The sequence below is a fragment of the Xyrauchen texanus genome, chromosome 11, assembly GCF_025860055.1.
Source record: "Xyrauchen texanus isolate HMW12.3.18 chromosome 11, RBS_HiC_50CHRs, whole genome shotgun sequence".
Taxonomy (NCBI): domain Eukaryota; kingdom Metazoa; phylum Chordata; class Actinopteri; order Cypriniformes; family Catostomidae; genus Xyrauchen; species Xyrauchen texanus.
Window position 1 is genome coordinate 11,863,639 of NC_068286.1, and position 72,089 is coordinate 11,935,727.

The 72,089-nt window shown below is 38.7% G+C and overlaps 4 protein-coding genes across 7 annotated transcripts; all 4 read left to right on the forward strand.

The window, feature by feature from the left end:
• Positions 1–10,489: 10,489 nt before the first annotated feature.
• Positions 10,490–27,037, forward strand: LOC127651555 (mucin-2-like). Of its 2 annotated transcripts, XM_052137449.1 has the most exons (5): positions 10,490–10,567; positions 14,710–14,759; positions 14,931–14,970; positions 15,119–15,360; positions 24,478–27,037. In XM_052137449.1, the coding sequence occupies exons 1-5, from the start codon at positions 10,539–10,541 to the stop codon at positions 27,012–27,014; spliced, it is 2,898 nt and encodes a 965-aa protein (XP_051993409.1). In that variant the 5' UTR covers positions 10,490–10,538; the 3' UTR covers positions 27,015–27,037. The 2 variants fall into 2 exon arrangements, with proteins under 2 accessions (XP_051993409.1, XP_051993408.1); XM_052137448.1 differs by lacking the exons at positions 10,490–10,567; positions 14,710–14,759; positions 14,931–14,970; positions 15,119–15,360 and adding an exon at positions 20,933–21,648.
• Positions 27,038–27,114: 77 nt separating this feature from the next.
• LOC127652106 (mucin-3A-like) lies at positions 27,115–39,654 on the forward strand. The gene is given in 45 exon segments (XM_052138161.1): positions 27,115–28,990; positions 29,097–29,218; positions 29,309–29,370; positions 29,500–29,604; positions 29,712–29,780; positions 29,888–30,042; positions 30,149–30,270; positions 30,361–30,422; positions 30,551–30,651; positions 30,763–30,832; positions 30,940–31,094; positions 31,201–31,322; positions 31,413–31,474; positions 31,603–31,703; positions 31,828–31,885; positions 31,993–32,084; positions 32,087–32,146; positions 32,253–32,374; positions 32,465–32,526; positions 32,655–32,755; positions 32,867–32,936; positions 33,043–33,197; positions 33,304–33,425; positions 33,516–33,577; positions 33,706–33,806; positions 33,918–33,990; positions 34,097–34,251; positions 34,358–34,479; positions 34,570–34,631; positions 34,761–34,861; positions 34,973–35,045; positions 35,153–35,307; positions 35,414–35,535; positions 35,626–35,687; positions 35,893–35,993; positions 36,101–36,152; positions 36,242–36,420; positions 36,511–36,632; positions 36,771–36,832; positions 36,961–37,104; positions 37,194–37,372; positions 37,465–37,586; positions 37,724–37,785; positions 37,909–38,125; positions 38,641–39,654. Coding segments are annotated over 45 exon segments (6,450 nt in total). The 3' UTR covers positions 38,737–39,654.
• A 4,079-nt stretch (positions 39,655–43,733) lies between these two features.
• Positions 43,734–49,680, forward strand: LOC127651820 (zinc finger protein 251-like). The gene is made up of 6 exons (XM_052137844.1): positions 43,734–44,073; positions 44,189–44,286; positions 46,394–46,496; positions 46,836–46,933; positions 48,435–48,516; positions 48,736–49,680. The coding sequence occupies exons 1-6, from the start codon at positions 43,809–43,811 to the stop codon at positions 49,533–49,535; spliced, it is 1,446 nt and encodes a 481-aa protein (XP_051993804.1). The 5' UTR covers positions 43,734–43,808; the 3' UTR covers positions 49,536–49,680.
• A 2,948-nt stretch (positions 49,681–52,628) lies between these two features.
• On the forward strand, positions 52,629–60,305 carry LOC127651666 (mannosyl-oligosaccharide glucosidase-like). Of its 3 annotated transcripts, none has more exons than XM_052137614.1 (5): positions 52,629–52,812; positions 54,655–55,056; positions 55,206–55,429; positions 56,884–57,077; positions 58,378–60,305. In XM_052137614.1, exons 2-5 carry the CDS (start codon positions 54,708–54,710, stop codon positions 60,140–60,142), a joined length of 2,532 nt encoding a protein of 843 aa, XP_051993574.1. In that variant the 5' UTR covers positions 52,629–52,812; positions 54,655–54,707; the 3' UTR covers positions 60,143–60,305. The 3 variants fall into 3 exon arrangements, with proteins under 3 accessions (XP_051993574.1, XP_051993575.1, XP_051993576.1); XM_052137615.1 differs by lacking the exon at positions 52,629–52,812 and adding an exon at positions 54,182–54,258; XM_052137616.1 differs by lacking the exon at positions 52,629–52,812 and adding an exon at positions 54,313–54,409.
• Positions 60,306–72,089: the final 11,784 nt, after the last annotated feature.

Sequence of the window (72,089 nt, forward strand, 5' to 3'; positions counted from 1 at the left end):
ACACCCTTCAGGGATCAGATGGTGAACCTGCAAGTGCTGCCCTAGGAGGAGGCAGACCCAGCCCTGTCATTACTGTGTCCGGTGAGTGCTTTGCTCACCTACTTGGATCACACGCAGAGCTTTAGATGCACTGAGCAGCACTTTGTCTGCTTTGGCGGACAGCTGAAAAGGAACGTCTCCAAACAGAGGCTTGCCCACTGGATCGTGGACACCATTGAATTTGCCCACCAGGCCATGCCCGCCACATTGCGGGTTCGAGCACACTCTACAAGAAGTGTGGCATCCTCGTGGGTACTATCTAATGGCACCTCTCTAGTAGACATTTTCAGAGCAGCGGGCTTGGCAACACACAATACCATCGTGATTTTACAATCTCTAGGTTGAGCCGGTTTCATACCGTGTTTTTTCAGGTACGAACAGATTGAGTTTGGTAATATGGAACAGCTGGCTGTGTGTATCGCTTGCGTATAGCGCCTTTCCCCTCCCCTGAGGAGAAAATGTGCACTTTTACCCCCAGTTGAGTTCACAAAGTCACGGACCCTGGATGTCCTTCCTCCCTAGCCCTATGGTTCGCGAACTTGCCGGAGGAGTTCACAGCCATCCCCACTATGGGGTCTAATATGCCCTGTACTGGGATAGGTGCTACACGGTGTCGATTACTCCGGTAAACCTTGTGATGTGTATTCCGCGGTACGGTCTCCGTGTCGGCCCGTGTCTCCCTTGGAGCTCCCAACCCACCCCCCCCAACCCCCCTTCGTGGCAGGACCTACCACCTCTTCCATGTATGGCTGCTGAGCCCATATGTCGTATTGCCACATGTTGACCTCCCCTTTTGGGCAGGATGTGGTCTCCACTGGGTCTTTTCCCCCTGAAAGAATAGGACAGGAAAAGAACAACTTCCTGATTCGTATGATAGTGTTAGATGGCCCCAGCCGAATCTAATACTGTGTGGAGAGAAAGCATAGAGAGAAAAGGCCATGGCTGGCATGGCCTGATCCCATGCTAGTTACATCGCTTACCCCCCCAGGGATGTGGGGAACTACATGACATCTTTTGGGGCATTGGGTATGCTACGTGCAGTCAGATACACCTGCTACTACGCATGCAGCAGATTGCTTCCTTGTACCTGCAACAGGGAACTGAGGTTACAACAGTAACCGAGATGTTTTTTAATTTGACTATTATTATTGTTTTCTGTATGTGGACAATTCATTTAAGCAGTAACAATGCTTATCGCATGTTTAGTTTTCATTTTTATATGCCACATTTCTCAGGCTTTAGAAGTGTGTTAAATGTGAGAATGTGTATTCCTCAACCTCTTACATGTTCTACTAAGTCATACAGGCTTATAGAATCAAGTTGAAAAGGGTTTTGTCTACAGTTCAGAATAAACCTTTACATTCCTCTCTATAAACCATAGATATCCGTTTTTAATAACTTATATTAACATTAACAAACATTATTACATACAGTATATAATGCTTAAATGATTATTAGAACTACAGCGCTGCTCATATCCACCATTAAAAGCTGCAGATCTGAAACATGGTTGCCTGCATGTGACATCACGGTAACATCATCTATATGGAGAAAGTCAAACAGCCAGACAGACTCGACATTTTAATCAACACTGACAAGGAAAAGACAAGAAAACATTGTGCAATTACTGGAGTAATACCAATTGTATTAACTGGTATATTGACCCAAATGTTAGAGATTCATATTAAACATCTATGAGGGCAAGAGAAATTTACTTTATGCTACTGAGTACTTTTCTCCATAAAGCATATCCTACTTGTTTTAGCCTATAGAAATCATAGTTACATTGATCTACAGTTTGTGATACAGTTGTTACAATTTGCGATAAGATTCAGGCCCAGAGTAGGGATTGTTTGTACTGACTTATAAGGAAACCTTATATACTCTAAGGACACATACATACTATGAAATTTCAGGAGTGACCACCACATTTAAATGCGGGAGTGCATCCCTAAATCATCATTCCAAGTGGGTACGGGAATCAGGAGTTACTCCCGAAATAGCATTGAATGACAAGTGATTATAACCATAGTAAAGCTTCAGTGTCTCACGTTTGTGCACAAGATGCCACCAGTTTAAACTATTTTGTGTTTGCTATTTTTTACCAAAAAGATTATTCACATATTATCATATGGCAAATCTTATATACAGAGTAGTCGTGTTTTGTTTATGCTGGTTAAAAGGATAGCTCACCCAAAAATGTTATCTCTGTAGACCCATTCAATGCAAGTGAATGGTGGCCAGAATTTTGAAGGTTCAAAAAGTATGAAAAGGCATCATAAAAATCATCCATATGACTCCAGTTGTTAAATCCATGTATTCAGAATTGATATAGGTGTTAACAGTTCAATATTTAAGCCCTTTTTACAATATATTTCCACTTCACTTTCATATTCTTATTCTTGTATTTATGGTAATTCACATTCTTTGTGTACATCACCACCTACTGGGCAGGGAGGAGAATTTATAGTAAAAAAGGACTTAAATATTGATCTGTTTCTCATCCACACCTATCATATCTCTTCTGAGGACATGGATTAACCACTGGAGTTGTATGGATTACTTTTATGCTGCCTTTATTTTCTTTTTGGAGCTTCAACGTTCTGGCCACCATTGACTTGCATTGTATGGACAGACAGAGCTGAAATATTCTTTTAAAAATCTTGATTTGTGTTCTGCAGAAGACAGAAAGTCATGCACATTTGGGGTGGCACGAGGGTGAGTGAATGATGAGAGAATTTTAACTTTTGGGTGAACTAAGCAGTGGCTGTTAAATAGCATTCTTTCTGTAGACTGTAATGTAACTGCATATTGTAGATTGTTTTGGCCAACAAATATTGACATTGATAAATGGTATTAAGTAATGACATGTAAAACACAACCTGCCCCAATAAAAATGTGACAAAATGCCCTGACCCGACTTGTATAAAAATTGCTTTGTCCTGATATCACATTTAAACCTTTTGATATATATGCAAGTGTGGTTTGATTATATTCACTTGTTTATCAAGAGCTATAACAAAACATATTAAGATTTTTTCCAAATTTACTTTGAAAAATATTCTAATATAAATTTTAAGTTATGTATTTGGAGCCAACATACAAAACCACTGCAAGAGAAAACACACATTTGCGCAGAGATATAGGCCTTGAGACAACTTCTCCATGTGTCAGCTAAACCCAGTCTCCTCCATATAGGCCTATGCAAATTCCACATTAGCTCTTCGGTTCACCTGTGTTTGTCTGGACACAGTTAGTTTGTCATGATCTTGATCTTCAAATTCTTTTTTAGCAAAAATTAAGGATAGAGTCAGTCTGAAAACAATGGTTTGGGATTAAGATTTTAAAGACATACTTTACTTCAAAATCCCTGGTCATATTGAGATGTTGAACCATTAACTTATCCAGGCTTGTCTTGAGAGTTTAATAATACTCCAGGAAACTCCCAAATTGGGCTAGTGGTAGAACTTCTGATCATGACCATCATCCCCCATCCATCCATCTGTCCATTGAACTATGACCTATTCATGTCACGAACCCCGCTCCCTCGCTCCGCCCCCTCGAGCTTCCATGCTCGTTCCGCCCCCTCGAGCTCCCACGCTCGTTCCGCCCCCTTGAGCTCGCACGCTCTGTTTGCTCGCTCGAGCCCTCACGCCCACTTTGCTCCTACTCGCTCACATGCTCGTAGGCAATCTCCCTTCCTCGAGTTTCTCACGCGTTTCCAATCCCCCAGAACATTATGACCACCTGCACTCGCGTCATCTGCACTCCTGCACATTAGTTTCACCTGCACTCGTCTCATCACCTGTCATGGTTTACACCTGCACTCGCCCCTATATATATCACTACCCTTTCGTCTCACGGTTGTTGGTTATTGTATTTAGTTTCCGTGTCTTTGCCCCTGCTAGTCTCGTCTAGTTTTGACCTCCTCTCGTTCACCTCTTAGCTTGCCAGCTCCCCTTGTTCCCCTGTCTTTTGCTCCCACTAGTTATTCTTATTCTGATTACCCCGGCTTTGACCCCCTACGCCTCGTTGACCACTCTCTCCTGGATTTGCCCCTTTACCCTATCTTGATTCCCGGCTCGACTTAACGCTCACCCTGACCATTCTTCACTGGATTTGCCCTGTTTTTGTACTGTTGCCTGCTTTGTTGGAATAAAGCAGTTTTCTCCGACATTGTGACTGTCTCGTCTTGTGTTTGTGTGTGCGGGTTACAATTCAGCAACCACTCAGAACATCTTAGCAACTTTGGTATGGCTTTAAAGTACCTTGAAGTATTTTTTATTTAAATTTCAATAGTCTTCCTCCCGTTTATGCCAAAATACTCCTTTTGTATGTTGGCAATACAATATATACATGAAAACAATGAGTTGGGTAAGATGGGTGCTGAAATTTATTTAGCACAAGTATTTGCAATGTATTTAAAGTCTCTCAGACCAAACAAACATATCATTGTTTTGAAGTTTATTTATTATTTAGTAATCAGTATTGGGTGTATTGCATTACTAAACAATTAATTACATTTACATTTATGTATTTGGCATAAGAAGCAAAAAATAGGGTTATAGTGAGGCACTTCCAATGAAAGTGAAACATTAAAACATTTCAAATGTATAGCCACAAGACATAAACAATATGCTGTTAACATGATTTTAGTGCGATAAAATCACTTACTAACCTTTCTGTAAAGTTATATCCAGTTTTATAACTTCACTGCCATGATGAGTTAATGCTATAAACACTAAAACATGAGAAAAAATAAATAAATGACAAGTTAAACTATCCCCAAATGACAAAATATTTAACCAAAGATTTCATGCACTGTAAGTGCTTTATAAGCTTCACACAAAACAAATTTGCATTATCTGCTTCCATTGTAATTGCCTCACTGTTATATCGTTTTTTGCTTGGGTGAGTCAAAATTATTTTAATTTTTATTTATTTAATTTATTTTTGTAACTAACCACAACATCATTATTTATTATGCCACAATGCTGCAGATTAAACTTTACTTGTAACTAACCCACAATATCTCTTTGATAATCAATTTCATGCACTTTTATATCTTATTCACTGACAATGACATTATTCCATTTTTATAGAAACTATATTCAAAAATATTTTGCCATTGTGACCGAGAAATTGCTAAACTGGAATCAAGTAAAACAGGTCGAAGAGCATGTAACAAAAATATCTCAACCATGGAGATGGTAAACAATTATACAATGTTTTAATAGAGCTCCAGTGGACAAGTTCAGAGCAAAGTAGACTTTGTTGTTTTGAATCAACATCAACATTTCTTTGACTTTTAAACAATTCCAGTCTCTAATTTCTTACTGGCTGAAAGTTGCCTTGTTCTGTATTTACGTTGATAATAATATTCCACATAGGTTGATCAGTGCCACCTGGAATTATAAAAAGACTTTATGCTACATCATTCTTAAATTGCACTCTCTTTTGTTTCTGCAGATCAGGAAATGTTTTGTTGTGCTAAATGCTAAATTGTATTTTTGTGTGGACAACACCCTCTGTGCCTCTCACCTCACAGCAAATTTAAGTCCTCTAACAAAATCATTCCTTTATATTGCAAGATATTGGAAATCACCTACTGGGTCATATATGGAAGTGAGTTAAAGTCTCCATTTTTAATCTTCCATGTAAATTCCACATTTAATTTAAAGTGTTTAGACTTCTTTCATACATTGAAATCAATATTGTGTTAGAAAATATTGGGATAGGGTCACTATTGATGTATTTGGGAATTTGAGGGGTTATTATGTAATTTTTTGGGACACAGTGTGTGCGCAATAACTGGTGTCTGCCCTCTCCGTTTCCAATACCACAAAAAGTTAATAAAAAACAATGTGTGCCAAAGACATTCTCGCATTTTCTCAGTTCTGCGCAATGTGTGGATATGAACACTGCACTAACTATAGTAATGACCCTTACACATTGCTCAAACAGGATTCTAACCTTGCTTGAAACCTTTTCTTTCTGTCACAGTTTTAGCCTTTAGAATTGATTGTTTGATGTGGTCGCTGTAATTGTAAAAGAAATAATTCAACCATGGAGATAGTAAACAATTAAATAAGGTTTTTAATAGAGCGCCAGTGGACAAATTCAGAGCAAAGTAGACTTTGTTGTTTTGAATCACTGATAAGGGATCAACATCAAATTGTTTTTGACTTTTATACAATTCCAATGTCTACTTTCATACTGGCTGAAACTTGCCTTGTTTTGTATTTAAGTAGAGTTAATTTAAGAAGTACATAGTATGAACAATTTACAGATCACTGAAGTAAATATCATTAATCCTGGGTGACATATCAGGTTTGATGGCTCTCTCATCAAAAATGTGGGTAATAAGGTGGGACTTTTGTTGACTTCAAATTCAAAAGATTTATGATCAGCTGTGATTAAAACAGTCAGGTGAATAGATCCATATGACAGGCAAATTATAGGATGTAACTGCATTTGTCATTCCATGAGTCTATGAGAGTATGAGCACCTTTGAATACCTGCTGAGTACATTACACCTATGATAGAGCTCTTACAACACAAGTTTCAAACAAGCTTTTATTTATTGAGGGAACTAACATATCAATAGTTTTATAACAACATTAATAATATTACAATGAATTGTAGAACTCATTTTAAGTCAGTGTTTACTGTACACATTTTTGCACAATTAAATAACAGTGTAGCACATCCTACACCAGAGTCGTAACCAGTGGCGGAACTAGAGTTTTATATTTGGGGTGGCCAGGGGGTGCCCACTGCTACTTTCGGGGGTCCACACACACACACACACACACACACACACACACACACACGTGAGCGCGCGTTAGCTATAGGCTAACCTGTAGCCTATTGGAGCCTTATTAACTCACACAGCGTCTCATAAAATGTATACAGCAAACAAACATGATGCTAAACCTTAACTTACTTCAAATATGACGTTTTCTTATTCTTCTGTATCTTGCAACTATATTCTCTCGTCCTCGGCTTGTCGTTCATTTGAAAACTGCGCGCGCTGCCGGCGAACGTAAAAAATTAAATGAAAAAACTCTTCTTTTGACAAGAGGTTAAATGAGATGTCAATCAGCATCAGCATCAGCAACTGCCAGTAGTGAAGAAAAGGTTGGGGTGGCACCAGGGGTGGCCAATCAGATGTCAGGGGTGTCCAGTGCCACCCCGGACACCCCTCTGGCTCCGCCACTGGTCGTAACTTGGATCTTGTGGGCCCAGTGCAAAGAAACTGTCAGGCCCCCTCCTTATGGGGCCTCGGTTGTTTTTCATCACATCTTGGGCCTGCAGTCATTTTTAGTTTTTTTTTTTTTTGGTCGACCATTGCGGCCCCCTATCACTCTTGCCCTAGGGTGGCTGCCCACCCTGGCCCCTCTTGCAGTTATGCCCCTGTCCTACACACATGTACTGTCTGAACACTAAGTTGTTTTTTTCATACCCTATAGTCTACAAAGTCCAACGAGAATATATGACACTTTGTCTCTGAGATTCACGACAAAGGGCAAATATAAATTAGCATTTCTCAATTTTACTTGTGTCTGACTTTCGCCAACATAACAGAGTGGTTTGATAAGGTAAAGAGTAATTTTGTGCTTTCATATGTGGAGATTAATTGACCATTATTCACAGGAAAATGATGCAATTAAAACATGTCAATTGAGATATAGTGGTGTATTGTTAGACATATGACAATAAAGGTGTGTCTGTGTCTGTCAGGGAAAGAGAGACATATTGATGTGATAAGAGCTGTGCGTGTGTGTTTTGTGTGTGTGTTTGCTTTTAACATTCCAAACTCTAGAGGAAAGCAGTTTAACAATACAAGATTATTGTAAAAGAGTCTGTATGATAAAGGACTTTGTGTATTTGTTTCTGAGTTTCTGAATTTGTGTACAAGTTCTAAATGTGCTCACACCCAAGAGGAAGGGAGGAAAGAAAGAAAGAAATGTAAAGAGATGAGAGATACAAAAATAGTTTGTTTGATTGTGATTGTCAACATTGGATCACACATTTCCTGTCTTTGCTCCACCAGCAATCAAGTAATGTGATCTATTACTTATGGTTGTATAGATCTGTGGGAATAAACTATTCTAAAATACATGAACACATGAAATAGCTGTTATGTTGAATTCTCATCCACATTTTACCTCAATCTGTTAATGTGTGCCAAGTTTAACTTCTTTATTTCCTCCAATTTTTCACATTGCCCATTTTTCACAACACCTCATCTATAAATCAAATAGATAAAAGTAGAAAAATAGACGAGGCTTAACAACATTGGAGAAGGTGTAAGGCAAACGTATTGGCTTTTTTTATTTGTAGATTTCAAAATAGAAATGTGAATGCTGCCTTATAAATCATACCCCTTGAAATTACATTTAATAATCAAGATTTATCGATTATTATCGGTTATTTAAGAACACTAAGGTAGTCTGGATAGGACAGAGAATAATCACATTATTCTGGATTAAAATGATCTGTTATAAAGGTGCAAACGGGCAAGTCTCTCGTTACCGAAAATCCTTCAGTCCGGTAAAGTTGGAACTATAGGCCTATTCACAGATTCGAACTTCCCGGATCTGTGACTAACTGTGGATCAATAACTAATTATAGAAACGTTCTTAAAATACAAACGACACCTCTTTCCACGCGTAGTGACGTAGACAACGAGCTACAACCTCATTTTCATCACAACGAGCATTCCTCCGAGCTGGATAGCCTATAACAATGATCTCAATGCGCAGCCGACTGAGATGCAAGACCGCAGGGACCGTCTGTAAAGTGCAAAACCGAAAAGCGATACTACAAATCAATTCAATAACTTCACTGTTACACTGTTACACTGTGTAGTTCCACCAAATTCAGATCACACATCAGTGGTCTCTTGCTGGTTATTCTACAATACTTAGTATGGAAAAAATGGCTTTTACATAATTTTGAGGATTTTTTTATTAGGGAAAATATTCAATAACTTCCCTGTTACACAGTGTCACAAAATGTAGATCACATATCAATGGTCTCCAGTCCTGCTGCTTATACTATAACACTTAGTTTGGATAAAAAGGCTTTTACATAATGGTGAGGATTTTTTTTATCAGTTAACATATTCAATAACTTCACTGTTACACATTGTAGTTTGCCCAAATTCAGTTTACACATCAATGATCTCCTGCTGCTTATACTATAACACTTAGTTTGGATAAAAAGGCTTTTACATAATGGTGAGGATTTTTTTATCAGTTAACATATTCAATAACTTCACTGTTACACATTGTAGTTTGCCCAAATTCAGTTTACACATCAATGATCTCCTGCTGGTTATACTACAACACTTGGTTTGGAAAAATGTGCTTTTGCAATTCATGTTTTGAGCACTTCTTACAAATTTAGCAGTAATATACTTGTATTTTTACAGTTTCAAAGAATGATTTCTGTTCCTTGTGTGGAAATGAGGACCTGCCCAAAACTGTTGATGCTATTTGGTTGATGTTTAATTGTTTTAAACCATCAATACAAAAGATAATCTGAATAGTGCATAATCTATAAATAATCTGGAGTGAAATTCCAGTGATAATATTAAAGCAACCAAATATTATATACTTTTATACATTGCAGGATTCCTAAAGTTAACATTTTCTTAATATGTTTAACGTTTTTATCCCCATATATTCAGTGTGGAACTTGTGCAACATGGTTTCATATAGAGTGCCTTGGAATGACAGCAGCACAAATACCAAACTAAAGTATCCATTGATATTGTGTGTATTGTACAACAGCCCTAACTACAGAAGCCATAGGAGAGTTTGGTTATCTCGAGTTCTCCAGCAGGTCCCTATAAACATTTCCCAGGGTTATGCAAAGGCATTTTTTCCAAACTAAGTGTTGTATTATAACCAGCAGGAGACCATTGATGCGTAAACTGAATTTGGTGACACTACAATGTGTAACAGTGAAGTTATTTAATATTTTTCCTAATAAAAAGACCCCCTCAAAATTATACAAAAGCACATTTTTCCAAACTAAGTGATCAATGTAATTTGTCCAGCTTGGAGGAATGCTCGTTTTGATGAAAATGAGGTTGTAGCTCGTTGTCTACATACGGTTGGAAAGAGGTGTCATTTGTATTTTAAGAACGTTTCTATGATTAGAATTTCGAAGCTGTTAATTTATTTCCAACTTTTCCGGACTAGCGCCTTCACCTACACAGTCATCCTCACTGAATTGAATTCTTGGCATTCATGTTTAATTGGCATTGCATTTTTACCCTTTATAATTAACAGTGAATATTACCGTCAATCTGACGTATTGCGCGCAACAGAGATTCGTCACCAAATTACATCTGTTACCACACCTTACAGACGTCAACACACCTTGAATATATAATGGCACATTTTTTTGCCCTTGTCAGTCTGTTAACTCTGAAATAGTTCGTATAGATCATTCCAAGGACTATACTATCTTTTGGCGTAGCCTAAATGGTTATGACTTTGAAGAGCGAGAGAAGGTAGGTCATATATGACGAATTTATTTTTATTTATTAAATCTAGCCTGTATTGAGGAATAGGAAAATTATGGTTTTAGTAGCCTATTTTAAGACTGACAGTGCAGCATTTAAATAGCTATTAATGAGCATATTGAGCCAATTGCATGTATTTCTTCATATGTATTGCACTGCGTTTATACCTCTAAATACATTAAATAGTAGGAGGATCATTCAGTTATATCACTTTTTAAACAACTGTTGTTTATTTAGTTATTTTTACTGCGTGAGTTCAAACATGTATACAATAGACAAATACATTTTAATGTCGATGAGTATTATGCGAACATGGTTATCGACATCAACTGCAATAGGCTAATAATTTATTAATTCATTCATTCAAAATACATGCAGTAGGCCTAAATGTAACTGAGAAAAGATTTGAAGGACTAAGTAGCTCCTTAAATGCTAGACTAGGCTACTCAATCTCTTCGTAATTAACGACAAGAGCCTTCATCATTCATTGTACAACAACGAATATTTCCCATTATTTTCCAGTTTATAAAAACAAAATCAAATGACAAAAAAAAAAAAAAAAAAAAAAAAAAAAAAATGATAAGAAAAGAAACAATATGATATTAATGCATTTTGAAAATTAAGGGTAAGATTACTTAATTTGCTTAACAATAATAATAGCCTAATTATAGAAAAAAGTAGGACTATCATACTAATTGATGGCGTAGGTCTACATGCAAATCATTTGGGCACCAGTATATTTAAAATATTTTTCTGCGTAAAAAGCAAATGTTAGCCATGCCGCTCTAAGTAAATAGGAATTCGGCATATATAAATATGAATGCATTTATTTATTTATTTATTTCACACTTATTTCCCCTGGTATTTAGTTAGAGCCCTTTTCCCGATGGGCACCTTGATAGGAAAAGCCATACAACTTTCTTGAACAATTGGCAAGTAGTAGGCCTCCAACATCACCTGCATTCACAAATCGGCTAATGATTTATTATGAGCCATATCATTGGCTACAATGCGGTATAGGCATTTATGACAAGAATTGTGGTGGTATTACGCTATTGTGAACAAGTACATTTGATTAGCTTACATGAGCGTTAAAACGGAAGTTCCCGAAGCTGTAAGGAGAAAGTTAGTCGCACATAAGTATCTACAGTCAGTTTCTCAAAAGCGTCATTAAAGTACAAAAAACAAACAAACGAAAAAACAAATAAACAAACAAATAAGCAAAACTAAAATGAACTAGAGTCTCGAATCACTCTTCCAATAGACTACATGAAATTAAAGTTTCTTTGTGGCATCTTACACAGTTTATCAGAGTCAAATGGACATTTAACAAATTCTATTGATATATTGGAAAGTCATTGTTCGCCGTTTCCGAGGATAAAAAAGTGTCTGCGAATATGTGATAGGCCTAAATTTACAGGACACATATTACAGTGTAATGCTATGTTGGACCTCTTTTGATAAGCATAGCCAGGGGTGGACTCGGACTTAAAAGTGGCCCTGGAATTTCTTGCCCAGAGCGGCCCTCCAAACCCGGCCAGCAACACACCACACCATAACACACCGGCACATTGATTTCATTTTCCGACTCAAATACCAAATTATTTGTTTACATTTTTTTTCTTTCTAATATATATTGAAAGCTAGTCATGCAGGCCCCACCAGTGTAAAAATGGTCATAACTTTAAAACATAGAAAACCACTGTAAATGTGATGAGTGTATTTTTTTTGTGAGAAAGCGCTAAAATAAGCACTTTGTTGATCAGACAAAAAACACTTCTGAAAAATTTTCCCCAACATAGGCTACAGATATTAGGTTAAAATGTACACGAAGGGAAAGTGTGCATGTTTAATTGCTGTGAGAAATCAGCATTTCTTCATAGTTTTTGAAGATCTTAATCACCTTTCAACTTTTATCTAGTAGTGCAAATACTATTGGCTTAGTTTATATGAGGTTGTGGAAACAAAAAGTATAATAATAATATATTATATATGTACTGTATATAGCTATAAAACATCATAACATTTTGGTAGATGTTAGATGAAGAAAGTGTTACACAGCAGGACACTGATGACAATGCCTAAAATTTCATATCAATTACTCACATAACTATTTGTTTATGAAAAAAATAAATAAATGAAACAACGTTGGCCAGAATATGTACATACATAAATATAAACATATATAAATATATGTAAAAGTAATAATAAGTATACCTCTTAAAGTGTAGTTTTTACAGATATTTTGCAGATTAATTGCTCATATTTACACTCTATGTGAGTTTGATGCATCTTTATATCTGCAGTGTTTTAATTCCTTCCCCGGATTATTCTTGAGAAAAAGTAAAAAGCCCTATGCTTTTACAAGTGCTATTTCTGCTATCCTTAAACAAATAAGCCTAAAAGACTCAAATGGTCACAAAGTAATATTTTTCATGACTTATTTTCTGCATTTGTATCAGGAATGAGCATTATTCAGCAAGCTGCAATTCTGCTCCCTGTAATGCTTGTATGTTTGAGAGCCTTTTATCTGGAAAGCATTACAAACATATGTTAAACACATTTAAAAGAGCATAATTAGATACTTTAGAAATCATAAACATCTCAAAGACATCTGACATCCAAAAGAAAATATTAAAGATGTATTGCTGATGTGCAAACAACCTAAAAAGACATCTTCCAGATGAAGATGTCTTGTTACTTCCACACATATAAAAGACTCTGGGTGATGTAAGTTTACTATCAGGGAACATTAACCTGAAAGCATACATTTCCCATGCATTTAATTTGTGTTTTTAAATCTGGAAGATGCATTTTTTAGGCAATACTGCAATACATCTATAAGCCATTTTCTCTTGGATGTCAAAAAGACATTCAGCAGATATCTTGATATGTTTATGATTTAGAATGCTTGTGAATCTGATGTTTTTAAGATTTTTAGGAGATATTAATTAGAATGTGAAGCATTCTAGATGAAACTCTCTTAAGCAGACATATCAGAGATGTATGTGTGTGCTATCTGGGTCTGTTGCTGTTCACTTTTAGGGACTACTGTATTTCTTCTAACGGAAGGATGGCATTTAATTATTTTACTTAAAAAAAATGACATTTTAACATCAGTATTTTTATTTACCATTTTATAAAAGCAAAAAGGCACATGAGGCCATGCAATAATGGGAATATAGTCATGGCTGAAGTTGTTGCAGGCACTCCACCTCTTGTCGTGCCTAACAACATCCTTCACCTGTAAATTCACAATACGGCATGGCCTCTCATACCATGTTACTTAATTTGTGTTACAATCAACTCCACCTATTATTAAAACCAACCCTGATAGTTTGGGTAGTAGGGGTATAGACAACAAGATTGGTCAGAATGGGAGATTTAATTTTACTGGAAATTGCAGGATTCTTATGGCTCACTGGACATTGCTTTCATCATACAGTAGATTTTGATAATCTATATTATAATAATTATTATTATTTATTATTGTTATTATTATTATTGCAATAATAATAATAATAATAATTAGCTATGATGACTAATAAACATGCTATTCTCGATTGATATATATTTTATAGAGGTACACTCATATCAGCTGTAGTTGTTTTTTATTTGTGTGTGTGTGTGTGTGTGTGTGTGTGTGTGTGTGTGTGTGTGTGTGTGTGTGTGTGTGTGTGTGTGCGTGTGTTAATTTAGTGTATATTTCTAAAACTGGTCAAATTGACCCCAAACAGAAACAATATTAATGTTATGGATAACGGTCACTTTTCTAAAAGCACATGCCTAATTTAGAAAAGATCATTTGAGATGAGTATAATTATTTTCACAAGCTCATCATTGCATTCTCTGGGCCTCAAACAAGTTAATATCAACAGAGCATGAATGTTAATTGTGGATGAACCAAATTTGTCATTGATACACTTTTCAAAACATTTTAAAGTGTATTTTGCATTAAACATTTTAAGAAAATTGCATTACATTGACACAGTTTATGTAATTTATATTATGAAAATCAGTAAAGACAAAGGTTCAAATTCTTGTCCACAGAAAGAAATGTAACTTTTAGTAGGGTAATTTTGTGCTATGTCTGGATGAAAACAATAACTGAACCTCTTCTCTTTTCACAGTTACTTTCTTTCTAAGCATGATGGCACAAGGAAAATTAACCTCACCCTCTGTAAGTACATAAAAGTAGGAGTACATAGATCTATATATTACACATATACAGTACATTTAATTATATACTTGTGTGGTCCAAAGAGGCATGAAAAGACCGAAATATCACAAAACCACAAGATTCAAAATAATACACATTTATAAACAACATCCATGCTGTTTCTCTTAACAGTATGGTTGTGCTGTGCCATTCTTTCTGCAACTGGAGCAATGTAAGTCAGATTATATTTGATTGCTTTCATTCCCATTCATGTGCAGCAACGTTTTTTATGTATATTAAGATTTTGTTCACTGTTCTGTTGTGAGATCATGTAACTGTAAAATTTACAAAAGGATAAATTTGGCTTTTTGTTATGTCAGGTCAACAACTCCTTTTCCATCAACTGCATCCCAACAATCCACCACCGGCAATTCAGCTCCAACCACATCGATACTTACTCAGACAATAACTCAAGCTCCCACAACCACAACTGTAACGTCAACAACTATATCTACAATTTCACAAAGTACAACTGCACCTGTAACAACTACACCTACACCGTCCACAAGCATGACAGTGCTTCCCTTAAGTACTACAGCTCCTACTTCATCTGGATCTCCAGGTACAACAACAGCTCAGACAACGTCACTTGCACCCACAACAACTGAAGCTCCAACAACCACAGTTGTGACTCAAGAAACAACAACTCCAATAACTATATCTACAATTTCACAAAGTACAAATGCACCTGTAACAACTACACCTACACCTTCCACAAGCACGACAGTGCCTCCCTCAAGTACTACAGCTCCTACTTCATCTGGATCTCCAGGTACAACAACAGCTCAGACAACATCACTTGCACTCACAACAACTGAAGCTCCAACAACCACAGTTGTGACTCAAGAAACAACAACTCCAATAACTATATCTACAATTTCACAAAGTACAACTGCACCTGTAACAACTACACCTACACCTTCCACAAGCATGACAGTGCTTCCCTCAAGTACTACAGCTCCTACTTCATCTGGATCTCCAGGTACAACAACAGCTCAGAAAATGTCACTTGCACCCACAACAACTGCAGCTCCAACAACCACAGTTGTGACTCAAGAAACAACAACTCCAATAACTATATCTACAATTTCACAAAGTACAACTGCACCTGTAACAACTACACCTACACCTTCCACAAGCACGACAGTGCCTCCCTCAAGTACTACAGCTCCTACTTCATCTGGATCTCCAGGTACAACAACAGCTCAGACAACGTCACTTGCACCCACAACAACTGAAGCTCCAACAACCACAGTTGTGACTCAAGAAACAACAACTCCAATAACTATATCAACAATTTCACAAAGTACAACTGCACCTGTAACAACTACACCTACACCTTCCACAAGCATGACAGTGCCTCCCTCAACTACTACAGCTCCTACTTCATCTGGATCTCCAGGTACAACAACAGCTCAGACAACGTCACTTGCAACCACAACAACTGAAGCTCCAAAAACCACAGTTGTGATTCAAGAAACAACAACTCCAATAACTATATCTACAATTTCACAAAGTACAACTGCACCTGTAACAACTACAGCTACACCTTCCACAAGCACGACAGTGCCTCCCTCAACTACTACAGCTCCTACTTCATCTGGATCTCCAGGTACAACAACAGCTCAGACAACGTCACTTGCACCCACAACAACTGAAGCTCCAACAACCACAGTTGTGACTCAAGAAACAACAACTCCAATAACTATATCTACAATTTCACAAAGTACAACTGCACCTGTAACAACTACACCTACACCTTCCACAAGCATGACAGTGCCTCCCTCAAGTACTACAGCTCCTACTTCATCTGGATCTCCAGGTACAACAACAGCTCAGACAATGTCACTTGCACCCACAACAACTGCAGCTCCAACAACCACAGTTGTGACTCAAGAAACAACAACTCCAATAACTATATCTACAATTTCACAAAGTACAACTGCACCTGTAACAACTACACCTACACCTTCCACAAGCACGACAGTGCCTCCCTCAAGTACTACAGCTCCTACTTCATCTGGATCTCCAGGTACAACAACAGCTCAGACAACGTCACTTGCACACACAACAACTGAAGCTCCAACAACCACAGCTGTGACTCAAGAAACAACAACTCCAATAACTATATCTACAATTTCACAAAGTACAACTGCACCTGTAACAACTACAGCTACACCTTCCACAAGCACGACAGTGCCTCCCTCAACTACTACAGCTCCTACTTCATCGGGATCTCCAGGTACAACAACAGCTCAGACAACGTCACTTGCACCCACAACAACTGAAGCTCCAACAACCACAGTTGTGACTCAAGAAACAACAACTCCAATAACTATATCTACAATTTCACAAAGTACAACTGCACCTCTAACAACTACATCTACACCTTCCACAAGCACGACAGTGCCTACCTCAACTACTACAGCTCCTACTTCCTCTGAATCTCTAGGTACAACAACAGCTCAAACAACGTCACTTGCACCAACAACAACTGAAGCTCCAACAACCACAGTTGTGACTCAAGAAACAACAACTCCAATAACTTATTCAACAATTTCACAAAGTACAACTGCACCTGTAACAACTACACCTACACCTTCCACAAGCATGACAGTGCTTCCCTCAAGTACTACAGCTCCTACTTCATCTGGATCTCCAGGTACAACAACAGCTCAGACAATGTCACTTGCACCCATAACAACTGCAGCTCCAACAACCACAGTTGTGACTCAAGAAACAACAACTCCAATAACTATATCTACAATTTCACAAAGTACAACTGCACCTGTAACAACTACACCTACACCTTCCACAAGTACGACAGTGCCTCCCTCAAGTACTACAGCTCCTACTTCATCGGGATCTCCAGGTACAACAACAGCTCAGACAACATCACTTGCACCCACAACAACTGAAGCTCCAACAACCACAGTTGTGACTCAAGAAACAACAACTCCAATAACTATATCAACAATTTCACAAAGTACAACTGCACCTGTAACAACTACACCTACACCTTCCACAAGCATGACAGTGCCTCCCTCAACTACTACAGCTCCAACTTCATCTGGATCTCCAGGTACAACAACAGCTCAGACAACGTCACTTGCACCCACAACAACTGAAGCTCCAACAACCACAGTTGTGATTCAAGAAACAACAACTCCAATAACTATATCTACAATTTCACAAAGTACAACTGCACCTGTAACAACTACAGCTACACCTTCCACAAGCACGACAGTGCCTCCCTCAAGTACTACAGCTCCTACTTCATCTGCATCTCCAGGTACAACAACAGCTCAAACAACGTCACTTGCACCCACAACAACTGAAGCTCCAACAACCACAGCTGTGACTCAAGAAACAACAACTCCAATAACTATATCTACAATTTCACAAAGTACAACTGCACCTCTAACAACTACATCTACACCTTCCACAAGCACGACAGTGCCTCCCTCAACTACTACAGCTCCTACTTCCTCTGAATCTCTAGGTACAACAACAGCTCAGACAACGTCACTTGCACCAACAACAACTGAAGCTCCAACAACCACAGTTGTGACTCAAGAAACAACAACTCCAGTAACTTATTCAACAATTTCACAAAGTACAACTGCACCAGTAACAACTACACCTACACCTTCCACAAGCATGACAGTGCCTCCCTCAAGTACTACAGCTCCTACTTCATCTGAATCTCCAGGTACAACAACAGCTCAGACAACTTCACTTGCACCCACAACAACTGAAGCTCCAACAACCACAGTTGTGACTCAAGAAACAACAACTCCAGTAACTCTATCTACAATTTCACAAAGTACAACTGCACCTGTAACAACTACACCTACACCTTCCACAAGCACAACAGTGCCTCCCTCAAGTACTACAGCTCCAACTTCATCTGGATCTCCAGGTACAACAACAGCTCAGACAACGTCACTTGCACCCACAACAACTGAAGCTCCAACAACCACAGTTGTGACTCAAGAAACAACAACTCCAATAACTATATCTACAATTTCACAAAGTACAACTGCACCTGTAACAACTACACCTACACCTTCCACAAGCACGACAGTGCCTCCCTCAAGTACTACAGCTCCTACTTCATCTGGATCTCCAGGTACAACAACAGCTCAAACAACTTCACTTGCACCCACAACAACTGAAGCTCCAACAACCACAGCTGTGACTCAAGAAACAACAACTCCAATAACTATATCTACAATTTCACAAAGTACAACTGCACCTGTAACAACTACACCTACACCTTCCACAAGCACGACAGTGCCTCCCTCAAGTACTACAGCTCCTACTTCATCTGGATCTCCAGGTACAACAACAGCTCAGACAACGTCACTTGCACCCACAACAAATGAAGCTCCAACAACCACAGTTGTGACTCAAGAAACAACAACTCCTATAACTATATCTACAATTTCACAAAGTACAATTGCACCTTTAACAACTACACCTACACCTTCCACAAGCACGACAGTGCCTCCCTCAACGACTACAGCTCCTACTTCATCTGGATCTCCAGGTGCAACAACAGCTCAGACAACGTCACTTGCACCCACAACAACTGAAGCTCCAACAACCACAGTTGTGACTCAAGAAACAACAACTCCAATAACTATATCAACAATGTCACAAAGTACAACTGCACCTGTAACAACTACACCTACACCTTCCACAAGCATGACAGTACCTCCCTCAACTACTACAGCTCCTTCTTCATCTCCAGGTACAACAACAGCTCAGACAACGTCACTTGCACCCACAACAACTGAAGCTCCAACAACCACAGTTGTGATTCAAGAAACAACAACTCCAATAACTATATCTACAATTTCACAAAGTACAACTGCACCTGTAACAACTACACCTACACCTTCCACAAGCATGACAGTACCTCCCTCAACTACTACAGCTCCTACTTCATCTCCAGGTACAACAACAGCTCAGACAACGTCACTTGCACCCACAACAACTGAAGCTCCAACAACCACAGTTGTGATTCAAGAAACAACAACTCCAATAACTATATCTACAATTTCACAAAGTACAACTGCACCTGTAACAACTACACCTACACCTTCCACAAGCACGACAGTGCCTCCCTCAAGTACTACAGCTCCTACTTCATCTGGATCTCCAGGTACAACAACAGCTCAGACAACGTCACTTGCACCCACAACAACTGAAGCTCCAACAACCACAGTTGTGACTCAAGAAACAACAACTCCAATAACTATATCAACAATTTCACAAAGTACAACTGCACCTGTAACAACTACACTTACACCTTCCACAAGCATGACAGTACCTCCCTCAACTACTACAGCTCCTACTTCATCTGGATCTCCAGGTACAACAACAGCTCAGACAATGTCACTTGCACCCACAACAACTGAAGCTCCAACAACCACAGTTGTGATTCAAGAAACAACAACTCCAATAACTATATCTACAATTTCACAAAGTACAACTGCACCTGTAACAACTACAGCTACACCTTCCACAAGCACGACAGTGCCTCCCTCAAGTACTACAGCTCCTACTTCATCTGGATCTCCAGGTACAACAACAGCTCAGACAACGTCACTTGCCCCCACAACAACTGAAGCTCCAACAACCACAGTTGTGACTCAAGAAACACCAACTCCAATAACTATATCTACAATTTCACAAAGTACAACTGCACCTGTTACAACTACACCTACACCTTCCACAGGTATGACAGTGCCTCCCTCAACTACTACAGCTCCTACTTCATCTGGATCTCCAGGTACAACAACAGCTCAGACAACGTCACTTGCACCCACAACAACTGAAGCTCCAACAACCACAGTTGTGATTCAAGAAACAACAACTCCAATAACTATATCTACAATTTCACAAAGTACAACTGCACCTGTAACAACTACAGCTACACCTTCCACAAGCACGACAGTGCCTCCCTCAAGTACTACAGCTCCTACTTCATCTGGATCTCCAGGTACAACAACAGCTCAGACAACGTCACTTGCACCCACAACAACTGAAGCTCCAACAACCACAGTTGTGACTCAAGAAACAACAACTCCAATAACTATATCAACAATTTCACAAAGTACAACTGCACCTGTAACAACTACACTTACACCTTCCACAAGCATGACAGTACCTCCCTCAACTACTACAGCTCCTACTTCATCTGGATCTCCAGGTACAACAACAGCTCAGACAATGTCACTTGCACCCACAACAACTGAAGCTCCAACAACCACAGTTGTGATTCAAGAAACAACAACTCCAATAACTATATCTACAATTTCACAAAGTACAACTGCACCTGTAACAACTACAGCTACACCTTCCACAAGCACGACAGTGCCTCCCTCAAGTACTACAGCTCCTACTTCATCTGGATCTCCAGGTACAACAACAGCTCAGACAACGTCACTTGCACCCACAACAACTGAAGCTCCAACAACCACAGTTGTGACTCAAGAAACACCAACTCCAATAACTATATCTACAATTTCACAAAGTACAACTGCACCTGTAACAACTACACCTACACCTTCCACAAGTATGACAGTGCCTCCCTCAACTACTACAGCTCCTACTTCATCTGGATCTCCAGGTACAACAACAGCTCAGACAACGTCACTTGCACCCACAACAACTGAAGCTCCAACAACCACAGTTGTGATTCAAGAAACAACAACTCCAATAACTATATCTACAATTTCACAAAGTACAACTGCACCTGTAACAACTACAGCTACACCTTCCACAAGCACGACAGTGCCTCCCTCAAGTACTACAGCTCCTACTTCATCTGGATCTCCAGGTACAACAACAGCTCAAACAACGTCACTTGCACCCACAACAACTGAAGCTCCAACAACCACAGTTGTGACTCAAGAAACAACAACTCGAATAACTATATCTACAATTTCACAAAGTACAACTGCACCTCTAACAACTACATCTACACCTTCCACAAGCACGACAGTGCCTCCCTCAAGTACTACAGCTCCTACTTCCTCTGAATCTCTAGGTACAACAACAGCTCAGACAACGTCACTTGCACCAACAACAACTGAAGCTCCAACAAGCACAGTTGTGACTCAAGAAACAACAACTCCAATAAATTATTCCACAATTTCACAAAGTACAACTGCACCTGTAACAACTACACCTACACCTTCCACAAGCATGACAGTGCCTCCCTCAACTACTACAGCTCCTACTTCATCTGAATCTCCAGGTACAACAACAGCTCAGACAACTTCAGTTGCACCCACAACAACTGAAGCTCCAACAACCACAGTTGTGACTCAAGAAACAACAACTCCAATAACTATATCTACAATTACACAAAGTACAACTGCACCTGTAACAACTACACCTACACCTTCCACAAGCACGACAGTGCCTCCCTCAACTACTACAGCTCCTACTTCATCTGGATCTCCAGGTACAACAACAGCTCAGACAACGTCACTTGCACCCACAACAACTGCAGCTCCAACAACCACAGTTGTGATTCAAGAAACAACAACTCCAATAACTATATCTACAATTTCACAAAGTACAACTGCACCTGTAACAACTACAGCTACACCTTCCACAAGCACGACAGTGCCTCCCTCAACTGCAAAATCTCCTACTTCATCTGGATCTCCAGGTGCAACAACAGCTCAGACAACGTCACTTGCATCCACAACAACTGAAGCTCCAACAACCACAGTTGTGATTCAAGAAACAACAACTCCAATAACTATATCTACAATTTCACAAAGTACAACTGCACCTGTAACAACTACACCTACACCTTCCACAAGCACGACAGTGCCTCCCTCAACTGCTACAGCTCCTACTTCATCTGGATCTCCAGGTACAACAACAGCTCAGACAACGTCACTTGCACCCACAACAACTGCAGCTCCAACAACCACAGTTGTGATTCAAGAAACAACAACTCCAATAACTATATCTACAATTTCACAAAGTACAACTGCACCTGTAACAACTACAGCTACACCTTCCACAAGCACGACAGTGCCTCCCTCAACTGCAAAATCTCCTACTTCATCTGGATCTCCAGGTGCAACAACAGCTCAGACAACGTCACTTGCATCCACAACAACTGAAGCTCCAACAACCACAGTTGTGATTCAAGAAACAACAACTCCAATAACTATATCTACAATTTCACAAAGTACAACTGCACCTGTAACAACTACACCTACACCTTCCACAAGCACGACAGGGCCTCCCTCAACTGCTACAGCTCCTACTTCATCTGGATCTCCAGGTACAACAACAGCTCTGACAACGTCACTTGCACCCACAACAACTGAAGCTCCAACAACCACAGTTGTGACTCAAGAAACAACAAATCCACTAATTCAGTCTACATTTTCACAAAGTTCAACCGTATCAGTAACAACTACATCTGCACCTTCCACAAGCATGACAGTGCCTCCTTCAACTACTACAGCTCCTACTTCATCTGGATCTCTAGATACAACAACAGCTCAGACAACGTCACTTGCACCCACAACAACTGAAGCTCCCACAACCACAGTTTTAACGAAAGAAACAACAACTCCAATAACTATATCAACAATTTCACAAAGTACATCTACACCTGCAACATCTACATCTACACCTGACACAAGCATGACAGTGCCTCCCTCAACTACAACAGCTCCTACATCATCTTCTTCTCCGGGTATAACAACAGCTCAAACTACTTCACTTGAACCCATAATAACTGAAACTCCCATGACAGTGTCTCCCTCAACTTCAAAATCTCCAACTTCTTCTGCATCTCCAGCTACAATTGCTCCAACAATGACTCTTTCACCCACAATGGAAGCTCCCACAACCACTGTTGAGACTCAAGAAACCACAACTCCGATAACTATATCAACAATTTCACAAAGTACAACTGCACCTGTAACAACTACACCTACACCTCCCACAAGCACGACAGTGCCTCCCTCAACTACTACAGCTCCTACTTCATCTGGATCTCCAGGTACAACAACAGCTCAGACAACGTCACTTGCACCCACAACAACTGAAGCTCCAACAACCACAGTTGTGACTCAAGAAACAACAACTCCAATAACTATATCTACAATTTCACAAAGTACAATTGCACCTGTAACAACTACACCTACACCTCCCACAAGCACGGCAGTGCCTCCCTCAACTACTTCAGCTCCTACTTCATCTGAATCTCCAGGTACAACAACAGCTCAGACAACGTCACTTGCACCCACAACAACTGAAGCTCCAACAACCACAGTTGTGACTCAAGAAACAACAAATCCACTAATTCAGTCTACATTTTCACAAAGTACAATTGCACCTGTAACAACTACACCTACACCTCCCACAAGCACGACAGTGCCTCCCTCAACTACTTCAGCTCCTACTTCATCTGAATCTCCAGGTACAACAACAGCTCAGACAACGTCACTTGCACCCACAACAACTGAAGCTCCAACAACCACAGTTGTGACTCAAGAAACAACAACTCCAATAACTATATCTACAATTTCACACAGTACAACTGCACCTGTAACAACTACACCTACACCTTCCACAAGCATGACAGTGCCTCCCTCAAGTACTACAGCTCCTACTTCATCTGGATCTCCAGGTACAACAACAGCTCAGACAACATCACTTGCACCCACAACAACTGAAGCTCCAACAACCACAGTTGTGACTCAAGAAACACCAACTCCAATAATTATATCTACAATTTCACAAAGTACAGCTGCACCTGTAACAACTACACCTACACCTTCCACAATCATGACAGTGCCTCCCTCAACTACTACAGCTCCTACTTCATCTGGATCTCCAGGTACAACAACAGCTCAGACTACGTCACTTGCACCCACAACAACTGAAGCTCCCACAACCACAGTTGTTACTCAAGAAACAACAAATCCAATAATTCAGTCTACATTTTCACAAAGTTCAACCGCATCAGCAACAACTACATCTGCACCTTCCACAAGCATGACAGTGCCTCCTTCAACTACTACAGCTCCTACTTCATCTGGATCTCCAGGTACAACAACAGCTCAGACTACGTCACTTGCACCCACAACAACGGAAGCTCCCACAACCACAGTTTTGACTCAAGAAACAACAACTCCAATAACTACATCTACAATTTCACAAAGTACAACTGCACCAGTAACAAATACACCTACACCTTCCACAAGCATGACAGTGCCTCCCTCAGCTACTACAGCTCCTACTTCATCTGGATCTCCAGGTACAACAACAGCTCCAACAACGACATTTGCATCCACAACAACTGAAGCTCCCACACCAACAGTTGTTACTCAAGAAACCTCAAATCCACTAATTCAGTCTACATTTTCACAAAGTTCAACCGTATCAGCAACAACTACATCTGCACCTTCCACAAGCATGACAGTGCCTCCTTCAACTACTACAGCTCCTACTTCATCTGGATCTCTAGATACAACAACAGCTCAGACCACGTCACTTGCACCCACAACAACTGAAGCTCCCACAACCACAGTTTTAATGAAAGAAACAACAACTCCAATAACAATATCAACAATTTCACAAAGTACATCTACATCTGCAACATCTACATCTACACCTGACACAAGCATGACAGTGCCTCCCTCAACTACAACAGCTCCTACATCATCTTCTTCTCCGGGTATAACAACAGCTCAAACTACTTCACTTGAACCCACAATAACTGAAACTCCCACAACCACAGTTGTGACTCAAGAAACCACAACTCCAATAACTATATCTACAATTTCACAAAGTACAACTGCACCTGTAACAACTACACCTACACCTTCCACAAGCACGACAGTGCCTCCCTCAACTACTACAGCTCCTATTTCATCTGAATCTCTAGGTACAACAAAAGCTCCAACTACGTCACTAGTACCAACAACAACTAATGTTCCCACAGCAGTGCCTCCTTCAACTACTACAGCTCCTACTTCATCTGGATCTCCAGGTACAACAACAGCTCCAACAACGTCACTTGCACCCACAACAACTGAAGCTCCCACACCCACAGTTGTTACTCAAGAAACAACAACTCCAATAACTATACCTACAATTTCACAACGTACAACTGCACCAGTAACAAATACACCTACACCTTCCACAAGCATGACAGTGCCTCCCTCAGCTACTACAGCTCCTACTTCATCTGGATCTCCAGGTACAACAACAGCTCCAACAACGTCACTTGCACCCACAACAACTGAAGCTCCCACACCCACAGTTGTTACTCAAGAAACAACAAATCCATTAATTCTGTCTACATTTTCACAAAATTCAACCGTATCAGCAACAACTACATCTGCACCTTCCACAAGCATGACAGTGCCTCCTTCAACTACTACAGCTCCTACTTCATCTGGATCTCTAGATACAACAACAGCTCAGACTACGTCACTTGCACCCACAACAACTGAAGCTCCCACAACCAAATTTGTGACTCAAGAATCAACAACTCCAATAACTATATCTACAATTTTACAAAGTACAACTGCACCTCTAACAACCTCACCTACACCTTCCACAAGCACGACAGTGCCTCCCTCATCTACTACAGCTCCTACTTCATTTGAATCTCCAGGTACAACAACAGCTCCAACTACGTCACTAGTACCCCAAACAACTAATGTTCCCACAGCATTGCCTCCCTCTACTACTACAGCTCCTACTTCTTCTAAATCTCCTGGTACAACATTAGATCTTACCACGTCACTTGCACCCACAACAACTGAAGCTCCCACAACCACAGTTTTAACGAAAGAAACAACAACTCCAACAACTATATCAACAATTTCACAAAGTACATCTGCACCTGCAACATCTACATCTACACCTGACACAAGCATGACAGTGCCTCCCTCAACTACAACAGCTCCTACATCATCTTCTTCTCCGGGTATAACAACAGCTCAAACTACTTCACTTGAACCCACAATAACTGAAACTCCCATGACAGTGTCTCCCTCAACTTCAAAATCTCCAACCTTCTGCATCTCCAGCTACAATTGCTCCAACAATGACTCTTTCACCCACAATGGAAGCTCCCACAACTACTGTTGTGACTCAAGAAACCACAACTCCAACAACTGTATCTACAGTATCTCAACGTACAACTGCACCTGAAACAATTACAAATACACCTTCCATAATAATAACAGTGCCTACCTCTACTTCAACAGATCCTACTTCTTCTGCATCTCCAGGTATAACAACAGCTCCAACAATGTCACTTGAACTGAAAACAAATGAACCTCCTACAACAGTGCCTCCATCAACTACAAAAGCTCCAACGTCTTCTGCATCTTCAGGTACAACAACAGCTCAAACTATGTCATTTGCACCAACAACAGCTGAAGCTCCCACAACCGCAGTTGTGACTCAAGAAACCTCAACTCTAACAACTATATCTACAGTTTCACAAAGTACAACTGCACCTGCAACAATTACAACTGCATCTTCCATTACCATGACAGTGCCACCCTCTACTACAACTTCTCCTGCTTCTTCTGCATCTCCAGGTACAACAGCAACTTCAACAACATCTCTTGTACCCACAACAACTGAAGCTCCCACAACAGTGCTTCCATCAACTACAACAGCTACTGCTTCTACTGAATCTCTAGGTACATCAACAACTCCAAATATGTCACTTGCCTCCACAATAACTAAAGCTCTCACAACAGTGCCTCCTTCATCTACAACAGCTCCTACATCATTTGCATCTCTAAGTACAACATCAACTCAAACTTCATTTTTTACACCCTCAACTACTAAAGCTCCCACAACCACAGATGTGACTCAAGCAACCACAACCCCAGCGACTACGTCTACAGTTTCACTAAGTACAACTGCACCTGGAACAACAACTACACCTTCCACAACCATGACAGTGTCTCCATCTGCTACAACAGCTCCCAGACCATCTACAACTCTTGCTATGTCTACAACATCAGAAAGTACAGCTGCACATTCAGCAACAATAAACACAACTGTTACTCCAACTGCTCCAACTGCAGTGACATCAGGACCTCCAATAACCACATTATCAGAAAGTTCAGCTGCTTCTCCAACAACAGCAGCTATTGTTTCAACAACTAAAAATTCTATCAAAACAACGGAATCACCAACAACCATAACTTCATCTACAACAACAACATCTGCATATACAAACATAGCAACTAATGTGCGAGCAACAACAGCATTTGAAAAATCTACTGCAGGACTAACAAGCACATCTGCAACTTCCAATTTGATCATTCCAGCTTCAATGACCACAACGTCAACTACAAGTTCAGATTTCACCACTAGAATAGTCAAGACCACAACTACAATTCAAACACAATATGAAACTCTAACAAGTAAAACTGTAGCTGTAACAATGATGCCTACATCCTCTGCTCCTGCAACATTTGCTCCCAGAACAACAATAGCTTTATCCACTAAAACTCCAACAAAAACATCGGAATCTCCAAAAATCACAACTGTATCCATGACACCCATGACTGTCATCCCCACCATTACAATGGCAACTCAAATCTCAACTACAGTTCCAAGCACAGCAACAAACACAACCGCAGCTTTTACCACCACAGCTCCAGATCAGAATACAATGGCAATTTCAACTAAAACAACTTTATATCCAACAACCAACAACGTGTCTTTGGCAACAATGCTTTCAGAAACTACAACTGCAACAACAACAACCACGAATAGCGGTCAAACTATCACAGCTCTCAACAGACCAACTGAATTTCTAATATCAAATATAACATCCCTAGCAACTCAAACTGTTCCTCAAACCAGAAATACTCAGACCTCTACTGCAGCTTCTAGCACCGTTGAATTTAAAACAGAAGGGACAGATCTAACAAGCACAACTAAGGCAACAGCTCCATCAACAATACTTGAAACAACAAAAACTCCACAACAAAACTTAACAAATTTGACTGGTGCTGCTGTAGTCATTAGCGAACTGCTGTTCAACTCCTCATCTTCAGTCCCCAGCGAAGCTCTGGTCCTCAGTGCCATCAGTAATCTCCGGAACTCCAGAGAGTCACAGCTCAACAAATCGGTGAAGCTGGTGAATTTCACCTATGAGAGTATGTTTTATCATCTTGAATTGGAAAGCTTTTAAAATGTTAATGTGTGAAGCTGTTTAAATGCAAAGTTTTAAGTGAGCAAAAATGAATATTTTGATGCCAACAGAAATCTCTGAAACCTCATATGCCATCATCCTTACATTTAATCTGAGTAATATCAGCATTCCAGAGGATCCGTCTCTAGGAGACAACGCGTACCAGCAAGTGCAGGATATAGTCAATAATGCGGTAAGTGTCCATACATAGATGAAGATTAGATTTTGGGTCCAATGCAAACTGTCCTGAGGGTTTGATTATTGGTTTGATTTTCACCGACAGCTCAACACTCTTCTGAATGATCCTGGTAGTCAGGTTTTGAGACCCAAGTCCTCCAACTTCACGTAAGATGCACTCCTACTTTCATTTCTGAACCATGTTTATTCATAATCTCCATTTTATACTTCATTTTGGGTCATTAACATTTTTTTTATTGAAAAACTTTACAAATATATTTACTGCTTTTCCAACAGGAGCACATCAAACCAAATTGTGGGCATCATGGAATACACCTTCCAGGATGGAGATGCTATAAAACCAGTCAGCTTCCTGAATGAGCTTCGTTTACTGACTGGTATGCACTAATCTTTTGAAGCCATTCTAATGCTTGAAAATCTTAAAATCAAGAAACCTTTTTGCTCAAAATTATGACACTAATATTGATGTCATCTGACTTGGATTGCAGAATTGACGACAACAACAACAGTGTCTCCATTTACAACATTCATCTCCCTGTGACTCCTCTAATCCTAGTGTAAGTGTTAATTTCCCATTTTAAGAAATTGCAATCAGCCAGCCATTGAGTCATTATGGTTGTTCCAAAACGTGAACTGTATTAAACAAAAGTGGTGCTCTTTTCAGATCTGGTTCTGCAGTAGTGACAAGCAAACTGCTGTTCAACTCCTCATCTTCAGTCCCCAGCGAAGCTCTGGTCCTCAGTGCCATCAGTAATCTCCGGAACTCCAGAGAGTCACAGCTCAACAAATCGGTGAAGCTGGTGAATTTCACCTATGAGAGTATGTTTTATCATCTTGAATTGGAAAGCTTTTAAAATATTAATGTGTGAAGCTGTTTAAATGCAAAGTTTTGAGTGAGCAAAAATGAATATTTTGATGCCAACAGAAAGCTCTGAAACCTCATATGCCATCATCCTTACATTTAATCTGAGTAATATCAGCATTCCAGAGGATCCTTCTCTAGGAGACAACGAGTACCAGCAAGTGCAGGATATTGTCAATAATGCGGTAAGTGTCCATACATAGATGAAGATTAGATTTTGGTTCCAATGCAAATTGTCCTGAGGGTTTGATTATTGGTTTGATTTTCACCGACAGCTCAACACTCTTCTGAATGATCCTGGTAGTCAGGTTTTGAGACCCAAGTCCTCCAACTTCACGTAAGATGCACTCCTACTTTCATTTCTGAACCATGTTTATTCATAATCTCCATTTTATACTTCATTTTGGGTCATTAACATTTTTTTATTGAAAAACTTTACAAATATATTTACTGCTTTTCCAACAGGAGCACATCAAACCAAATTGTGGGCATCATGGAATACACCTTCCAGGATGGAGATGCTATAAAACCAGTCAGCTTCCTGAATGAGCTTCGTTTACTGACTGGTATGCACTAATCTTTTGAAGCCATTCTAATGCTTGAAAATCTTAAAATCAAGAAACCTTTTTGCTCAAAATTATGACACTAATATTGATGTCATCTGACTTGGATTGCAGAATTGACGACAACAACAACAGTGTCTCCATTTACAACATTCATCTCCCCTGTGACTCCTCTAATCCTAGTGTAAGTGTTAATTTCCCATTTTAAGAAATTGCAATCAGCCAGCCATTGAGTCATTATGGTTGTTCCAAAACGTGAACTGTATTAAACAAAAGTGGTGCTCTTTTCAGATCTGGTTCTGCAGTAGTGACAAGCAAACTGCTGTTCAACTCCTCATCTTCAGTCCCCAGCGAAGCTCTGGTCCTCAGTGCCATCAGTAATCTCCTGAACTCCAGAGAGTCACAGCTCAACAAATCGGTGAAGCTGGTGAATTTCACCTATGAGAGTATGTTTTATCATCTTGAATTGGAAAGCTTTTAAAATATTAATGTGTGAAGCTGTTTAAATGCAAAGTTTTGAGTGAGCAAAAATGAATATTTTGATGCCAACAGAAAGCTCTGAAACCTCATATGCCATCATCCTTACATTTAATCTGAGTAATATCAGCATTCCAGAGGATCCTTCTCTAGGAGACAACGCGTACCAGCAAGTGCAGGATATTGTCAATAATGCGGTAAGTGTCCATACATAGATGAAGATTAGATTTTGGTTCCAATGCAAATTGTCCTGAGGGTTTGATTATTGGTTTGATTTTCACCGACAGCTCAACACTCTTCTGAATGATCCTGGTAGTCAGGTTTTGAGACCCAAGTCCTCCAACTTCACGTAAGATGCACTCCTACTTTCATTTCTGAACCATATTTATTCATAATCTCCATTTTATACTTCATTTTGGGTCATTAACATTTTTTTATTGAAAAACTTTACAAATATATTTACTGCTTTTCCAACAGGAGCACATCAAACCAAATTGTGGGCATCATGGAATACACCTTCCAGGATGGAGATGCTATAAAACCAGTCAGCTTCCTGAATGAGCTTCGTTTACTGACTGGTATGCACTAATCTTTTGAAGCCATTCTAATGCTTGAAAATCTTAAAATCAAGAAACCTTTTTGCTCAAAATTATGACACTAATATTGATGTCATCTGACTTGGATTGCAGAATTGACTGACAACAACAACAGTGTCTCCATTTACAACATTCATCTCCCCTGTGACTCCTCTAATCCTAGTGTAAGTGTTAATTTCCCATTTTATGAAATTGCAATCAGCCAGCCATTGAGTCATTATGGTTGTTCCAAAACGTGAACTGTATTAAACAAAAGTGGTGCTCTTTTCAGATCTGGTTCTGCAGTAGTGACAAGCAAACTGCTGTTCAACTCCTCATCTTCAGTCCCCAGCGAAGCTCTGGTCCTCAGTGCCATCAGTAATCTCCGAACTCCAGAGAGTCACAGCTCAACAAATCGGTGAAGCTGGTGAATTTCACCTATGAGAGTATGTTTTATCATCTTGAATTGGAAAGCTTTTAAAATATTAATGTGTGAAGCTGTTTAAATGCAAAGTTTTGAGTGAGCAAAAATGAATATTTTGATGCCAACAGAAAGCTCTGAAACCTCATATGCCATCATCCTTACATTTAATCTGAGTAATATCAGCATTCCAGAGGATCCTTCTCTAGGAGACAACGCGTACCAGCAAGTGCAGGATATTGTCAATAATGCGGTAAGTGTCCATACATAGATGAAGATTAGATTTTGGTTCCAATGCAAATTGTCCTGAGGGTTTGATTATTGGTTTGATTTTCACCGACAGCTCAACACTCTTCTGAATGATCCTGGTAGTCAGGTTTTGAGACCCAAGTCCTCCAACTTCACGTAAGATGCACTCCTACTTTCATTTCTGAACCATATTTATTCATAATCTCCATTTTATACTTCATTTTGGGTCATTAACATTTTTTTATTGAAAAACTTTACAAATATATTTACTGCTTTTCCAACAGGAGCACATCAAACCAAATTGTGGGCATCATGGAATACACCTTCCAGGATGGAGATGCTATAAAACCAGTCAGCTTCCTGAATGAGCTTCGTTTACTGACTGGTATGCACTAATCTTTTGAAGCCATTCTAATGCTTGAAAATCTTAAAATCAAGAAACCTTTTTGCTCAAAATTATGACACTAATATTGATGTCATCTGACTTGGATTGCAGAATTGACGACAACAACAACAGTGTCTCCATTTACAACATTCATCTCCCCTGTGACTCCTCTAATCCTAGTGTAAGTGTTAATTTCCCATTTTATAAATTGCAATCAGCCAGCCATTGAGTCAATATGGTTGTTCCAAAACGTGAACTGTATTAAACAAAAGTGGTGCTCTTTTCAGATCTGGTTCTGCAGTAGTGACAAGCAAACTGCTGTTCAACTCCTCATCTTCAGTCCCCAGCGAAGCTCTGGTCCTCAGTGCCATCAGTAATCTCCGGAACTCCAGAGAGTCACAGCTCAACAAATCGGTGAAGCTGGTGAATTTCACCTATGAGAGTATGTTTTATCATCTTGAATTGGAAAGCTTTTAAAATGTTAATGTGTGAAGCTGTTTAAATGCAAAGTTTTGAGTGAGCAAAAATGAATATTTTGATGCCAACAGAAATCTCTGAAACCTCATATGCCATCATCCTTACATTTAATCTGAGTAATATCAGCATTCCAGAGGATCCTTCTCTAGGAGACAACGCGTACCAGCAAGTGCAGGATATTGTCAATAATGCGGTAAGTGTCCATACATAGATGAAGATTAGATTTTGGGTCCAATGCAAATTGTCCTGAGGGTTTGATTATTGGTTTGATTTTCACCGACAGCTCAACACTCTTCTGAATGATCCTGGTAGTCAGGTTTTGAGACCCAAGTCCTCCAACTTCACGTAAGATGCACTCCTACTTTCATTTCTGAACCATATTTATTCATAATCTCCATTTTATACTTCATTTTGGGTCATTAACATTTTTTTATTGAAAAACTTTACAAATATATTTACTGCTTTTCCAACAGGAGCACATCAAACCAAATTGTGGGCATCATGGAATACACCTTCCAGGATGGAGATGCTATAAAACCAGTCAGCTTCCTGAATGAGCTTCGTTTACTGACTGGTATGCACTAATCTTTTGAAGCCATTCTAATGCTTGAAAATCTTAAAATCAAGAAACCTTTTTGCTCAAAATTATGACACTAATATTGATGTCATCTGACTTGGATTGCAGAATTGACGGCAACAACAACAACAGTGTCTCCATTTACAACATTCATCTCCCCTGTGACTCCTCTAATCCTAGTGTAAGTGTTAATTTCCCATTTTATAAATTGCAATCAGCCAGCCATTGAGTCATTATGGTTGTTCCAAAACGTGAACTGTATTAAACAAAAGTGGTGCTCTTTTCAGATCTGGTTCTGCAGTAGTGACAAGCAAACTGCTGTTCAACTCCTCATCTTCAGTCCCCAGCGAAGCTCTGGTCCTCAGTGCCATCAGTAATCTCCGGAACTCCAGAGAGTCACAGCTCAACAAATCGGTGAAGCTGGTGAATTTCACCTATGAGAGTATGTTTTATCATCTTGAATTGGAAAGCTTTTAAAATATTAATGTGTGAAGCTGTTTAAATGCAAAGTTTTGAGTGAGCAAAAATGAATATTTTGATGCCAACAGAAAGCTCTGAAACCTCATATGCCATCATCCTTACATTTAATCTGAGTAATATCAGCATTCCAGAGGATCCTTCTCTAGGAGACAACGCGTACCAGCAAGTGCAGGATATTGTCAATAATGCGGTAAGTGTCCATACATAGATGAAGATTAGATTTTGGGTCCAATGCAAATTGTCCTGAGGGTTTGATTATTGGTTTGATTTTCACCGACAGCTCAACACTCTTCTGAATGATCCTGGTAGTCAGGTTTTGAGACCCAAGTCCTCCAACTTCACGTAAGATGCACTCCTACTTTCATTTCTGAACCATATTTATTCATAATCTCCATTTTATACTTCATTTTGGGTCATTAACATTTTTTTTATTGAAAAACTTTACAAATATATTTACTGCTTTTCCAACAGGAGCACATCAAACCAAATTGTGGGCATCATGGAATACACCTTCCAGGATGGAGATGCTATAAAACCAGTCAGCTTCCTGAATGAGCTTCGTTTACTGACTGGTATGCACTAATCTTTTGAAGCCATTCTAATGCTTGAAAATCTTAAAATCAAGAAACCTTTTTGCTCAAAATTATGACACTAATATTGATGTCATCTGACTTGGATTGCAGAATTGACGGCAACAACAACAACAGTGTCTCCATTTACAACATTCATCTCCCCTGTGACTCCTCTAATCCTAGTGTAAGTGTTAATTTCCCAATTTAAGAAATTGCAATCAGCCAGCCATTGAGTTGTTATGGTTGTTCCAAAACGTGAACTGTATTAAACAAAAGTGGTGCTCTTTTCAGATCTGGTTCTGCAGTAGTGACAAGCAAACTGCAGTTCAACTCCTCATCTTCAGTCCCCAGTGAAGCTCTGGTCCTCAGTGCCATCAGTAATCTCCGGAACTCCAGAGAGTCACAGCTCAACAAATCGGTGAAGCTGGTGAATTTCACCTATGAGAGTATGTTTTATCATCTTGAATTGGAAAGCTTTTAAAATGTTAATGTGTGAAGCTGTTTAAATGCAAAGTTTTGAGTGAGCAAAAATGAATATTTTGATGCCAACAGAAATCTCTGAAACCTCATATGCCATCATCCTTACATTTAATCTGAGTAATATCAGCATTCCAGAGGATCATTCTCTAGGAGACAACGGGTACCAGCAAGTGCAGGATATAGTCAATAATGCGGTAAGTGTCCATACATAGATGAAGATTAGATTTTGGGTCCAATGCAAATTGTCCTGAGGGTTTGATTATTGGTTTGATTTTCACCGACAGCTCAACACTCTTCTGAATGATCCTGGTAGTCAGGTTTTGAGACCCAAGTCCTCCAACTTCACGTAAGATGCACTCCTACTTTCATTTCTGAACCATATTTATTCATAATCTCCATTTTATACTTCATTTTGCGTCATTTAAAACAATATATATATTATTAAAAAGAATTAAACATATGTTTTAAAAAACTTAGAAAATCTTAATCAAACTGTTTTTCAAAAATGTATGGAAGAACTTTACAAATACATCTTATTACTTTTCATACAGGAGCACATCCAACCAAATTGTGGGCATCATGGAATACACCTTCCAGGATGGAGATGTTATACAACCAGTCAGCTTCCTAGATAAGCTTCGTTTACAGACGGGTGCGTACAATCAAACATTACTTAACATTTACTCCATCCTGTCATATCTTAAGTGAAAAATATTTACCAAATGATTCTCCCTCATTAATATTTACCTTATGTTACAGGCTTAACCACAACCAATACTCTGATGTCAAAGACAACTTCTCCACCAACAGTGTAAGACTTCTGATTGAAGCATAATTTTGTAACAGGCAATGGTTTTCATTTCCTGTTTCTACATTCCTCATAAATACCCTATTTTGCAGGCTTGGGAGGGCAATTATTTACATTCGCCTCGTCTTCATCACGCTGGGTCCCATACCAAGTGAGAGTGAAGTTCTACTGGTTGCTAACTCTCTACTCGACTCACAGGTCAGAACTAAGCAGTCTGTCTCAACACAAGACCTGAATAATCCTGTGAGCTTTGCGAATGTCACCTATCAGAGTGAGTCTTTCTCTTCACTTCGAGCTCGCTATTATAAATATCCACTCACAAAGATCACACAATTCATTTTTGTTGTATAAACTTTTTAAGGAATTTCTGATAACTCCTATGCTCTCAACTTTGGATTTCAAATCAACAATGTCACCATGACTGAGAAACTGGAACTCAGAGATGAAACCTACACATCAATTCAAAACTCTATTAATAATTTGGTGAGTTTAAGATACATCAATAAAGTGCTGACTTATAAATGTTTGCCCTGAAAATGAAATTTGTCTTATTTTAATCACATTAGCCTCAACATATTAATTCTCTAAATCAATCTCTATAATTATTGCTAAATTCTACAGCTGAACCAGATCTTAAGTTCCCCCTCAGCTACACCATTTGTGTTCAAACGAGCCAATTTCACGTAAGTAATGACTCAGTAACTTTTATTTCATTTTGAGCAGGAATGTCAATTGATTTTAAAAGGAGCATGGTAGGATAATTTCATTTATTTACTTGTGTTTCTTATTGTACATTTTAATCTCATTTTAGGGGTAACTCAACTGAGATTCAGGCCGATGTACAGTATGTTTTCTCAGAAAGTGACATTCAGACACCCAGCATCTTTCTCCAGCAACTTCTGAAAGTTAATATTGTTTCTACACCCGCACCTGCTGTAACTTCTCCACCGACTGTGTAAGATCTATGATTGGTGTATAATTTTGTACAAGTTATTAGATTTAAATTTCTGTCTCTAAATATATCTTATTTACCCTATTTTTCAGGGTTGGGAAGGTGATTATTTTCATTCGCCTCGTGTTCAACACACTGGGTCCCATACCAAGTGAGAGTAAAGTTCTTGACTTGGTTAACTCTATACTCCTCTCAAATCTCAGAACTAAGCGATCTGCCACAACACCAACCCCGAGTGGTCCTGTGAACTTTGTGAATGTCACCTATCAGAGTGAGTCTTACTTTTCATTTCGGACTCCCTATTTTATGTGTACCACCCAAAAACATCCACACCACTAATTCTTGTATTATATGCTTTTTAAGGAATTTCTGATAACTCCTATGCTCTTATCTTTGGATTTAAAATCAACAATGTCAACATGACTGAGAAACTGGAACTCAGAAATGAAACCTACACATCAATTCAAAACACTATTAATAAATTGGTGAGTTTGAGATACTTTAATGAAAGGACCATTTACAAACGCTTGCCCCAAATTTGAGATTACCTTATTTAAATCACATTAGCCATTAATGTATAATTTTTTATATTAATCTCTATATTATTTGCTAAATTCTACAGTTGAACAAGATCCTAAGTAACCCCTCAGCTACTCCATTTGTGTTCAAACAAGCCAATTTCACGTAAGTTGTGACTCTTTTGTTTATTTCAAGCACAAATATCTTTAGTGATTTTAAAAGGGGCATGATAGGATAATTTCAGTTATTTACTTGTGTTTCTTATTGTACATTTTAATCTCATTTTAGGGGTAACTCCACTGTGATTCAGGCCGATGTACAGTATGTTTTCTCAGAAAGTGACATCCAGACACCCAGCTTTTTTATACAGGAACTTCTTAAACTTAATGCTGTTACCACACCTGCACCTGCTGTAACACCCAACACTAGTTCAGCATGGATTGTGGCTATCATCGTCCCTTGTGCTATCCTCATCCTACTTGTCCCTTGCTGGATTCTCCTTTGTGTAAGTAACATGATGACTGACTGTAAATGTATATTGTCTATGAAGGGAGTTATGACAACAGGGATGTGTTATACACAGTGCTTGAAGTGGGCAGATATTCACCATATTCACCACCAGATATTCAGTGTGAGGTCATATTTGTTCTCCAGCCAGATCTTAAGGAGTTTACGGCCAAACCGTGAAAATGTCTTTTAATGTAAACAAATACTATTTTAATGTAAATAAACACATTATTAACCATTTTGTTTTTACATGGCAACATGTTAGTTGCAATAAAATGTAAGATAAATACAGATAAAAAAGTTTTGCTCCAGAGTATATTTTATCTAGTGTAACACTAACGAGGAGAGTACCTGAACTTTTTTCTTCCACTTCTAGCACTGGTTATGAAAATGATTTAAAAAAAATGAACTTGGTTCTGCTTTTTAAATATTGTTTACAGTTTTTAAGTGCAGGTTACTGGTTAAAAAGTCGCACTCAGGATATTGACTCTTATGCTATGTTTCTGTCTTTAGTGTTTGCTCTGTGGTTGCTGTGCAGCATTTAGAAGACGTTGGCACAGAAGACAGTCATATAATGTGCAGTACACATCTCGAAACAGCCTCTTCTAGAGATATTCAGTGAGAAAAAAAGATATGGGCACCACTTTGCAATGAAAACAAAAATCATCAAATTAACTGATTTTTTTTTTTTTCTTAATTTGTAAAAGCCAAATTTTGGATATTAGCAATGAATAGTTCCTTTATGTTATATATCATATTGAATTGAAAGTGTTTAAGCTTCTTTTATAAATGATGTATTTTATTGTGCCTGTGTTGCTAGACATGCAGGCTCTCCATAAAAAATAAATGTGGCATGATTTCAAGCTTTCTTTGTAGTATACATTATCATTATTCTTAATTTATTTATTTGTATTTATTTGTAATTAATATGTTTAATAATATAAACATTTTATATACATGTATTTGACATAAAACATGTCGTTTAAAGGGACGGAGGTAGAATATTTTAAATAAATGTTTTTATTTATTCAAACTTCATGCACTTTATCTATATACGGTACACCTACAGCAAATACATGTTCTGCAAGTTACAAACAAACATTTTTGACTGTAGAAACTTCAGTAAAATACTATATGTATCAATATAAAATACTTTGTATGTCGTTATTGTTTTTCTTAATGTAATTTGAATATGAAGGTTACTGTTATGGGCCTTAGACTGTTTACATCAAAGCATTTTATAAATCTATATGACCCCTTGGTCCCTACACAGTTGGTTAATGTTATTCAAATGCCTTGTTTCTCAGATCTTCCATTGAGTGGAAAGTAAAAATATTTTATGATTGCTGGAGTTTTTTCTATGTTTCTATGATTTTCTTAAGTGACTTTCAATTTCAATGTGTTTTGTCATCATAAAAGTGTTTCCATTTGGAAACATGAAAACACAATAATGTAAAAATTAGAAGTAGGAGTATAGTATTACAATAAAAAGTAATTAGGCTATGCATTTTGTCAGTATGTTCTTGAAATGAGTCAACCCCATACAAGAATCTATATGAGCATAATATATAATAATATATAAGCATAATTAAATGTTGTAGTCATACCTGTATGTTTGGGCATTAACTGTATGTACATGTTACAGTTCCACTATCTGTTTGTGTTTGTGACATATGCTTAAGTAGCTTACACAGGCAAACATTAAGTGGAAAGCATGTTTTTTTTTTTTTAACTTGTATAATCTAATATCTACGCCCCTGCTTATACAACATAGAAAGCGATGGATAGCGGCAATCAGGTCAGAAGAGAGAATGTGCCTGAATGCAAATTGTGTGTCTCTTCCTCAGCAGCTGTATAAGAAACCCTATCACAGCATGGTTTAAATAATGGTTTAAATGAAACCATAGTTTAATGCAGTTAACCATGGTGTTCATACAGTAATATTGTTGTAATATAGTAACCATGGTTAATATTGTGGTTACTGTAAATTGGTAATAATATACCATGGCGAAACTATGGTTACTGTAGTAAAACCAAGGCTATTTTTTTCCAAGGTTAAGGTTAGGGCTAGGGTGTAGTGTGTCTGTGGGACTCCAAATAAACACAACAAACACACTGCAGTGATGCCCATATAATGTATGTTATTATTTAAATATGGTGCAAATAATATCTGCCACTATTTGAAAGTAAAAAATTTGTTGCTAGATTCACGCTGCTAAATTAAGCAGAAACAGGCCAAACACTCTCTGGGAATGTGGTCTATGAAATAAAGTGTATTTTGTTATTACTGTACTGGGTCATTATACGAAAACGTGCCTGTGGAGCGGAAGGGGCCGGGTCGGAATATCGTACGCCCGGTCCCCAATCGGCCTGATGAGGCGCGCGAGGGATAAAGGTGGCCGGTGACGATGGTTCGAGAGAGAGAGAGAATTACGGGCATGTCCGTCATGTGTGTTTGTATATGCTTTTGCTTTAAGTTTTCATTAAATATAATTTATATTGACAAGCCGGTTCTCGCCTCCTCCTTGCCCATCCTTTAACTGTTTTACAGTGCCATTTCCCACTTTTAATGTTTGATTTTCAAAGTACTGTTTTGAAAATCTTTAAGCCCCTTTTGGATGAAGTAGATCCTTACCTCTCAGGAAAATGTGCCGTGCCATCTCAGGCTATCTTATTTTTTTTAACTTTTTTCATATAACCAACGTAAATGTGTGTGTTTGGTCAACCCTGTTACCGACATATTATTTACTTTTTGAAAAGTTTTTAAATACATGTATAGTTCAAATATGATATACTGTGAAAAATACCCCCCCCCGTTACATTAAGAGTGTTTGTGAATTGAGAATATTGAAACTTTGAGTGGATTATTAGCCTCTCTTACTAAACATATACCATTAGTTGATTTATTTTCATTTTTTAAATGATATTAGAATATTATACAAGTAACAGGGTTGACACATCAGTAACAGGGTTGACAACAGTTACCGTATTGGTTATACTGCTTGTTTGAGTAACAGTTATGGGTGTAATGGAGTCTTAATTGGACATTCATAAACCTTTAATTCAACATGACTAATCAGCATATTTTGGAGACAGCTCTTTTGAGATATTTTAGCATAAAAATTATGAAAAATTATGATGATTCTGCAGATGTAAATGTAAACCAATTGTTTTATTAAAACAATTACATTGCAATTAAATGATCAATTGAACATGTTTGGCCTTAACAGAATAAGCAAAAACCACTAACGATCACTTACTAAAGGCCACTATAAAAAAGTATAAAAAACAAAATGCAGATCATATAATGATTATGTAGGCATTTGGTGAGTGTGTTGTAACATGGAGGAAGTAAACTGGTGAAAAATCTTATGTCTTTAACAGCAACCTTGTTCATTTATTGACTTCTCATAATAAAAATAATAATGACTTTTGGTTTATAAAGCACATTTATAAAACCCAATGCACTTGTGTGTATCAGTATAGATCAGTAACCTCAACACATTTTAACCTACCTATCAGTAGAATAAATAAAAAACATGATTTTTAGGGATGAAAACTGTAAAAACATGTATATTATGTGAATAATATTAGTAAGAAAAGTACGTCTGTGAAAATTCTCAGTCATCCAGGTCATAGTTATCCAAGAAGGGTTGGCTCAGGGGTGACAACCCCACAGAAGTTAGGGCAAGTGTACCCATTAAGCCCATGTACCCTTTAAGCCCATTTTCAACTCTGAAGTCAAATTAAAAAAAGAGAAAATAATATTTTATGCTGCTCATTGTTTTAACCAATCCAGTGATTTGTTACTTACCTTGCATTTTTTATTGCATACCAATCACATTTGGCAATGTTGAGTTAGCCCCACCCATGTGCATGCTGTATCAGGGGACCTCACACAAAGTCACCTCAAAACTTTGGTGTTTCAGGACCCTTCAGAAATCAACACATTTCTGCAATTTTCAGCCATTTCTTTGGTAACTACATTGATATTATGTCAAATAAGAGTTAAATATATTGTTTTTTGTGTATGAACAAATAATACTTTATCATTATATCATTTTCCTTTAAATGGAAAGATGAGTTTTATTAGGTTGCTTCAAAGCTAATCTCTAGGTCAAACCATTAGCCTTACAGAAAGATGGACTGCCAAAGAATTAAGCATGTGAACTGCAAACACTAAATGTTTTGTGATTCATTTTACATTCATTTACAAATAAATACATCATAACTTGTTTTGTAGAGAAGATTATTTTCATAAATTAACTTTTGTTTTAAAGATGGGCTTAAATGGTACAGTGCCAGAAAACGCATGCAAATTATAGCCAATACAAGCTAAGCTTGAATAAAAAAACGTAACATTTCTCAATGTGGGCACAATAAAAAGTACTAAATCAATAAATTTGTACATTTTGTGAATCAATGAGGATGTGGGCTTATTTGGAACACATGCGGGCTGAAATGGTGCCAAAGTACCAATTAAGCCCATGCCAGACTTCTGACTTTATTCCTAAATTATCTTAATTTTATATTCTAAATTGTACATTAACTAATTAATACATTTTCAAATGAGAGGTAAATCTTGCATTTTAACAAATGATTTTTCTTATAAACTATGTCAATATCTATGAAAAAAACCTAGACTTAGATTTTGGTGGGCTTAATAGGTACACTTGGCACTCCCCATCAGTCATTTAGAACTGAAGAAACCTCTTGGATGAGAGGCAAAACATCTTCAAATATGGAAGTACCAAGTCCAGTTGCCCTTGATTTAACCCTTCTTGGGTATACAACATGGGTAAGACACAAAATCATACTTTCGTCAACCCTGTTACCCTGGAATGGTAACAGGGTTGACGGTAACAGGGTTGACGAAAAATGTTTTTGGCGGCTATTACTAGCCATGAGGTATAGGTAATGACACCACATTATGTGCCTTAATGAGAGGCTTAAATGTTGTTATATATGTACATTTTTAAATATGTACAAATAACTTTTTAACGTATGCTTTTCTGGTAACAGGGCTGACACAATGAGCGTGTCCCCGTCTTTCAGACATTACATAAACTCAAATAAAATTCATAAAAAGAAGCGAACACTAACTTGTCTTCTACCATCAACTTCATGCAAGGCAGATGATGTCACTTCCTGGAACTGATGCAACTTTTGGAACAGTCCATTATATTTAAAGAGGTGTTTTCATAAAAAGTAACAGGGTTGACGAGAACCTAGGGACCCGACTAAATTGTGTATTTTTTTTCTCACAATTTGACATGTTAAGAATAAAATCCATTCATGACTAATGAACTGACACTTAAGGCTTTATACAAGTATATGTTTTTTTTATGATAGTTTGACTTTTTTGGCACGTTTTCGTATAATGACCCTACTGATCTTTATATGAAATTTCATGAATATGTCATTTTTCACATTACAGTCTTTTTGGTGAAACAAAATAATAATTAAAAAATGGCAGCACAACTCAGAAATTTAGACAGCTCGTCGAGCGATTTCATGAACCCTTTAAACATTAAGACGAGGAGCTTTTATTTTAAAAAGCTCAAGCGGATGTTATCAATGCGTTGTTTTCGACTTTTTCACTAATTTGAAAATATGAATTGTTATGAGCTGCCTCAGTAATATCAGGCGAGGTGATTGTAGTGCCTGTAGACTTCAGCGCGATGGCCAGTGTTATAACGTTACAAACACAAATCGCCTCAGTCATGGAAGTGCTCGCAAACGCCGCTGTATCAGAAATCTGCAGACTTGTCGAGGGCAGCTTTGCCGAATTACAGCTCGAAATATCCCAAAGGCAAAAGGAGAATAGCTTCCTCAAAAATAAATTGAAAATGATAGAAATCCGGGAATCGTTTTTTCGAAGAGCGCATAAACTGAAGTGCGCGTCGACTGACGTGAGGACAACTAGCGTTCACGACAAATTACCAGGTAAAACAAAAATGTGTGATGCCATTAGTCAATTAATGACAGTTTAAAATTACAGTATTAAAATTCATCTTTCGTTATTAATATTATTATTAAAAAGATGTCTATGCTTTCTCAGAGCGAATCGTGAGAGTGAAAGTGGTTTCACTGTATAATGAGCGGAGTGATGGCTACGGATCGGGAGAGGGCTCACTTCAACCTGCAACACTTGACGGGGTCAGTAGTTCAAATCAACTCATTGTTATTTGTAAAGCACTTTTCACATTACATATCGATTCAAAGCAGCTTTATAGAAAATCATGCATTAACAGAGAATGGAACTGGAATATCTATAAAGTCTTCGAGTCATCATTGTGTAGTTTGATTAAATATGATTGTAAATTGTGTATAAAAATACATTATTAAATAATACTTCTATTTAGAAACCCAGTGAGCACGCCGAAAGCGACTGTGGCATGGAACAAAAAACTCCATATAATGTTGGTTAATGGAGAAAAATAACCTTGGGAGAAACCAGGCTCACTGTGGGAGCCAGTTCCCCTCTGGCTAAGATCATGAATATAATGCCAATATGCATATTGGAAGTCATGGATTAAAATGATTAAATTAAGGCTACATCTACATTTATCCGGATACATTTGAAAATGGCTTTTTCCTTTCAAAACGCGCTCTGTCCACATTAGCGTTTTCAAGCATTTTCGAAAAGTTGCTTGTCCACACTGAAACGTATGAAAACGCTTAAATCATGTTACTGCGCATACGGAAAATCCCTGTTGCACGTATGGTCCGAAATGCAATTGTCCTCTTCTTCCGTTGCTGGACACCAATTCCGAATAAACTTCCCTTCCCCTCTTAAGGAACGCAATGTGATGGTTGTAGAAAGTAACATTTATTTTGTAACAATGCTATCAAAGTGAGTATCAAGTACAACAGCACCGCTATAACACGGGCCGCCATCATGATTCTTTTGGTTGGATAGATCACATGACTATATCACATGACAACAAATACACCATTTTCAGATATATCCGTTTTCAGTCCACACTAAAACGTGAAAACGGTGTTTTCAAATTTATTCACCTTTTGAATGTGTTTTCAAATAGCTCAGTTTTCGTGGAGTAAAACTCATACCATGGCTAAACTCTGGTATTTATTGTAAAACCTAGTAGTCACAAAATAATGATTTTTTTTTAACAGTTATTTTAGTTTCCCTGTATAATTACTATGGTTTCACTACAAATATCTTGGTTAAAATATGGTTACTGCAGTAAAACCATTGTAAATTTATTGCAAGGGAACACAAAACTGTTGCTAGGGAACGCAAAATGTTTTGCAATGGTACGCAAAGCTATTTTAGAAAAAATTATTTCCTCTAAGGGTTTTCATATTAAGTGAATGCATGACTAACGTTGATTTTACATTCCAATTAATGGAATATTCCGGGTTAAAAAAAGTTAGCTCAATCGACAGCATTTGTGGCAATGTTAATTACGAAATAATAATAATTTCGATTAGTCCTTTTCTTTAAAAAAAGTCCAAATCTGGTTTATAGTGAGACACTTAAAATGGAAGTAAATGGAGCCAAACTGTAAATGTTAAAATACTCACTGTTTCAAAATTATAGCCACAAGATGAAAACAGTATGCTTGTTAACACGATTTTAGTGTGATAAAATCACTTGCTAACCTTTTCTTTGTAAAGTTATTTCTGATTTTGCAACTTTTGTTGCATGACAACAATGCTGTAAACCCTAAAATACAAGATTTGTACAACTTTGTAATGTTAGTGCTTTCATAAAAATATAAGCTTCACATTTCTGTCTTTAAACCCTCTAAGAATTGTCCCTATTTACTTTTTTTTTTGTTTTGTTTTTTGAGAAAAGGAGGGACGAGTTGAAATTATTTTTCGTGATAATCAACATATGCCATAAATGCTGTTGATTGAGCTTAACTTGTATTGAACCCCGAATATTTGTTAGTCTTGCAGATTTCATCTTCTTTGTCATTATTCTACCCCAATAGGAATCTATCTCTATAGTTGGCTTGCTTACCTTAAAATAACCTACATTTTATCTTTTTACCGACACATTGTCTTTTTTCTTTGTAGGATAAACAACTAAATAATGATAATAATAAAATAAAAAATGTCAGGTTACTGTCTCATAACTTTGTCTGCATGGCCATTGAACAGAGATGAAACCTCCCTCCTTGTGTCAAAATCTGCCAAAACCTTTGTCAGTTGATAACTTTTTTCAATTTTCTGAACATCTGAATTGAATATTGTGTAAAATAAAAAAATGCTTTTTTTTTTTTTTTTTTATCAGTCTGTAGGGGATGAAGAGCCAGATGTTCCCATCATTAAAGAGAAGAGAACTGACAACATACGGAGTAAACAGTCTGACAGAGAAGCAAGGATTACTAAAAATTGTGTGTGTAGTGTATTTAAAAGGGTCTTTGATGTATTTTGTAATTATTTTATTTTAGAGGTAAAATTAACAACCCAGTGGTCAGGTTTTTATGCTGTTGGGAGACAAAATTTGAAGATTAACATTAATTTTGTTTATTAAATAAACAAATTAAAACTATAACATCCAGTTATATGGTGGAATACAATTCACAAATATATTAAAGGAATTGTTTTTTTTTTTTTAAATGTACAAATATTTGTTGACTTTATAGAACAGTTTCCACCACAGCATAATGAGACGGACATGAGCAAGCAATATTATTACTGCTTTTTACCTTTCCTGTTACGCCCATTTGTAGATAAAGAGGACACTCAGTACAGAAATGCAGGGTTTTTTGGAACGGTCAACAGGGATAACTTCACTGACCATAATACAGACCAGCACTACCATAAAGAGGTCAGTATGAGAGACTGCACATTTCTAAAGGAAACCAAAAACTTTTTTAAACATGCCTGTAGTTGTTTGTGAAAGAGGCTTATGACAAACTGCATTTCTCTAACAGCAGCAGTTTCCATACTTCTGCCTTTTTCACAGAACTTTAATGCATACCTCAGGACCTCATTGCACCCTGTGCACCTCATCCATTCTTCAAAGTTATGTCCACGCCTCTTTAGTATTCCTCAACCTTTCTCTTCTGAATAGTGTAACAAATTAAAAATTGCAAAAATAAAATAATAATAACATTTTATAACTTAACTACCAATAGTGTATAGGTTCATTAAAGATCCCAGATACTGTATGTAATATTTTCGCCTTTTGTTTTTTTTGCACTTACAGAAATCATATTTTTACAATTATATCATATCTACTGTATACAAGTTTACTATTGCAGTACTTACATTTCAGTATATCAGAGTACTATATTCATGCAGTACTTTATTAATACAAATGACTACAATGTCAGGTTGATTTTCTATGTGCCAATGGTTAATTATCAGTATTTCATATGCGTGTATACATACATTTTAATATACGTACATGCTATTTCTTATTCAAGGTGCGGCTGATGTTTCAGTGATTGAATTTACATTTGAAATTGCTATTTGATGTAGAAGCAACATGGAAATAAACTATAGCAAGTGTAACACGTAATCAGTATGATTTGGCTGTTTTCATTTGGGTGTACTATTGAAATTATGTTAATTCTGCATCTATTTAGACTCAAAAAGTGCCTGAGAAAATACGAATGTGTAGCTTATGTCTTTCTGATGTGTTATGTGTAGCTCACAGCCAGTTGCAACTCATGCAGTTTCAGTGAGGACGTAATCTACTGATCTAGATTTGTTGCATCATCTCTTTGATATATGAAATATATCCCAACTTAAATATATTAAATTCTATTATTTTTTTAATTATCTTGAAAATGTTTTGAACATTTAACACTATCTGGACATTTTGTAGATCCATTTGTGATAGATATACTTGCCGGGTCGCTAAAGACCCTATATAATAATGTTTAGCAAAACACCCATGCATTTAAGGGTTAAATGTATTGAGACTGGTATGCTAATGGCCCATATACATATGCAGTTTACTAAAATAAAGTAATATAAGTTAAAGGATCAACAAAAATATGGATTTTGTTCTAATACAATGGGTATTTTCACTTTCACTTATTCATAGACCACAACACAAGGTAGTATAGTCTGTTATTAGATAAAACACAACCAGTAAAGATACTTATTTGCTGTTTAATCTAAAACCTGTAAGGACAAGTCTGTGAAACATTCCCTATTTTTATCCAACAGTTAACCTGGTAAGTGTTTATCCAACACTGAACAAATTTCAGATTTTACAACACAAGCTCTGTGAACAGCGTGTGCAATGCATTGATAATACACTATGTCTCCACTTCAAAAGTTTATTATTAACAATCAATGATTTGTTCCTCTATCAGTCCAATGACATGAAACCTGATCTCCTTAAGGATGAAAACCCAGAGATGAATGTTACAGATGAAGACACACATATACTTAATGGTAATTACAAAATTGTATTTTGCTTATTCATTGACTTCTTTCAGTGGTTATCAGACATGATGTGTCTGTTTTACATATTAATCTATAGATCCAGCCATCCAGTGTCTACAAGCAGATATCACATCCATGTTGTGGTCCTATTTGCGGGTGACATAAGTAATAGATATTTACATGCTTTATTTGTGCAGTTTAACCATGTTATACTGTATTTCAAAATAGATGAATCAAGAATGGAAAGACAGTCTGATGGAGAGGCACAGACTAACCTGCAGTCTGTCACCTATGCCTCATTGGATTCCAGGAGATTTGAAGCGACCACAAATAATCCCTCATACACTGAAGCTGAATGCCATACCGAGCCGTCTGTAAATCAATACTTCATGTACAGAGGGAGTGCCGATCCTATGTGTTCCTATGCAACCCAAATAGACTCTAATGGCTTGTCTGTGCCTGATGTGGATGGCCATGTACTACATCGTGATGATGCCGCTGGGCCTGAGAAAGCAGCAATTTCTCAGTCTGAGTTATCCCCATATACACCTTGCTATTCTTTCAAACAATCAGACACTCCTCATATGCACAGGAAAGACAAGTTTATGTGCAAACATTGCGGAAAAGCTTTCTCTCAACCTAACACTCTGCTCTTGCACCAGAAGCTTCATGCCAGGGAGAGGCTTCACAGCTGCACACTCTGTGGTAAAAGATTCATTCACCCGTCTAGGCTCAAAAGACATCAAAGCATTCATATGGAAGAGAAACCCTTCAGATGCCAGCATTGTGGCAAGCAATTTTCCGATCCAAGTAACCTCAAGAAGCATGTGAATGTTCACACGGGTGAAAAACCTTACAGTTGTAGCCAGTGTGGAAAAATGTTCAACCAGTCATCTAACCTCAAAACGCATATGAAGATCCACACACGTGAGAAGCCTTTTGGTTGTGAACTCTGTGGAAAGATGTTTGCGTATAAGTACAGCTTGGTGAAACACCAACAGAGAAACTGTATGTCTCAGCTACAGTAAATCTTTCTGGACAGATGTAGGCTTTGTTCAACAGGTTGAAAAGTCTCACCAGGTCTATTTATCAGTAGACTTACAGTATGTATGCTGCAAAAGTAGAACAATTTGTATAGATTGAAGAGAACAATAAAATTCCACATTAAAACTCTTTTACTCTCCTGGACCCTTATGGCAATTTACATAGCATTCTTCTTAAGTGTTCTTAGCCTGATATTTAGTGGTGCAATATACTCTTGATAACACTAAGAAACATTTTTATTTCAACTAGAGTATTCACACCTGCCCAGTAATTTCATCCCTGTACTATCTGGACAAAATAAAAAGAAATTAAGTGCAAGAGTGTAACTTAAAGGTAAAAAGCTATTAAAGGGATTGTTCACCCCAAAATTTTAAGTTTCATAATTTACTCACACTCAAGTCACAAATCTGTGTTTTGTGGAACACAAAGGGGATATTCTGAATAATGTTCTTGCTCTGCTTTTCCATGCAATGAAATATACTAGACAATGGCCTGTTTAGCTATAAAAATGAAAATCTTTCTCTCTGCAGTCTTGAAATCACATTCAAAATCAAATATGCCACGTTAAAACAAGTTGCATCCCATTAAACGTCTGAATACCACATGTTCTCACATGTCACTTGACAGATTATGATGCCACTATTAGAATATGAGGAAGTTATGAGATTTGGGGGCTAAAGTGGAGAGGAGGTTTATCAGTGAATTGCAACTTTTTTTTTTAAAGAAGAGACCTGCAGTGGCAAAAATCACTCTAGTAAATGTGATGAAGAGCTAAATAACTAAATTACTATATTTACAATGATCAGCCACAACATTAAAACCACCTGCCTAATATCGTGTAGGTCCCCCTTGTGCCACCAAAACCAGTCTGACCCGTTGAGGCATGGACTCCAAAAGACCTCTGAAGGTGTCCTGTGGTATCTGGCACCAAGACGTTAGCAGTCCTGTAAGATCCGAGTTGGGGCCTCCATGGATCGGACTTGTTGGTCCAGCACATCACATATGCTCAGTCCGATTGAGATCTGGGAAGGCCAAATCAACACATTGAACTCTTTGTCATGTTCCTCAAACCATTTGTAAACAATATAGCAGTGTTGCAGGGCGCATTATCCTGCTGAAAGAGGCCACTGCTATCAGGGAATGCCATTGCCTTGAAGGGCTGTACAAGGTCTCTTTAGGTAGGTGGTACATGTCAAAGTAACATCCACATGAATGCCAGGACCCAAGGTTCCCAGCAGATCATTGCCCAGAGCATCACTCTGCCTCCGCTAGCTTGCCTTCTTCCCATGGTGCATCCTGCTGCATCTCTTTCCCAGGTAAACGGCGCAAATGCCCCCGTCCATCCACGTGATCTAAAATAAAATGTGATTCATCAGACCTGGCCACCTTTTTCCATTGCTCCCTTGTCCATGCTCAGAATGACGTGCCCATTGTAGGCACTTTCAGTACTTGACAGAGGTCAACATGGGCTCTTTGACCGGCCTGTGATTACGCAGCAAGCTGTGATGCACTGTGTTCTGTCACCTTTCTATCATGGCCAGCATTATGTTTCAGTAATTTGTGCTATAGTAGTTCTTTTGTGGGATTGGACCAGACGTGCTAGCCTTTGCTCCCCACACGCATCAATGTCGCCAGTTCACCAGTTGTACTTCCTTGGACCACTTTTGTTAGGTACTAACCACTGCATACCGGGAACACCCTACAAGACCTGCCGTTTTGGAGATGCTCTGACCTAGTCGTCTAGCCATCACAATTTGGCCCTTGTCAAACTCACACAGATCCGTACTCTTGCCCATTTTTCCTGCTTCCAACACATGAAATTCAAGAACTGACTGTTCACTTGCTGCCTAATATATACCACCACTTAGCAGGTGCCATTGTAATGAGATAATCAATATTATTCACTTTACCAGTCAGTGGTTTTAATGTTGTGGCTGATCAGTGTATATAACAGTAGAGTTAAAGGAATAGTTCATCCAAAAAAATGAACATTTTCTCATAATTTACGCACCCTTATGCCATCCCAGATGTGTATGACTTTCATCTGCTGAACTAAAATTAGGATATTTAGAAGCATTTCTCAGCTCTTTTGGTCCATCCAATGCAAGTGAATTGGTGCCAATATGTTGCCACTCCAAATATCACATATGTCAGCATAAAAGTAATCTGTAAGACTCCAATGGTTAAATCAATGTCTTCAGAAGTTATATAATAGGTGTGGGTAAGAAACATATCAATATTTAAGTTTTTTAATTTTTGTTTTTATTTTTTATAAATTGCCATTAAGAAGATATGGATTAAAACACTAGTCATATGGATTACTTTTATGGTGCCTTTGTGCTTTTTGAAATGTCAAAATTTTGGTACCCATTCACTTGGATGGACCTACAGAGCTGAAATATTCTTCTAAAAATCATAATTTGTGTTCTGCAGAAGGAAGTCATGCACATCTGGGATGGCATAAAGGATTTTCATTTATGGGGTGAACAATCCCTTCAAGTAACATGAATTTGAATTTTGACATGCTTTGCTTTGCACAGCATTGATTATAATAGGATCTTCGTTAATCATTCTTGGGATTGATTGTCTTGAAGGGACAACAAACGATTTTTGTTTGTGGGCATGCATTTTTAATAACCTGTTCTGAGGCAATATTGAGGATTTATTTACTACAACAATTTTAACAGCTGGAAGCATGAATTTTATTTATTGCTACATTATCAAGGTAACTTTCTGATTCAAAATAAAGTGGCAGTGCCATACAGTATGTCTTCTTATTGGGTGTTCCATACAGCCACATATGAGACAGTAATGTCTTGCTCCCATTGGATTACTCACCTCAAGGCCCTTGCCTTGCTCCACAACCAATGTCTAAAGTAAACAAAGGGTTCTAAGGTACAACCGCATGAGTACCTTTCCCATTCTCTTGCGTGCATTGCCATCTAGTGGTGAAAGGCCAGTAGTTTTCCAGTGGCTATGACCTAGCAGGGGCGCAACTTTCAATTGAAAAGAAGTGGCTTCTTTAAATAAATATGCTTTCTCTCTAAAGGGTCCTTTGGTCCAGGAAAAACAGAGATTAAAGAACAGAATTAACATTGACATCAAGCGTTTAAAATGGGCACTGCAGTCCAAATTCAGAATATTGGAGAGAGTTGAATCTCCCGCCCCCTCCTCCCCAGACTCGAAGCTCATGGGTTGCCAGGTTGAGGGCACGCAATAGGAACGAGCAAACTGACAATGGCAAGCAACGCGCCTTATACTGTAAGTTGATCAGCTAATGTATACGTCTGCAATGTTTTTATTGTTTGCAAATTATAAACCAGATTATTAACTCTGTCAATGTTAGCTAGATGTATTGCTGGCTTCTGTGGCTGCATCCCCTGTGTTTCCCCGCTAACTTGTATCAATTCTGGCAACCAAAGATGTCGAAATACTATTGGGCAGTGGGCGGGATCACACAGTTCAAAACACAATTAGTCAGACATTTCAAAGTAGAATATACTGGCTGTAGCATTGTTTTCGGAGAAGCCAGTATTTCAACTTGGCATGTTTCCTAAATCTCTGATAACATATTATGAAGAAGCCCAGGAGCAGCAGTGCAAGTAAGCTTTTTTGTGACTTGAGGCTAAGCTGTTTACAGGCCCTCTTGAGGAACCTAATGTTTAAGTTTATGGGTCGACTTGATGAGTCAAGAAACTATATTATAGTAAGGCTCACAAGTCCCAGGTGTAGCTCGGTCCGATATCAATCACACCTATGGAAGCATTGGTATGAGTGCCTTTTAAGATTTTTGTGAAAAAGGGTGTAATGTATATGTTTATGTAATTTTTTGTTTTTTTTCTCTCTCTCTCTTTTTTTTGTGATGTATGTCCTTTTGTTGGGCCTAGAGCCTGTAATAAAGTTTAAAGTCTATATTATGATAATTGTATGCTTTAGTACTGTATATGTGTTACATATTGCACCTTAAAGTCACACAAATACAAAATGTAGTAATTATATATATGGCAATGTGGTAAATGCATAACACATTATATAATATGTACGTTCATGTATGGGTTTCACTGTTATAAAAAACAACAACATATACCTATTTCAAAATGCTACAACAATGGCCGTTTTCATGTAACATATTCACAATATGTAGTGGAATATGAATGTGTAGCTACATATATTCCCAAATCTTTGTGCTATATTTATTAAAAAGAGATTGGTAGAAACAGATTACATATAATTTTGGTTATGTAATAAGATTACAAAAAGTGAGCACTTAATTGTAATTGTACCGCTGCATATATTATTATGTGTGGAATCAAATTAGTTAATTTTTTGGATTACATGATTACATTATCAATACGACAACGGTGTTATTAGTGTAATTTACTACTAATGCACCTAAATCTAATCACACTTGGCAGTCATTCCTTTATATTGTTCATATCGCTATATATTAGATTTATTAATTGTATACCATTACTGTTACAAATGTGTGCTATTTTGCACTCAAATACTATTTTGTTTCTATTTATTATTCATATTATTTAATATTAAACAGTTGTACAGAGAGAGGCGCTGCTGAAGGACTTTTACTTTGAAGAATAGAAAACGTGCGCTTGTTATTTGGAGCTTCGAAATCTCAACCTCACGCTAATGCGGAAGTGTCTATTCTGCTGATAACAATGTTCAGTAAAGTACTGACACGTACATAAGGTAACGTCACCCAAAAATATCATTATTGATTTCTTATAGCACATTTGTTCAATGCGCTGTTCTTGTTTAGTTATTTTTAATGATCACTGCAGACAGTACGCGTTAAAGAGACACCGACGGGCTGATTCTCTTTCATTCATTCATTTATACAGTACGTTCAATTTTTCATTCAGCTAGCCAGTTGCTACATTTATTTGCAGTATACCTAAGATGTATCAGTAGAGTCATTTTGTGCTATTTTTCAATAAATACATGATTATAGTCAAAATTCGTAGATATACAGTATTTTAATACACCTTTAATGTGCCAGATAGCAATTGATTTCATAATGCATGCTGTGAGCTTATGCTGTCACAGTGTCGACAAGCCTAAACTTGTATTTTGTGTGACTTGCAGGTGTATTTGAATGACTGTCATCCCCAGGCAGGCTTGGTCAGGTCAAAGGAAAGATGGGTAGGCGGAGGAAGCGGATTGCACCAGGTGATGGAGTGCCTGCTCCAAGAAAGGAAGAAAAAGCACTGGTTCCACCACGTAGGGAGAAGAAAAAGAAAACTGACATCGGAAAGGTGTTTATCAATATATCCATCGGGTTGTGCATCTTTAGCCTCATCTGGTTCTTCTATGCTATGTATATGCGGTCATCATTGGCCAGGAGGGTCATGACATTGCATCCCTCTCCACGAGTTTTGGACACCAATAGCTCCAGTGCTGCTGTGTCTCCAGAGAGATTTTGGGGTTCTTATCGGCCTCAGGTGTACTTTGGTATGAAAACAAGAAGTCCCAGATCTGTTGTGACAGGTAGGTTTTTTTTAGTTTTTTTTTTAACCATGTTTATTCAGTATTTTGAATGCTAGGCTTTTACAAGCCTGACTTTTTTATACAGAGCTATAGCCTTCCAGCCATAAACTGTGTAGTTGTAACAATAATCTGTGTTTACTTAATTCTAGGCTTAATGTGGATGCGTCAGTTCAGTGACATGGATGGAAATCTGAGGCACACGTGTGAGCAAGGGGACAATTTGCAGGGCTATGGGTGGTTGATGCACGATGGGGTCTCTTTTGGAGTCCAGGAGATCCATGACCGGGATTTCACGTTGACCACAGAGTTTGTGAAGCGTATGGGTGGAGATCATGGGGGAGACTGGACCTGGAGAATCACTGCCAAACAACATGTGAGTAATGATGCTCTTAAAGTTTACTTGTGTCACAGCCATCCTTATATGATATATTATTTCCTGGAACACAAGAGGAGATGTTAAGCAGGGCGTTAAAGGAACAGTTAATCCAAAAATTGTATATTATCTCATTACTTACCCTTATGCCGTCTCAAACTCTCATGACTCTCATGACAGGAGATATGATGAGAATATATACATGCAATTCACTCAAAACAGATCGTTTTAATTCAGAAGACATAGATTAAACCACTCGAGTCGTATGGATTGCCTTTATGCTTCCTTTATTTATTTAATCCCCATTGACTTGCATTGTATGGATATATTCACTTAATATCTCCATCAAAATATCTTTGTTTGTGTTTTGCAGAAGAAAGAGAGTCATACGAGTTTGAGATGGCATAAGTGTGAGTAAATATCAAGAGAAATATTTTTGGGTGAGCTATTCATTTAACCTCAGTCAGCATTCACTTTCAGTGTATCAAAAAAGATGCAATGAAAGTGAATAGTGACTGAAGGAAACATTCTGCTAAACATCTCCACCAAGGAAAGAAAGTCACATGGGATGAGGATGGATAAGTGAATACTAAATTTTGCTGTTTTGACACCAAAATTGCTCATTTTTGTGATTTTGGAGGGGGTCGGACCAGAAAAAAAAAAAAAATATATATAATAATATATATAAAATAAATATATATATATATATATATATATTAGTCTATTTTTGTTGTCTTTTCTGATAAAAAGCCATGCTCAGCAGTTTAAATACTGTAAGAAAATGATACAGTAGATCTGCTTTGTTCTTATAATGCTTAAACGTTCTACTGAAGTCAGTAGATTTGTAGATATGCACATTTGAATAAAAGAGCAGGTAAGGATGTTATTGAAACTCATTATTATTAGACTATTATTGTTGTCTATCGGATAAAAAGTCATGCTCAGCTGTTCACAAACTGAAGGCAAATTATTGATGTGCTTTGTTAATATATATTATATATTATATTCTATATATTATAAAGTCTCTGGGTAGGTTTTGGTCGTGAACGACTCAAAATCATTAAATGACTCACTTGGCACATTCAACGCTAAATTGTGGCCACCTTGTGACATCTTCAGAATGGGTCACTGAACGAATCAATTCATGAAACAAATTTTTGCTGCTAATTCTGCAAAATAATGCAGTTAATATGCTATACTTTAAATTTTTAAATCACTGGCATTGGTGCTTTAGCTTATTCTAAAACAAACAATTAAGAAATTCCTGGAAAACATGTTTGTGGGCCAGCTATTGTCTCACCTTTTTCACCCCTCATGAGTTTGCATCACTAAAACAAATACCCAATATAAACTGTCATTCCAATAAACACAAGAAAAATGGTGTATTTAGGTTTACATCTTATTTTAATCTCTCAAGCATCACATCAAGTCTTTTCTTTGTTTCTGATTGGCAGAGCTCTGCTGCTATGGCTCCAGTGATCTCGCTGATGTTCTATGCTGCCACAGATGTTCAAGGTTCCTTGCAGGCTCATGCAGATGAGAAAAATCGCTTGACCTCTGTTACAGGAACATCTGAGGAGCTTGGCAACTTCAAGATCACCTTCGGCAAACCCACGGCGGGGGAAGGTGCTAGTGGGAAATATGCAAGGTAATTTACATATCTGAACCAAGTTAAAACGTTTTTGTGCTGATAGTTTAAAAAGAACCTACACACATTTACAGCCGTGGCCCGTGCATTTTAAGTCTAGGCCTACATTGCAATTCATGTCATTTAAAAAACACCGTTTCACAATGAATAAGACACCATATGCATCATACATTACGTTGCAGCCAACTAATAATACCAACTGACATTTAAAAAACATGCACGCAAGCCAGAACCAAGGAGATTTAATACCAAGATAAAGATTTCTAATAATATTTGCGATTTAAATTTTGCTTGCAATACATTTTGTTTCGCCAGGGTACACGGTTGCTTTTCAAAACTTGATCTGACACTGAATGTTCAAGCAGCCTAATTTACACTTGGAAAACTCCTGACGTTGCTATAACAATGCAAAAAGCACTTACCAATTTGTTTGAAGTGAAAATCAGCCCTCCTTTCCTGTTTAATTAATCAATCGCATGATCATGTGTAGAACATCTAAATTTTTGAAATCCATAAGGATCTCTTTCTCAATGATGATGAGGCAGTGATGACAGCCGACTTGTCAGCAAGATATCGTGCTCTTCGCTTTCAAATTACATACATCACTTAAAGCGTGATTGTATCACTCAAGGCCAGCTAGATGGCCTGGACTGGGACATATCCTAAATACCACACCCACCAAGAACAAATAAATCAATCTGATGAATCTGACAATCTGACTTTAGATGCCCTTCATTTGCACTGTTGAGGGATTCTGTTGAAATTCTGAAGGCCTGACAGGGTGGAGCTCAGACTCACGCGCTGCTTTGGCTTCGGGTATTTGATTTGTGATGCTTGTAAGCATCGAGGAATAAATTCTGATTGGATACACTTTTAGTTTTTTGTTATTTGTTTGTAGGTGAATTAGGAGTGTAAAGCGATTGAAAATATATAGGCAAAAAGGTAAATGAGAATGAAAGGATGAAAAAATATTTATTTATTTGGGATAATCTCTAGGTTAGTTAGTGTTAGAATTGTTGGTCTTGGTTCGGGGATTATGAAAAAAAAAAGAACGTTTGTAGAATAACTATAGGTTAGAGTTAGCTTAACATAATAATATAAAAAGTGCAGATTTGTCTTACAACACATTTAACAAAATTTTTCATTATGAAATTCGATCAGTTGTTTCTCAAATACAAAAAGCTTTTTGGTGGCAAGGCACTGAAATTACAAAGTTAAAAGAATGGTCTGAGGGAAAAGGATATTCAAGTTAGCTGTGATATGTTATTTCAACAAGCAACTGTTTCTCTTTTCTCCACAGATATAATTACTTGCAGACTAAGAGCCCTGGCCTGGATAAGCTGACAGATATAGTGAAGAGCAGCCTAAGTCATAAGTTTGTTTTCAGTCCTCCCAAAGGTGAGAGAAGATCTTATTTTGCAGTTGATTCATACAAAGTCCCAAACCACCAGAATCAACAGCAAGATCCCAAGACAGAGAGTGACTTTGTGTTGCATCAGGTGACCGTTCAAACCCCTTTCCAGATTGAAGTTTTGTTTGAATCTGGAAGCTTTCATGAACGACCGAATCAGCTTGTGGGCTCAGTGCTTACAGATGAACTGGAGAAGCGCAAGGTGGCTTTTGATGAGAAGTTTGAGGGTACATTTGGCCTCCAAGCTAAATTGTTCACTGTTTCGCAGATACAATTTGCCAAGGCAGCTTTAAGCAATATGCTTGGTGGCATGGGATATTTCTTCGGACAGTCGGTTGTACAATCGGCTTATAATGAGCACCCTGTGCTTTACCCTGAGGGTCCACTGTTCACGGCCGTACCATCTCGCTCTTTCTTTCCAAGGGGCTTTCTGTGGGACGAAGGATTCCATCAACTTCTCCTCAGCAAATGGGACTCGCGGTTAACACAGGAGGTCATATCACACTGGCTTGATCTTATCAACATAGAGGGCTGGATCCCGCGTGAACAGATCTTGGATGATGAGGCACGCAGCAAAGTACCATCTGAGTTTATAGTGCAGCGCAATGAAAATGCCAACCCACCCACACTTTTCCTGGTCCTACAGGAGCTAGTGGAGCAACTGGAGGCTGAGCCACATATGTTGTCCTCTCAAACCATGCTTCCTTTCCTGCGAAGGCTATACCCAAGAATACAGACATGGTTTGAGTGGTTTAACACCACACAAGCTGGACCCATGGCCAACTCCTACCGCTGGCGAGGCAGGGACAAAGACACCAACCTTTTCCTGAATCCCAAGACCCTCACCTCTGGCCTGGATGACTACCCACGGGCCTCCCACCCCTCAGCTGATGAGAGACATGTGGACTTGTACTGCTGGATGGCCCTGGCCTCTGGGATAATGGCAAATGTGGCACGAATACTTGGGGAACCCCACCAGGTGTATGAGAACACCCATCTTACTCTCAGCAATAACGTTCTGTTAAATGAACTGCACTGGTCCGAGAATCTGCGGGCCTTCAGTGATTATGGCAATCACACCCAGGCTGTGTCACTTCAGCAGGAGAAAGTGTATGTGCCCCAAGGACAACCTCGGCATCAGTTCCCAGTTACGCGACTGGTTCGCTCTGTTCGCAGAGCCCCCAAGCTGCAGTATGTGAATGCATTAGGCTACGTTAGCCTTTTCCCTTTCTTGCTACATATTCTGACACCAGACTCGCCAAAAATAGAGCATGTTTTACGGGACATTCAAGATCCTGAACACCTTTGGACACCCTATGGTCTGCGCTCACTCTCACATACAGATCCCCTCTACATGAAGAGGAACACCGAACACGATGCCCCCTACTGGCGAGGACCCATTTGGATCAACATCAACTATCTGGCTGTTAGAGCACTGCATCACTATGGCACCATAGAAGGGCCATACAAGGAAAAGGCAGCTTCCCTCTATCAAGAACTCAGGACTAATATCATCAATAATGTTTACAAGCAGTATCTGGAAATGGGATACATCTGGGAACAATACAGTGATAGCAGTGGCAGGGGCCAGGGTAGCCATCCCTTCACTGGTTGGTCAGCTTTGACTGTACTGATAATGGCGGAAGAGTACTGAGAATCAGCATGATATTCAGAACCGGTGCCATATATTTGTTTCATCAAAGTGTAACTCACTGTTTCTTGATTGTTTCAGTCATTTTGAAAAAAAAAAAAAAAAAAGCATATAAGTGGACATTTTTCTTAATGTATTATAATAATAAAACCCCAAATGCTAAATATTCAATTTTATGTCCAATGTATAATGTGATTATGTCCTCAGGTTTGAAGAGCTACAGATACAATTTGCCAAGGCAGCTTTAAGCAATATGCTTGGTGGCATGGGATATTTCTTCGGACAGTCGGTTGTACATTTGGCTTATAATGAGCACCCCGTGCTTTACCCTGAGGGTCCACTGTTCACGGCCGTACCATCTCGCTCTTTCTTTCCAAGGGGCTTTCTGTGGGACGAAGGATTCCATCAACTTCTCCTCAGCAAATGGGACTCGCGGTTAACACAGGAGGTCATATCACACTGGCTTGATCTTATCAACCAACATAGAGGGCTGTATCCTGCGTGAACAGATCTTGGATGATGAGGCACACAGCAAAGTACCATCTGAGTTTATAGTGCAGCGCAATGAAAATGTCAACCCACCCACACTTTTCCTGGTCCTACAGGAGCTAGTGGAGAACCTGGAGGCTGAGCCACATATGTTGTCCTCTCAGTGGCAGGGGCCAGGGTAGCCATCCCTTCACTGGTTGGTCAGCTTTGACTGTACTGATAATGGCGGAAGAGTACTGAGAATCAGCATGATATTCAGAAACCGGTGCCATATATTTGTTTCATCAAAGTGTAACTCACTTTTTCTTGATTGTTTCAGTCATTTTGGGGGGAAAATAACAACAAAAAAAGAGCAAATAAGTGGACATTTTTATTGATGTATAATAAAACCCCAAATGTTAAATATTCAATTTAATGTCCAATGTATAATGTGATTATGTCCTCAGGTTTGAAGAGCTGCAGGCTTTTTCTGGATCATACAAAACAATGTCAGCTGTGTGAACCAGTAGAAGAAAACAGTATTTTGTTCCATCGCAGTTTGGCTTAATATAACAAAAGAAATAACAAACATTGTAAAAAAAAATAAAATAAATAGTTCTTCGGTTTAATTGAAATCTGCATTTGAATACTGAAATCACACCCTTTAATGGGTGGTATTTCTCATAAAAACCTAATCAAATCTTGCAGTACACATAAAGCTGTGTCATTTATACACTATAAAACCATATGGCTTTGGAAAAGAATGGCAGCTGTAAAATCTCATAATTTAAAGCGATTGTTTATACACCAAGTTCAAAGTTAGTTGCCTTGAAGACAGCGCTAGCATTTGTGCTACAGGTGTATGATTATCAAAAGAGATTATAATGTTTTATACACCTTTTCTGCATGCGTTTGTTAAACAAGCAGTTCAAGAGAGAAAGGGTTACAGGCAGCTGCCCTGTTTGTGTCTTTTTGTATAAGTTTATTATTAAACTATTATTTATGTCACCAAGCCGGTTCTCGCCGCCTCCTTTCCCTTTTGCCCTTGTTATACTGGCAGCCGACCGCGAGGGGAGTAGGGGCTCCTAGCCAACCGCCTGGAGAGGTCAGGGCTGCAGCCAGGGGCAGAGTAGACCCCTACCAGACACTATAACGCAGCGGGACGTTCCGTCCACCAGGGGCCGGAGGACTGCCTCCGATCTGCCTCGTGAGGCACGGCTGTCATCCACTAGAGGGTGGAGGAGTGGCCGAGGACCAGGCTACGGCGTATCTGAGAACCGGCGAATAAATTTTTCTCCCCTGCTGTCGCTCCGTGTTGGCCTTTCCCTCTCTTTTTTGTTGTTGTTGTTTTCCCCTCCCCTTGTCACCCTCCCAGGTCCAAAGAGTGGGGATGACTTGGAAGGGAGGGTGTACGTCATGCTGGGGGCTCCTCCGACTAAAGGAAAGGAGGGAGGAGTGTGGCAGGGAGGACAGCTGGGCTGGGTCGTGATGCTACACACCCGGCCCCTAATCAGGCTAATCAAGTCTTCGAGAGGGATAAAGGCGACCGGAGACAGCAGTTCGAAAGAGAGAGTTAAGGGCAGCTGCCCTGCATGGGTCTTTTTGTTTAAGTTTATTATTAAACTATTATTTATATTTCCAAGCCTGTTCTCGCCGCCTTCTTTCCCTTTTACCCTTGTTATAGGATCTCTTTCTCAATGGCAATAACAGCAGTGACAGCCGACTTGTCAGCAAGATCTTGCCCTCTTCACTTTCAAATTACGTACATCACTTAAAGCGTGATTGCATCACTCAAGGCCGGCTAGAAAGCCTGGACTGGGACATATCCCAAATATCACACCCACCAAGAGCAAGTAAAGCAATCTGATTGGCTGATGAATCTGACATTAGATGCGCATTCATTTGCACGGTTGAGGGATTCTGTGGAAATTCTGAAGGACTAAAAGGGTGGAGCTCAAACTGCTTCCAGCATGCGATTTGTGAAACAGCCATCAAGCTTCGCTTGTCAAGTCATGTCAAGTCGAGTGGTTTTTATTGTTGTTTCAACCATATACAGTTAGTACAGTACACAGTGAAACGAGACAACGTTCCTCCAGGACCATGGTGCTACATAAAAACAACATAGGACAAACACAGGACCACACGAGACTACACAACTAAATAAAATACCTATATAAAATACCTATATATACCTATATAAAGTGCACATGCAAACATGTGCAAAAAGTACGGGACAGTACAAGAAATTTCTGACAATGAACAGGGCAGCGCTGACCAGTACACAGTAGTGCAAAAAGATGACAGTTTCTAAAAACATAAACATAACATACTATGAGATAGTGTTCTATGCACATAGCAGTTATTGAGGTAGCAGACAGTTATAAAGTGACAGTAATAATTAAAGTGCAACTCCGGATACGTGTGTGTGTGTCAAACCAGTCTCTGAGTATTGAGGAGTCTGATGGCTTGGGGGAAGAAGCTGTTACACAGTCTGGCCGTGAGGGCCCGAATGCTTCGGTACCTCTTGCCAGACAGCAGGAGGGTAAAGAGTTTGTGTGAGGGGTGTGTGGGGTTGTCCACAATGCTGGTTGCATTGCGGATGCAGTGTTTTTTGTAAATGTCTTTGATGGAGGGAAGAGAGACCCCAGTGATCTTCTCAGCTGTCCTCACTATCCTCTGCAGGGCTTTGCGGTCCGAAACGGTGCAAGTCCCAAACCAGGCAGTGATGCAGCTGCTCAGGATGCTCTCAATAGTCCCTCTATAGAATGTAGTGAGGATGGGGGGTGGGAGATGTGCTTTCCTCAGCCTTCGAAGAAAGTAGAGACGCTGCTGGGCTTTCTTGGTGATAGAGCTGGTGTTGAGGGACAAGGTGAGGTTCTCCGCCAGGTGAACACCAAGGAATTTGGTGCTCTTGACGATCTCCACAGAGGAGTCATCGATGTTCAGTGGAGAGTGTTCACCTTGTGCTCTCCTAAAGTCAACAAAGTAATCCATCCATCCATCCATCGTCAACCGCTTATCCTGTGTACAGGGTCGCGGGGGGCTGGAGCCTATCCCAGCTAACATTGGGCGAAAGGCGGGGGACACCCTGGACAGGTCGCCAGTCCATCGCAGGGCAACAAAGTAATCAACAAGGAATAAATTCTGACTGGATACATTTTTTGTTTTTCTCTATTTGTTTGTAAATTAATTAAGAGTGGAAAGTGACAAAAAATACATAGGCAACAAGGTGATTGAGAATGAAAGGATGAAAAATATTTATTTATTTGGCATTTTAGTCCAGCAGAGAAGGCTTTGCTGGCCTTGAGAATTTGCCACTGCTTTTGTAATAAAGTACTTCTTCTCTGTAGGTTCCTCTGCACATATTGTTTGTTCTTTTCCAGACAGAGAGTCTCAGTATTCAAAGAAAGTAATTAGGAAAGTAAGGTAAGTGTATGGGGCAGATGCCCAGTCAACGAATCATGCGGCATTGGCAAAGGAAGGCTGTTGGCAAATGTCAGATGTGTCTCTGTTGACAAATGTCAGATGTGTCTCTGTTGAATGTGGTTTTCATGGAGAGTTGTGAAATGTAAGGTTAACTGAATGTAGATTAAGGATAACCATAGTACACTTAAACACATACTAAACTAATTATAATAATAAATTAACTTAACTTACAGCATGGTTATTTTTAGACTCTGTTTTCATGTCTGGAGGACAGGCTTCTGATTTACATTCAATGGAACTACAGTAGAGAGAAATGAGATATCAACATAAATCTGATTGTTTAGCGTCATAGCATGTATTTAATTAATCATAGCGTGTATTTAATTAGGTCTAGTAAGTTGTCGAATTCTTATTTGTATTCGTATGTGTAAGGAAGTTTACAATAGATGAATCATCGTTTTTTGTCTGGCTTACAAGACGATAGATGGGTAAGTGTAGATATTAGTTGTTGGTCAAGTAAGTTGTTGATCTAGGGGGAGCATATCTAAAGGGATGACATCCCTCTGTTTACGCACTCCTGGTTGCGTCATTAGTGTTTTGGAGCTATAAGCCTGTTAATGAGTCATGCTGTATTCGATTTTTTTCATTATTATTATTATTATTATTATTTTTACTTTAATATTTAAAGGGGTTTGATAGGGTGGCAATTGGACAATATGGTCAATTTGACGAATTAGTATATGGAAGATGAACGCACATTATCTTCCTCTATATTTGCGTTCCCTTGGGACATTATAGTATGTGTGCCTTCACAGTTATTTGAAATGCATCTTCCATGCTTTGTAGTTTATGGCTGATCAGTGTGACTAAAACCCTCCATGCGCAATCTCTCCTCCTCTCCTGTACAATGGGATAATAGCCAAAACAGCATTAGCGAGATCTAACGCACAGGCATAAATAGATGAGTCAGAGTTCCTCCATTTGCGTACTGATGAGATCCTGAGCCTCTGTTTGCATCCATTGGTAAGAGTAGTTTGGGGCATATTTAGGTGAGTCACACTTTTTGCCCTGTAATGGGGCAATTATTAAATTAAACTCTAAAAGCTTTGTGGTTTTATTGGCTCATTGTATCTAACGGTGGATAAGAATGAAGCTGTTCATTCACACTTCATGCTAAAAAGAATTTATATTACAGTTTAGAGTGTAATGAGGGCCAATGGCTGCCAGGTGGAGCCATTTACTCACAAGACAAGACACGAGGTCTGACAGTGCTCCCTTACAGAAAAACTTGTTTACATTTATACTCATGCTGTTGTAAATATTTTGTATAGATCAAATGAAATAGAATTTTTATTAATCCAGTATCATTGGTTATACCAGTTGTGATATTTTCATCTCATGCATTCAGTTTTTTTCTCTTGATGCTTAAAATTTGAGTGTGGTTCACAGTGCCATGTGGGTAAAGTCTTCTCATTATTTTATTTGTTTTATCCCTTGCAATGTTCTTTCCCTCTGTCATAAACACTAGTTGCCTCAGTAAATTGGGAGGTGAGGTAAGCACTGATACAGTGACGTTTGATGGCCATCCTCTCCCACCACCACAGGCTGATATATCTCCCATGGGAGCTTCAGTTGCTGATCAACAAGCGCATGTATGCTGAGCTTAGCCAAGCTTTCACCCTTTGGCAGTACAACCGTGAAAAATCCCATCCACCTATTCAGTTTTCATTTCTGATTTCCACCCTCTCTTTTTTTCTTGCTTTTTCTTTCCACCTTGCTCCCCCTCCAGTAGCCTTTTCTCCTAATCTGCACAGTAACTTCCAAACACACATCTCACACACTCTGTATAGGGCCAGTGACCCAGTGCCACTCACCCCAAACACCAACCTCCCTCGGCCAATGCTGGTCTGTGTAGAGATTATGTAAGCCTGCTGCTATAAATAGTGGCACCCAGGAACTTTTGTCTTTACCTGCTCGCTCTTAGCCCAACAGTTTTATTTCTGTTGAGCTTGTGGAAGCAGTGCCATGCAGAGCACCTGTTACCATAGTTACTTATGTTAGCGAGGATAGAAAGAGAGCAAGACGCCACATTCTTGGTTGGTTTCCTCATAGAAGCAGTGCAATCTTTTTGAATAGACTCGTCCCTTTTCAGTATGCAGTTGTCGCTCAGAAAAGGTGAATTCTTTTGAAGGCTTTTATTGAATCACCTTGATAGGGTCAGTCGTTATGAAGTCTGCTTTTGAAGAAATGTTCACAATGCAAACTGTTAACAGTAGGAGAGAATTGCCTAGGTTGTTTGCAGGAGAGTTTGTATCAGAATGGAAAATGAGTTTGGTTATTTCTCAGAATAAACTAAGGTGGCGTCTGCAGAGCTGAGAAAAAGCAAAAGGCCTCATCCCCATTACAGGGCAGAGTGTTAAAACATTGAGCACCATGATATGGAACATGAAGTGTACCATATCACTGTGGTGCTAAGTGAATTTATCCTCATTTATAATGATTAGATAACTCCAGGTAGCTGGACGACAGCCAGAATGGCCTGCTGGTGTGCTCTGTAGCTGTGGCTCAGAGTAGAGAAGAGGTTGCTGAGAATGTGGGGGAGTCGGTTAGAGCGGGCGGGGAACTGCTGGAACCCTCTGCAGTCACGATCAGGAAGAAAGCCTGAGCTCCAGCCCCTCCCAGCCTGATAGGCGAGGATGGATTTCCGGGGACAAGGGTGGGCGAGCGGGTGTATTTCTGGAACACAAGGGAAACCTGCAGGTCTGTGAGTGGGGTTTTGCTTCTGCAAATCGGGCTTTCCTAACCCCACTCCCACACTCCATAGACAGAGGAAAGAGATAAGCGACTAGTTCAAAAGAGGTTTTTTCTGACAGGGGCTCTAGCACTGGTGTTCTTGCATGGAAAAAGATATAACTAAGTGAGAGAGAAAAGGCGAACAGAAATATTTGGCAGCTGAGACAAGAGTCTTGTATTTATGGCGAATCGTGTTTTCGGTTGGGGGATCTCTGATGTTAGCTCTCTCAAGCTCCTTTTTTCAGTTTCTCAGAAGCTCCATTGTTGCTATGGTTTGATGGAGATGAGCCTTCATCTGGTGCCATTGTGGGGTTTGTAATATGGGATGTATTGCAGGAATGTGATGTGAGGGCATTTGATTTTTCTGACTCTTTTGTAAGTCCCCCAAAGAACTCCCTGCCTCCCTTCTGAGCACATCCTCATGCATATCAAGCCCATAAGCTGGAATTTATGCTTTTACAATGGACAATTTATTATCTTCATTATACCTCCTCTGCAGTTCTACAAATATATGCATTATAACATTTGTTGAAGCACAGAATTTTGTTAGTTAAAAGCAAATATTTTATTACCTGTAACAATGGCTACTGGTCAATCCTACATTTCTCCAAAAACACTACCACTGAGATTGAATGGTACCATCTCAAGATTCAGTGTATCAACAGTCTAGATATGAACTCTCTTTTTAGTTCTTCCACTGTTCTTGGGTGCTGAGTAATGTGGCAAATATTATGCAATATGTCTTTTTCTTTCTTTTATGTGCTGCTGCTTCCCTTGGCTAAATCTTTGCTTTGGGAATCAGTCAAATTATGAACTAAAATGATTATACCATTTGTTAATAGAGTTGTTGCAAACTCTAGGAATATGAAAGGAAATGAGGGAAGACAGATACAGTATTCATTTCATTTTCACATCCCTTGCACTGTGAGGAACAACCCAAGTTTTTGTATTCCTTTTGTAAAAATGTATGGATAAGCACTAGGACAAGATCTATTTTGCCATTTGCTTGTTCAAAGCTTCCTGTTTAACACACAAAGCAGCTGTAGCTTGTCCATCATCAACTAAATGGGTTTGAGATTGCAGTACCAGCTCAGATCATCCGATATTACCTTTTCAAACAGACTTTTGAGAAAATACAGACACATCCATGGTCTCATTACACTATTACCTGCATTGCATTTCTTCTTTATAATAATCTTTATAAGTGCAGGAATTACATAAACCCATTACTGAGCTCCGTGGCATTTTGCAGAGGCGAGAGGTGTGCGCTACTCGGCAGTTATCACAACAGCGTCTCAGTGTTATGAACTCTTTAAGAGGAGAGCTTTTTAATAGCTTTAGGTCAACTGGGATAGACCATTGGAGAGGGGGATATTAAGGCCTTGAATAGGGAAAGTACTGGGATGGGAACAGTTACTTCCAGAAAATGTCAAACTCGTTGTTAAGTGCAATTTTATCAGCATAATAAGAGGAATATTTCGTGTACTATCAAACCCGGTCCCATGATGTATAAGGCAGCCTCTTTTTCATGATGCATTTATTTATGGAAACAAATTGTATGCCCAAATAGGCTATATTGACTAGTTGCACTTGATGGCTTAATATATATATATATATATATATATATATATATATATATATATATATATATATATATTTAATATACACACGTACAACATGTATATAATATTGTGTTATAATATTATACAAAACTGTACCGTAGACTTCGTAAGTTTGAACCAGTCTGGCCATTCTCTGTTGACCTCTCTCATCAACAAGTTATTTCTGTCCACAGAACTGCCACTCACTGGATGTTTTTTGTTTTTGGCACCAATTGGAGTAAATACTAGAGACTGTTGCATGTGAAAATCCCAGGAGATCAGCAGATACAGAAATATTCAAAAGAGCCCATCTGGCACCAACAATTATGCCACAGTCCAAATCACTGAGTTCACATTTTTTTCCCCATTCTGATGGTTTATGTGAACATTAACTGAATCTCCTGACCTGTATCTGCCTGATTTTATGCACTGCTACCACATGATTGGCTGATTAGATAATCACATTAATGATTTTTGTGCCAGATGGGCTGGATTGAGTATTTCTGTAACTGATGATCTCCTGGAATTTTCTCACAACAGTCTCTAGAATTTACTCAGAATGGTTCCAAAAATAAAAAAACATCCAGTGAGGGGCAGTTCTGCAGATGATAATGCCTTGTTTATGAGTGAGGTCAACAGAGAATGGACAGATTGGTTGGAACTGAAAAAGTCTACAGTAACTCCGGTAACCATTCTTTACAATTGTGGCGAACATCTCAGAATCTGCGCTGATTTGGCAGCACAGGGTGGGACCTACACAATATTAAGCAGGTGGTTTTTAATGTTGTGGCTAATCTGTTTGTGTGTGTGTGTGTGTGTGTGTGTATATATATATATTATATTCACACAACAGTTAGTTCTGGTCCTTCAAATCTGTTTGGACGAGAGACGTTCAATGAGCACTGATGGTCTGACACACTTGTGTTTGTGCCATTCTAAAGTAAAGTGTAAAAGCATTGCATAACTGTTCAAGGTTATGGTTTGTCTTTTTTTTTTTTTTTACATTACATATGTTAGCCAGCAGGTGGTGGCAAAAGATAATTTTTGTGTGTAATATGAGCCAGTTAGGTGATATGAAATGAATCCACATCAGCCGTTTACATACAACAGCTCTTCGTGATCGCTTACTACACTACACTACTAAAGCTAGGAAATAGCTTTAAACGGCTTTAAACGAACAACTTCAGCACTACGGCTCCTCACAGCTGACAGACACAACAGACTGATTAATTACACAATAGGTGCTGTTTAAAATGGCGGAGGACATTGTGGTTTTTATAGTGCTCCACTCTTGCTCACTGGTTACTGCGAAATAGGGAGAAATACCCCTGCTTGGACACTATTTTTCCACTGAGAAAGCTGATCTTCAGAAAGCTGACTGCATCTCTGCTTGGGTGTGGCAAAAGGTGATGCACACGCTCCATCCATCCATCTCTCTCTCTCACTCATTCACTCACTCACTCACACACACATCCATCCTTGTTTATCCAATAACTTGTTCGAAACAGAACAAGTCGTGACATTTTTTAACTACTAACGAAAGCTTGGACGCATCATTTGGTTTGAACCAGCAACGGCAGATTCTGATCCGTCACGTAATAAAGTAGTTCCATGCACAAATGCGTTTTTTTTTATGACTGTACACAGTTTTTTCTCATTTTTAAAAATGTACTTGTTTATTGAACTGTTGTATATAAGCAATATCACACTCACAATCGTGCTATATGACCCTAAATCAGCAATGCTGTGATTACCTACGGCACTCGGCCTGCGGCCGAATCACAGCAGTGCTGAAGTAGGGCCATATAGCACGATTTCTCGTGTGATATTGCTTATATATATGTGTATGTATGTATGTATGTATGTATGTGTATGTATATACACTCACCTAAAGGATTATTAAGAACACCATACTAATACTGTGTTTGACCCCCTTTCACCTTCAGAACTGCCTTAATTCTACGTGGCATTGATTCAACAAGATGCTGAAAGCATTCTTTAGAAATGTTGGCCCATATTGATAGGATAGCATCTTGCAGTTGATGGAGATTTGTGGGATGCACATCCAGGGCACGAAGCTCCCGTTCCACCACATCCCAAAGATGCTCTATTGGGTTGAGATCTGGTGACTGTGGGGGCCATTTTAGTACAGTGAACTCATTGTCATGTTCAAGAAACCAATTTGAAATGATTCGAGCTTTGTGACATGGTGCATTATCCTGCTGGAAGTAGCCAACAGAGGTGGCCATAAAGGGATGGACATGGTCAGAAACAATGCTCAGGTAGGCCGTGGCATTTAAACGATGCCCAATTGGCACTAAGGGACCTAAAGTGTGCCAAGAAAACATCCCCCACACCATTACACCACCACCACCAGCCTGCACAGTGGTAACAAGGCATGATGGAGCCATGTTCTCATTCTGTTTACGCCACATTCTGACTCTACCATCTGAATGTCTCAACAGAAATCGAGACTCATCAGACCAGGCAACATTTTTCCAGTCTTCAACTGTCCAATTTTGGTGAGCTCTTGCAAACTGTAGCCTCTTTTTCATATTTGTAGTGGAGATGAGTGGTACCCGGTGGGGTCTTCTGCTGTTGTAGCCCATCCGCCTCAAGGTTGTGCGTGTTGTGGCTTCACAAATGCTTTGCTGCATACCTCGGTTGTAACGAGTGGTTATTTCAGGCAAAGTTGCTCTTCTATCAGCTTGAATCAGTCGGCCCATTCTCCTCTGACCTTTAGCATCAACAAGGCATTTTCGCCCACAGGACTGCCGCATACTGGATGTTTTTCCCTTTTCACACCATTCTTTGCAAACCCTAGAAATGGTTGTGCGTGAAAATCCCAGTAACTGAGCAGATTGTGAAATACTCAGACCGGCCCGTCTGGCACCAACAACCATGCGACGCTCAAAATTGCTTAAATCACCTTTCTTTCCCATTCTGACATTCAGTTTGGAGTTCAGGAGATTGTCTTGACCAGGACCACACCCCTAAATGCATTGAAGCAACTGCCATGTGATTGGTTGATTAGATAATTGCATTAATGAGAAATTGAACAGGTGTTCCTAATAATCCTTTAGGTGAGTGTATGTATGTATGTATATATGTATATATGTATGTATATATGTATATATCTATATATGTGTGTTTTCACATTCAGTTAAAGAAAAAAATAACCAATACATAAATAGACTGGGGTATACTTGAGTAGGCATGTGCTAAATTAGTGCCTCGCTTTTTTCAGCCCACTGCTAAACAGACTCAATGCTCTAGTGGCTTGTGCAAAGTAATATAGCACAAGAATGGCAATCACAGCTATCACTGCACTGTTATGGGGCAATCCTTAATTCTCAAGGTGATTTTGAAGGTACCTGAACTTCTGATAAAGATTCCACCTCTCTGGTAAAAGTGGTCACTCATGGGGCACCCCTCTTGCCAAAATATTCCACGGTCGTTTCAGGGGGCGCCAACGTTGATACACACACAACGTACACATACACACCCGTAAATGGGTAATTGCGCCCATGAGCGAACTTTGGGAGAGTTTGCTTTGGGAAACAGTTGCGACTCAGTCGTGAACTATACCGTACACGTAGCGACAATCTTAAAAGCTTAATTTACAACGGAAATCGCACTATTGTTACATCAGGTCTACTGTC

What these genes read in the sequence shown, in the direction of transcription:
- LOC127651555 (XM_052137448.1), top strand. Translation starts at nt 20,967, where the DNA reads ATGACAGTACCTCCCTCAACTACTACAGCTCCTACTTCATCTGGATCT. An exon ending in TACTTCATCTGGATCTCCAG is followed by an intron (nt 21,649 to 24,477) that starts GTACAACAACAG and finishes CTGGATCTCCAG; the next exon opens with GTACAACAACAGCTCAGACA.
- LOC127651820 (XM_052137844.1), top strand. Translation starts at nt 43,809, where the DNA reads ATGGCCAGTGTTATAACGTTACAAACACAAATCGCCTCAGTCATGGAA. An exon ending in AACCTGCAACACTTGACGGG is followed by an intron (nt 44,287 to 46,393) that starts GTCAGTAGTTCA and finishes TTTTTTTATCAG; the next exon opens with TCTGTAGGGGATGAAGAGCC. An exon ending in AGACACACATATACTTAATG is followed by an intron (nt 48,517 to 48,735) that starts GTAATTACAAAA and finishes ATTTCAAAATAG; the next exon opens with ATGAATCAAGAATGGAAAGA.
- LOC127651666 (XM_052137614.1), top strand. Translation starts at nt 54,708, where the DNA reads ATGGGTAGGCGGAGGAAGCGGATTGCACCAGGTGATGGAGTGCCTGCT. An exon ending in TCCCAGATCTGTTGTGACAG is followed by an intron (nt 55,057 to 55,205) that starts GTAGGTTTTTTT and finishes ACTTAATTCTAG; the next exon opens with GCTTAATGTGGATGCGTCAG. An exon ending in GAATCACTGCCAAACAACAT is followed by an intron (nt 55,430 to 56,883) that starts GTGAGTAATGAT and finishes TCTGATTGGCAG; the next exon opens with AGCTCTGCTGCTATGGCTCC.